General features: G+C 45.4%; 2 protein-coding genes and 1 pseudogene across 2 annotated transcripts; 2 read left to right on the plus strand and 1 right to left on the minus strand.

Annotated features, from left to right (window-relative positions):
* Positions 1–3,186: 3,186 nt before the first annotated feature.
* Positions 3,187–36,719, minus strand: LOC136489576 (wall-associated receptor kinase 2-like; annotated as a pseudogene).
* Positions 36,720–37,594: 875 nt separating this feature from the next.
* Positions 37,595–38,005, plus strand: LOC136489577 (uncharacterized). Its single transcript, XM_066486168.1, has one exon. It carries the CDS (start codon positions 37,595–37,597, stop codon positions 38,003–38,005), a length of 411 nt encoding a protein of 136 aa, XP_066342265.1.
* A 14,040-nt stretch (positions 38,006–52,045) lies between these two features.
* LOC136489578 (putative disease resistance protein At1g50180) lies at positions 52,046–52,579 on the plus strand. The gene has a single exon (XM_066486169.1). The coding sequence runs from the start codon at positions 52,046–52,048 to the stop codon at positions 52,577–52,579; it is 534 nt and encodes a 177-aa protein (XP_066342266.1).
* Positions 52,580–72,089: the final 19,510 nt, after the last annotated feature.

Genomic DNA, 72,089 nt, shown 5'->3' on the forward strand with positions numbered 1-72,089 from the left:
GGCGCGTGTTGCCCTCGGGGGCGCCGCACAGAGGACATGTGTACGATACTAGCCTCGGGGTGTCACCTATCTGCAGAGCTTTGTGATTGCTGTACCACCGCAGTTTCCAGCAAGTCTCGTAGCTCCTTGTGAACGCGCTTTCCCTCGTCGATTGAGGGCTCGGAAGCCTTTCGCATGATCATGGCGGACGCAACGATGTTCTGGCAAGCTCGGGGGAAGACATGCATCTCCCTCTTGCCTTGTTGGATCTGTTCGTACACACGACGTGCCCGCGCCCGCACGCCCTCAGCATCGAGGTGTTGCAGACTAGGGCATCCGTCGTCGTGGCGTTCGTTGGCCTACTCGGCTTCGCGAGCCTTGGCTCATTCCCGGCGCTCCTGCTTGTACTCGGCCTGCTCCCTAGGGTGCGTGGAATTGGGTATGCATCATCCTCTTCACCTCCCACTACAGCTTCCCCATTTTCCGAGAGGTGAAACACGTTGCTCTCCCGCACCGGGTGGTAGCTTCGTTCGGATCTAGACTTGGAGTTAGTATCGTCAGGGGTCGATGGAAGGAGGTCAAAGATGGACTCTGGGTTCCGTTCCACCATTCCCATGAATTCAGAGAGGTTGGGCGTCATTGGATGGTGATTGCACCTGGCTAGCTCTTGTTCGAAGAGCGTGGCGGCATCCCTCATTCCTGAGGGCAGTGTAATGCAGGGGTCCCAGAATTCAGCCTCTGGTGGCATGGGCCCGCTCCCTGAGAGCTAGGCGAAGGCGTTGGCCAGCATGTAGAAAACATGCCAGCCTTGTTCCGGCTCGGGGTTCGTCCTGAGGTAGGCGTCGATCCTACATTCGAGCGCATCAGGATCGATGATCATCAGACCAGCATGGGTTGGCTCGTGGTTGAGCATTGGGGTGTGTAGCGGTGTCATATCTCCTTCGCTAAGTCATAGTTGACCTAGGTGGTCGGCTATGAAGTCTAGGTCCCCGAAGCGAAGAGCTTGGCTACGGAGAAGATTGAAAGCAGGCGTTGGCCCGTTGGCGTCGGCGAACTCAAGGCTTCCAAATGGATGCGGCAACCGGGGCCGTGCTAAGAGCAAGTCCAATGTAGGTGTAGGGAGCCATTGCTTTCTTCCCAACAAAGAGAATGCGCGACTGTCACCTACCCGGCGCACCAACTGTCGGTGTTTTGTCACCCGACGAGTGAATTTATACGAATGTCGCCCTGCTCCAGGAAGACGATGGTAGCATCCAAAGACAAGGAACTATATTGGTTTAGGCCAGAGCCCTACGTCTAATCTCAAAGATAGATCGAGTTTGTGTTCCTAGGTTGAAAGCTCTGAAGTTCTTACAATGGGGTATGCATGAAGAGTGAAAGATGTAGGAGAGTGTAGAGGGACTGCCCGAATGAAGTCTCAAGAGTCCGTCCCCTTGGAACGGTGCCCTGACTGCCCTTATATAAAGTCCGGGGCCAGGCCACGTACAAAGAGTTAGGTTCTCCAGACCGAGTGGTCGTGAGCCTGAGGGAGGGAAAACTAGCTATCTTGTCTTGCAAGGAAAATCGTCTTGTCTTGGTGTCACCGCACGCCCGAACATGGTTATGGTCTTGTGCCTACGTCATGGCATGAGGTGGCGCAGTGCCACAGTACTGGTCGTGATGGCACTGTTGGCATGGTGATGTTTTGCCAGCCGTCCTATGGGACGTGGTCTCGCCATGGCCTTAGTCATCGTCTCCTGATCTCCCAAGGACATCGTACAGGAGTAGGTAGCCATTCCTGGGTCGTCAGTTGTCTTACTGGTCGTGAAGCGGATGACCACGATCCCGAGCTCTGGGGTCGTGGCCTTCGTTGGCTTGGTTGGCCCTAAAAGTCAAGGCCGTAGTCATGAGCCCCATCTCGTAGTGGGTGTGGCCGTTTGCCCATCCCATCGGGCCGTATTTGGACAGTGAGCTACCGTACTTGTCGTCACCGCCAGGCGGTCCTGTCTTGTCTGCGGCATGGCGCAAGGATGGCACCTCCTTTGAGACAACTGTCCTTTCGGTCCTGGCGGACTGAGAAGGCATGCCTGTCCCTATCAGGACAATCGTACTTGGTGGATGCAAGCTATCTCCACAGTTCTTATTTTTTAGACAGGTAATTGAAGAAGCCTTCGGCCGCTATAGCATGGCCATGCAAAGGCCCTAGGCCCGTGGAGGCCCATTGGCGAAGACCCACAGGTGGACCGAAGGTCGAGTCCGGGAGCGCAGGGCGAAGCTGGTGGCAGAGAGATGGGAAGACGACGCGAGAAGAACATTAGAACCAGGCGGAGATGGAGCGAAGGCCGGCGGAGGAAAGGTAGTCGACCAGCCTGAAAGATAGACAGAGTCGGCAAAGGCCAGGCCTTCACCGGTCGTGTCAGAAGGCCTAAAGTAGGGCACGTGACAAGGGGTAGTTGGGCCTCTGTTAGGCTCTGTTAAGGCCCACGAATGAAGGTGGTGCTAATAAAGAGAAGACCCTAGATGCCCCTGGATGCCAGGCTTAGTACGGGCATATCCTAGGAATATGTCCGATGAATTGTAGGGTAAAGTAGTAATATAGCTCCCCCATGTACAGAGACCTATAAAAGGGGAGGCTGACCCATTTAAAATAGAGAGTTATATAAGAATATGAAACCCTAAACTTGGCATTGGCTTCACTTTATGCTCTTACCCAGGCTCTGACTCCGCCCCTGCGAAGGCCATTTGACTCTCACCCTGCTGGAATCCATCTGTTTCCCAACATTGGTGCCCACCGCTGGTAGGCCAAGAAAAACCCACAATGGTACGAAAAGAGCAGCCGCCGCCAGCACGCTGGCTGAACTTTAAAAACTTGTAATCTGCTGTACATATGTTTCTACAATTACTATGTTTACATGTAGACATTACTGTTTTTGGCAGACTATATTAATGTATATTTATTTGATGAACCATTAACACACATACTATATCACATCCCAGACATACATGATTTTATCAAACTACTACACACTTACAACCAGTCTAATAATATTATCAATAGTGGCTCAAATAAATGATAGAACTAAAAATTTTTATGATGTACGTATGGCAAAACTTCTATATTCGACACGAAAGCTATAAACATACGGATCATAGATACGGGATAAAGCTGAACTCTTGCTAAGCTCATGTGCTGACCATTCATGCTTCGCTTCATTCATCTGTATGCTTTCAACTCGCTTGACAGAGGGCTATTACCTTCACTTGCTTAAGCTCCTTAACAACTTCTGCCATGGTTGGTCTCTCCCTCTTGTCTTCCTTGAGACATCCGACTGCCAGCATGCCAATCCCGTCGAGGCACTGTGTGTTACGTTGAGATTGAGCATCCACACCTGAGGAATTTATTTTTTCATCATGCATCGTCCTTCCGCTTCCCTCGTCCTTGAAGCACCTGACGAATTCCAAGGGATATGTTTATTCCCATCATCTTCATACCTGGCCCTTTTCCTCGTGATGAGCTCTAGAAGCACCACGCCGAAGCTGTAGACATCGCACTCCAATGTGAAGTGCTGCGTCTTGATATATAATGGGTCCATGTAGCCCGTATCTCCAGCCACGGCCCTAACATAATAACTATCGACTGACAGAAGCCTGGAGGAACCGAAGTCAGAGACCTTCGGGTTGAGGCTGTCGTCAAGGAGGATGTTGGAAGGCTTGATGTCCCCATGGACGTGCTTCTGATTGTCAAGCTGAGTGCATGTAGGCGACAGCTTCTGCAGAGCCGATGGCAATGTCCAGTCGCTCCAGAAGTGAGAGAGTACATGGATTCCTGGCACTATGAAGTGCGTCATCGCGGCTTCCATTGGACACAAACTCGAAGACTAACCTGGGAATGCCAGACTCTAGGCAGCATCCGAGGAGCTGGACCATATTCTTGTGCCTGGCATCGAACTGGAATTTGATCTCGTTGATGAACGACCCATCTTCCTCCAGGCCTTGCTGTGGTACATGAGGTCGAATCAACTTCTTCCAGCGGTGCACCACGCTTTTCGCCGTAGAGCATTTAACGGCAACTTTTTCGGCTTCGGAGCCGCCCATGATCTTACCCTCGTAAACATTGCCAAAGTGCCCTCCTCCAAGGCGTTTGCTGTAGCGATCAGTTATATTCTTCAGCTCCCTTTTGGTGTAGATTTTTATGCCCTGGGTCTCCAGTATTTTACCACCATTTTTGATGAATGTTTTCCGGTTATTTCGTGTCTGAAGCAATACAATCGCAACACATCCAAGGATGACGGCGACAAATGTTGCTGCAGACAAGAAAGATACATGTTCAACCATTCAGCTTACATAATAACTACTCTACATTGACTTTAACCACGAATTTTAACATCATATCTATAGTTTCACGAAAAAAAACTTGTCACACACAAAGTGGTAGCAACTTGTTGTATTCCAGACACTGATAGCAAAATTTAAATGCTTAGTCAGCATGAAAGCTGTCAAGATGCACTACTAGAAAACTGGACTTTGCCGAGTGCCTGAGACTTTGCCGAGTGTTTTTTATCGGGGCACTCGGCAAAGCAATATTTTGCCCAGTGCCGCACTCGGCAAAATAAAACACTCGGCAAAGGTGGATTTGCCGAGTGCCAAGCACTCGGTAAAGCCTGACTCTCGGCAAAACTAGGCTTTGCCGAGTGCCGCGGCACTCGGCAAAGATTCCACTCGGCAAAAGGTGGCCGGCCCGTGACGGCGGCCACCTGCCGTCAGATTTTGCCGAGTGCCTAATGGCTGGCACTCGGCAATTTTTTTTTATTTTTAAAAACTTATTTTGCCGAGTGCCAGCCCTAGGCACTCAGCAAATTTTTTTTTTATTTTTTAAAAACATATTTTGCCGAGTGCCTCCCGGGCCGTAACTCGGCAAAATAATTTTTTTTTTTATTTTGGGCCCAAATTTTTTTCTGGGGCCTTGTGACGGTATTTCAAACTCTATTTTAAAATTTGGGACAATTTTGACTTTTTTTGTTATATTTCATTAGTTTATTTCGTTTCGTCGAATTTTTCGGGATATTTCAAATTTGAACTGCACGTACATGGAATAATAGACTTTGGTCATCCAAAAATTGATACTCATGATATTTAGGGTATGTTTAGGCTGTATCTAGGAACTCACATGTTACGTCAACGAGATACTCGAGATTTCATGTGAGTTCCTGAATACGGCCTAAACATACCCTAAATATCATGAGTATCAATTTTTGAATGACCAAAGTCCATTATTCCATGTACCTGCAGTTCAAATTTGAAATATCCCGAAAAATTCGACGAAACGAAGTAAACTAATGAAATATATCAAAAAAAGTCAAAATTGCCCCAAATTTTAAAATAGAGTTTGAAATACTGTCACAAGGCCCCAGAAAAAAATTTGGGCCCAAAATCAAAAAAAAAATTTTGCCGAGTGCTATGCGGGGCACTCGACAAAGTGGGCTTTGCCAAGTGCCGGCCCAGGGGGCACTCGGCAAAGTTGAAATAATAAAAAAAAACAGTAAAACCCCACCGGCCCAACCCCCGCGCGGCCCAACCCCCGCGCCCCAGCCACCCGCTCGCTCCCCCGCGCCCACCCCAGCCGCCGCCGCGCCCACCCCAGCCGCCGCCGCGCCCACCCCCGCCGCTGCCGCGCCCTCGCCGGCGAATCGCCGCCGCCGGCGAGCCCCGCCCTCGCTCCCGCGTGCGCTCGCGCCCTTCGTCGGCCTTGCCCGCGACCGCGCCCGTTGCCGGCCGCGCCCGACGCGCCCACCCCCGTCGCCAGCCGCGCCCTGCCCCCAGCCGCCGGCCGCGCCCTGCCCCGGCAGCTCCCCGCGCCCGCCGCCGGCCTCGCCCACGACCGCGCCCGTCGCCGGCCACGCCCCGCCCCCAGCCGCCGGCTGCACCCCGCCCCGGCAGCTCCCCGCGCCCTCCGTCGGCCTCGCCCGTCGCCAGCCACGCCCCGCTCCGGTAGCTCCCCGTGCCCGCCGCCCGCCGCGCCCACGCTCGCGCCCTCCGCCGGCCGCGCCCACCCCCGTCGTCGGCCGTGGCCCGACCCCCCACGCCTTGGCCGCCCAGAGGTGGCTGGCTGGTGCCGGCTGGCCATTTCCGGTAGCGGCGGCCTTGTCCCGGCCGTCCCTTCCCTGGCCGCGCCACCCGTAGGAGCAGGGGAGGTAGGAGGAGCAGGGGAGGAGGACGAGAAGGGAAGGGGAGAAGAGGAGGAAGATTAGAGGAGGAAGAAGGGAGAAGGGAGGAGGAAGAAGGAAGAAGGAAGAAGGAAGAAGGGAGGGAGGAGAGGAGAAGGGAGGAGGAAGAAGGAGAAGGGAGGTGGAGAGGAGAAGGGAGGAGGAAGAAGGGAGGAGAAGCCCCGGCCGCTGTCCATGCCTCGTTAGCGGCGGTGTCGTGCCCTCGGCGCCCCGCTCCCGAGTCCGCCCACCATCGACGAGCACACTAGGTTCGCCCTTCCCTTTCTATTCAAATCATGCAATGGATGTTGGCCATCGAGCCCTTGTTAGTAGTAATAGTTGTATGTGGTTTTCAGCCATCGAGCCGTTGTTTGGGGATGTTGGCCTTCGTGCCGATCTTTTTTGCAGGTTTTTGAAACCTCCCCGTGCAGGGGAGGTTCTGCCAAAATTTTCAATTGTCACTAATGTATTGCCTTTTTATGCAGGAGGAGGCCCCGGCGGAGGGACCTCGGTGACCCCGATTGTCTTCATCAGCGTTGCGGGTCTGCCTGCACCGCGTCGCGGCACCATTGCACCGACTCGCCACAGCCCCGCTAGCCTGACCTCACCAGCACCCTAGGTATAACCCCTCTATCCGTATCATGGTCTTAGGTCGCTGATCCCAGTTAGGCGTCTCCTGTCCGAAAGAGATACGATCGGAGTTATGCAGGTCTTTGCATATCTATGAGCGTTTCTGTTTCAGATTGTCTATGTTTTTTGGACAGCCCGCGGATGCGTAGATGGGTTAGTTTCCATGGTCCACTCCAGTCCGAGATGGTGTTTCGGCATCACCCCCCTATTGTTCTCCGGATACACACTCTCCCTTGCAGGACGTGTATCGGGAGAACAGCGGGGAGGTGCTGCCTAAATTCCGTCTTGGATAGGAGCGGAGCATGGAAACTAACCTCATCTATGGATCCGCGGGTGGGATTAGGACCTATCCTCACCTATTAGAGAGTAGGGACACCGCGTAGATGCAATTGATGGTGACTCATATGTGCTGATACGTCTGTTAAAGGATGGAGGACCGTGAGTGGATGTACACGCTCCGGGGAGACGAGCACGATTACGACATGCTGTTTATAGTCAAGGTCGAAGAATTCTTACAGCATGCATTTGGCGAGAGTGCTGGAGGCCATTCTCTAGTGGTTTGTCCATGCAGCGGTTGTGACAACAGAAGAAGGAAAGATAGGTTAACCATGGGGTAAACATATTGTGAAGTTTGGATTTACTCAAGTTTGGATTTACTCCAGGCTACCACCGGTGGATCCACCATGGTGAAGCCGATCGTATCAGGGAGGAGGTGGTGAGACCATGGCTCAAGGCTTTCGATGATGATGCCGGGGTAGTAGACATGCTGGATGACACGCACCAAGCTTAGTTCGCTGAAGGACGTGACAAGGAGGAGATGAGGCTGCCGCAGATGCCTTCTACCTGATGTTGGACTTGGCACAGAGACCCCTTCACGATCATACTAATGTTTCTCAACTGGATGCCATTGGTCGTGTAATGGGGTTGAAGGCCGAGTTAAACCTAAGTCGAGAAGGCTTCGACAAGATGGTGGCCATGTGGAGCGATATGCTACCAAAGACACACATTATGCCAAAGAACTTGTACGAGTCAGAGAAGCTCCTTCTTGCACTTAAGATGCCGTATGACAAGATACATGTGTGTCCGAAGGGGTGCGTCCTATTTAGGAAAGAACACGCGGATGCAAAGTACTGCCCGAAGTGTAAATCCTCTAGGTACGTGGAGGTAGACTCAGACGATGGCCAGAAGAGGCAGCTTAAGATCCCCATGAGAGTCCTATGACACCTTCCATTCCTGCCGAGGCTCCAACGGCTATTCATGACCAAGGAATCCGCGAAACAGATGACATGGCACAAAAACGGCACACGGTACAATCCTGAGAAGATGGTACATCCATCCGATGCTGATGCATGGAAGTACTTCAATTCGCGGCATCCTCTCAAAGCAGAGGAGGCTCATAATGTACGTGTCGCGCTGGCAACAGATGGGTTCAATCCATATGGCATGATGGCTGCACCATACACATGTTGACCCATGTTCGTCATCCCCCTGAATCTCCCCCCCCGGCGTCTCCTTTCAACGGCATACCATGTTCCTATCGTTGATAATCCCTGGACACCCGGGGAGTAATATGGGTGTCTTCATGGAGCCTGTGATAGATGAGTTGATCGATGCTTGGGTCAAAGGGGTGTGGACATACGACCGAGCTACGAAGACTAGCTTCAAAATGCACGTCTGGTACCACTACTCCCTACACGACTTCCTGGCATACGAGTTAATGTGCGCCTGGTGTGTTCAGGGGAAGTTCCCATGCCCAATATGCAAGGAAGCTGTGAGGTTCATATGGTTGAAGAAGGGTGGCAAGTATTCATCGTTCGACAAACATCATCAATTCCTCCCTCTTGACAATCCATTCAGAGAAGAGGTCAAGAGCTTTATGAAAGGTGTCAAAGTGACGGACCCTAGACCACGCTTGAGGACTGGGGCGGAGGTTCGTGCTTAGATAGATGCTCTCGTGCCCAACGAAGATGGTGGTTTCGTGGGATATGGTGAGCAACATATGTGGACTCATAAGTTCGGCTTGACGAGGCTCCCCTATTTCGATGACATCCTACTGCCCCATAACATTGATGTCATGCACACTGAAAAGAATATCGCCGAGGCACTTTGGGCAACGCTCATGGACACTGACAAGTCTAAGGACAACCCTAAGGCTAGAGTGGACCTGGCGACGTTGTGCGATAGGCCAAACCTAGAGATGTGGCCTCCTGCAATAGGAAAGTAGTGGAGAAGGCCTAGGGCCCCCTATGTCTTGAAAATCGATCAAAGGAGGGAAGTACTTCGATGGATCAAGAATTTAATGTACCCTGATGGGTATGCAGCGAATCTGAGCAGGGGAGTGAACTTAGAGACTCTACGAGTCAATAGGATGAAGAGTCATGACTACCACATATGGATTGAGCGGATACTTCCGTCGATGGTTCGAGGCTATGTCCCTGAGCATGTCTGGCTAGTGCTGGCAAAGTTGAGCTACTTCTTTTGCCAACTTTGTGCCAAGGAGCAATCTTCGACCGTCATTACAGAATTGGAAACTATGGCACCTAAGTTGGTCTGTGAGCTTGAGAAGATCTTTCCACCCGGCTTCTTCTTGCTGATGCAGCATCTGATTGTGCACCTCCTGACCAAGGCACGGTTGGGGGGCCCATGCAGGCCTGTTGGTGCTATCCAATCGAGCGATGTCTAAAGACTCTTCGCAAGAAATGTACAAATAAAGCTAGAATCGAGGCTTCCATTGCAGAGGCAAGCATTTAGGAGGAGGTTGCAAACTTCATGACATCCTACTACAAGTCAAACCTTCCTAGCAAGCATAATCCACCCCCTCGTTACAATGCTGGCGAAGTCAAATTGACCCTCAGCCTTTTCAAATGCCAACTAGGCAGCGCAAGTGGATCGACCCCCAAGAGATTGGATCCAGAAGAGTGGCGCAGAATCACGCTATATGTGTTCACCAACCTTGTCGAGGTTGCGCCATTCATTAAGTAAGTTCTCAACGAACTTGTTTCAATACGACGTCACTATTTTGTATCGAACCCCATTGATTCTCTTTGGCACAGGGAATTTGTTCGTCAAGAGTGGCATCAATCAAGGGATCCTACCCCGCACGAACATGATACCCTTCTTTCAGAGGGTGCAGGAGCTGGGAGGCCTGATTTCATTTCTTGGTTCAAACAAAAGGTCGTACGTTCGTCGATATTCCTTAGTAGCTCATACGTTCCAATAGTATAACGATGTATCATGCTTGAGCTTGCAGGCGCAAACCAATGCGTCCATGAGTGACGAGTTGAGACAGGTTGCAAATGGCTTCAAGTTAAGGGTGAAGTCATATACTGGTTATGACGTGAATGGATATCGCTTCCACACGTCAAGACACGAGCAGACTCGGCCCGGTCGGAAAACCACCAACAGCCAAGTTTTTACACCGGGCACTAATGGCGTCGAATACTCAGAATAATTGAGGAGATCTATGAACTTGAATATGAGGGCCGGGTACCTCTTACTCCTGTCATATTCAAGTGCCACTGGTTTGATCCTGGACGAACGAGACGGACCCCTCATCTTGGGCTAGTCGAGATTAGGCATGATTCCGTCTATAAAGGAAAAGATGTCTATATTGTGGCTCAACAGGGCGTGTAGGTGTATCATACGCCATACGCGTGCCAAGACAAAGACCATCTTAAGGGTTGGTCTATTGTGCACCAGGTATCTTCGCACGGTAAACTACCTATTCCAAACGATGAAGATTACACCTTCGACACAAACACATATGATGGAGAGTTCTATCAAGCAGATGGGCTACAATGGAGCTTTCAGATAGTCTTACCCGGTGTGACGACCGCCATGGAAGTAGACAATGAAATGGTTGATGACGAGGACCCTGGAGATGTAGTGCTAAATCCGAAGGACATTCAAATGCTTGAGCGATTCCATTTAGGCAAAGACAATGAAGAAGACACAGAACCTTCGGATAGTGTTGCCCATTTGGACAATTTTGACAGTGATGATGAGACCTCCCCGCATTCAAGCGGGCACTTGTACGAGATTCCATTTATCTATTCTAATGCTCAATTTTGCCTGATTTCTAATCATCTTGCCGTCTTTCTTGCAGGAGGTGGCACACCCAGACATGCTGGTGTCAGAGTTTGGGGCATGGGCTGTGTCCCACATGGGCCCGGTGAAATCCGGTGTCGTCTTCAACCCGGATGCCACTGCCTAGGCTTACTCTGACCCGAGCATCCATGCTAAGGTCAGAGAGTACGCGGAGGCGGTTAGGGCGCTCCGTGGCTCAGATCACAATCTGAGCACTGAGCCCCTTGAGACATAGGTGATCGTGAGGCTGGGGCAAGGTAGGAAGCACGGACGGTTGTGGATTGCAGACGGCGCCGACTCCTCGAGCTCTGCACCCTCTCTCTCCGACGTGAGGGCATGGAGCACGGCCAGAAGCCTTCCCATACGTGCACGGCCTACTCCAACACTGTCGCGGGTCGACGAACTTCAGGTAATTCTGGTTTAACTCGTCGTACATTGAACGTTACACACATTGATCAGATTTGCAATACTGAAACATGTGATTGAAACACTGCAGGCCGAGCTAGCAGAGACAAGGGAGACGCAAGCGCACCTGACCACAGAGCTGGAGGCCACGAAGAAGCAGATGGCGGACATGTATCAGATCATGCAAACCATCGGGCAAGCATCGAGTGTCCAAGTGCAGTTGCTAGCTCCAGCTCCGGTTCGACACTTCACTCCTGTGAGTATGAAAGTTTAATGCGTTCGTGCCGTTGGGATTGTCGGCCTTCGTGTCGTTGTGATTTTCGGCCTCCGTGCTGTTGGGATTGTCGGCCTTCGTGCCATTGTGATTGTCGGCCTTCGTGCCGTTGTTTCTTGCAGGTTGGAAACCTCCCCGTGCAGGGGAGGTGCTGCCGAAATTATCAATTTTGAGTCTAACACATGCAATCTCTTCTCTTTTGTGCAGCCTCCATCGGCGGGTTCAAACAATCCAGCTACCGTGTCACCGGCGGCTGATCGCGTCAACCCTTCGCCGCAGTTTGGTCCTTCACCGCAGTCCGGGGGACCACACCTACAGTCTCCGTCGCCACAGTTATGATGTTGAACTTGTAATAATAAACTTGTGATGTTGAACTTTGGTGCATTTGTGATGGATTTTCGATGGATTTATTAAATATGCCTGTGCTTGTCATATATTGTCTGTTACCATGGAATGTAAATATTTTTTTGCAATTCTCGGGGTCTTTGCCGAGTGCCATGGGCAAGGCACTCAGCAAAGATTTTTCAAAAAAAATATAAAATTTCTTTGCCGAGTGCCTTGCCGCGGCACACGGCAAAGTATTTTTTTAAAAAAAATTCAGAAATTCTTTGTCGAGTGCCTAAACAGGGGCACTCGGCAAAGAAATTATTTAAAAAAAATAAAAAACCTTTGCCGAGTGCCTGGGCAGGGGCACTCGGCAAAGTAATTTTAAAAAAAAATAAAAAAAACTTTGCCGAGTGCCTGGGCAGGGGCACTCGGCAAAGTACTTTTTAAAAAAAAATAAAAAAAACTTTGCCGAGTGCCTGGGCTGGGGCACTCGGCAAAGTAATTTAAAAAATAAAATAAAATTGCCGAGCGCTGGGTCGGGCACTCGGCAATTTTTTTTTATTTTGCCGAGTGCCCGGATAAAAAGCACTCGGCAAAGACCCTTTGCCGAGAAAAATTTTGCCGAGTGCTACACTCAGCAAAGCCTTTGCCGAGTGCAAAGGGCTCTTTGCCGAGTGTAAAAACACTCGGCAAAGCCGCGGTCTCCGGTAGTGATGATTTGGCAACAAAATATAATATAACTAGTGAACTACCCCGCGCGTGGCTGCGGGAATTGCGTATTAGTGGATTGCGTGGTATGATAACATGGACAATAAAATGCTTATGTGTCTTGCTGACATAGACATTACAGTTGCATGCGCTAGTAGATTTTAATTGTATGTGACAGTGTATTGTCTAGTTGGACAACTTGCATGTTGAGATGAATAGCTAGTGGGGTTTTGCTTAGTGGATGTTAATTATATGTGATAGTGCCTTGCCTAGTTGGATAGTTTGCATGTTGAGAGAAATAGATAGTAGGGTTTTGCTTTATAAGAGTATAAGATGCTCCCTCCCTTTCAAAATAGTAGGTGTATTTTTGTTTCATTGGGTCAAGACTTTGTCTAATAATTACTCTATTAATACTATCCATCAACCTTTGCAATTGAACGGCCTAGAATCTTAGGTTCTAAAACAATAGCCATACTAGATACTGTATAGTCTCTGTTCAGCTGTGATACCCTCAGCCTCTCGGTCAGCCTGAGTGCTTTGTGGTAACGCTATCCAGAATTCTGGGTAAATTCAATTTAGATGGATCATCCACTAACCCTATATTACACTAATCTATTAGTTATTGATCTATATGCATTTTCATCCATATCTAATTTTTTTGCTTTGCAGAACACATTTATGTATCTACATTATACATTTAGTTAAAACCTTTGCTTGAACTATGATGACTTTATTGTAGGTATGTTCTCACAAAATGAATCTAAATTTTGTTTTTCAAATCTTAAAAACCACAACAGAGCCAAAGGCTATTATTATCAATGGTATGGTGATTATACTCTACCGATTTGATGGTCAAATGTCTGAAATTTTTGTGAGACCTTTAGGATTTATCTCTCTTGTTTCTAGCTGGTTTGGTGAGTAATAACAAGGAGGCTCTTTTCATGAATTTTTCTTTTTGTATTTCAACTTTTGATCTTCTTGCTTCTATTTGTTTTATCCAATGTAAACTAGCATAAGCTTCTTGTTTGTTTTAACCAATTCTTTTAATCTTATAAAAAGAATATTTTAAGGCGTATATGAGCCTCCTTGTTCTTACAATGGCATAAATGGTTGATTTAGCAATCAACAGGAAACATTCAAGATGTTGAATTGTTTATATCTATGGGTTTTAGTATTGTTTATTAAATATATATAATGCTCAAAATTGAATTACTAATATTCGTATCATATAATGTTTCAATGAAAAATGTTTAAACTTTTAAGATAACGACTTACAATATTAGTTATCATGTCTCAGTGTCACTCTATATGTTAAGGGATACTTTTCAACTTTGAATAAATTTTTAAAATAAATATTTATCTTAATTTGTATGGGTTTCCTTGCATAGTGGAACATAAATGATATAAGTTTACATTTAAGATATATATATATATATATATATATATATATATATTATATTGTACCTAATGGATATTGAATTGTTTTTCATAATAGCTTATATTAGCATTTTGATGTAGATTTGAGAGTTTTTGTTTACCTTTTATAATGGCTAAGGTGGATATTTTAGATTCAAATGAATAGGTATTACTTTGTATCAACTATCATAATGATATGTATAGATAATTTGAATGCAAGCTGAGTGGCCAGTTTGCATTATCTTTCATATTGGTCCCAGTGAATAATTAATGCAAAATTATAGAATTATTTAAATTTATCTCCTGTAGTTGCATGGTTTCATAATTTAATTACAAATTTAGGGTTATTTGGAACTATATTTCATTATGGTAGAGATGGATAATTTAGATACAAATTTATGTGGTTATTTTGAAATATCTTTTGTAATGGCAGAGTGGGTAATTTAGTTGCAAAATTAGGGAGTTATTTTATGTATTTTTCGAGTGCCAGTGGTGGGTAATTTTTATTTAATAATATTGGACACATCCAATGGTTATCATTGGCACTGCTGATTAGAACCTACCAAATTAAAGGCCAGATTTTCGAAAAATTATGAAAATTTTCTAGAATTTACCCTTTTTCTAGTGCCTCCAGTGAAAATTAAAGTGGTGGCTCCGTTGAGGCCTCCAATTAGTAATGTTAAATTTATGTAGTTATTTCCAAAAAAAATTATTGGCAGAGGTGGGTAATTTAGATGTAAAATTAGAGGGTAGTTTATGTATTTTTCATAATGGTGGAGGTGGGTAGCTATTTTTTTAAAATAGAATAGACCCAACTCTTATTATTGGGGCTGGTGATTTGAATCTACCAAATTAAAGGCCAGATGTTTTGGCTTATTTTAAGAATTTTCTAGGATTTATCTTTTTCTAGTGTATCTGGTGAGAATTAATGTGGAGGCTCTATTGACGCTTCCAACTAGTAATATTAAATTTATGTGGTTCTTTTGAAATATTTTTTAATGGCATAGGTGGATAATTTAGTTGTAAAATCAAGGGGTTAGTCTATATAATTTTCATAATGGTACAGGTGGGTAGTTTTTTGAAAAATAGAATAGATCAAATGGTTATTATGGACATTAACATCAGGCCAGCTATGTCTGTTGTTATCAACTAGTCCGTCAACCTGTGCTCTCGCATGGCCTAGAATTTTAAAAATTAATTTGTCCATAAACTAGTCCATCAACTTGTCAAGCATTAATTACCGTTCGATATTCCTAATTAACAAAAATGACTTGTATTAACATGTTTTTTTATTTTGTTCATTTTCTAACACAATAGAGACGCAAAAAGGTACTATGTAGTCTCTATCCAGATGTGATAAATATATCAGTTACCGACCTCTATTTTGTTCATCCGTTCTTGTAACACCCAAATTTTTTCATTCTTTCAAATAAGTAAATTTGAATTAATTATGTTATTAAGTGTGCATTCAATTATAGGAAATTAATAATTTTTGGGGAATTAAAAATCAATTATAAGATTTGAAACTTTTGAATGCATACATGCTGCTGCACTATTTACTCATGTGCTGATTGTTTTTGAATTAGAGTTCAAATGAAATCAAAAATTATTTGAAAATGCTTTTGGGAAAATTTGTTTGGAAAATAAAAAGTGAAAATGATCATCTCCCCCTTCCTTGTTTTCAGCCCACATGGCCTTTTTCCCGCGCGGCCCGTTCACCCTCCTCTCCCCTTCCCCGCTCAGCCCAGCCGCCGCTCTCGGCCCAGCAGCCGTGCCCAGCCCGGCACCGCAGCCCAGCCGCGCGCCTCGGCGTCGCCCGCCCAGCAGCCGCGCCTGCGCCCGCACCAGGCAACCGCCCGCGCCCAGCCGCTGACGCCTGGCCCCACCTGTCGGCACCGCCCCCAACCTCCCGCTCGCCCCGCGCCGCAACCGTCGCCCACCAACGGCGTCATGGGAGCGCCCCTCCTCGCGCCTCGGCCGCTTCAAATAGCAGCCCGACCCCTCCGCGCGCAACCGGCTGCCCCCCCGCTCTCATTTTCGCGCTTGCCAAGCACCGAGGAAGGCCGCAACCGCCGCTGCCGTGGTCGCCGGGATCCGCCATCGTCGAGCTCAGGACCTCCGCGCGGACAGCCTCCTCCGAGCCGCCTCCGTCTCCATTTCTGTCGCACCCAATTTTAAGGATAAAATTGAATGCACAAAACTCATGTGTGCCCAGGAATCAATCACACACACAAGCTGACAAATTACATATAGTATCATCACGGTATCATCATACATCAGAGTTATAGTAAAACTTAGTCTTATACATCACAGCGGAATAGTAAAAAGATAATAAACTCTCGTGGCCATCATCACAGGGAAGGTCAACTGGTTGACCACAAGCCTAATAATCCTCCGGGAAATCCTCATATCCGTTGTCATCTGTTACCCATCTGGGATTTTTATCCAAGTAAAGAAAATAAACAAGTGTAAGTACATTCCGTACTTAGCAAGCTAACATGGGATTATGAAGCTCAAGTAAGATAGACTCTGGTTTGCTGCAGTTAGCATTTTTAATAGGTCAAACTTTTATTCTCAAGTATTATCAAGTTATGCTTAAGCTCCCATTTAATTCCCATAAGAACATATATCAAGGTCAGGTTTACCATATTTCATCATAGAACAACTTAAACGATCATCATCAAGTAACCAGTTATTCTATGAGTTTTCCGGGCCGCTCGTAACCGTGAGCACGGCTGTTATAACAGTTTGTTACCCTCTGCAGAGGTGGTGCACATTAACCGCGAGTCGTGATCCCCATATGCCCGGGTTAATTACTCCCATGTCACTACCAAGGTGAGCGGGCAGGGTACACTATGAAACCATTTCATCGGTTTCCCTAACAAGTTAGGGCCGCTAGGTTTCCTTGGCAGGCAGATGTAGGGACCCCCCTTTCCTATGGCACAAATCCATCGCGGCTATACTCATAGGAACAGAGGCAGCCCTATACCCAAAGTGGCAAGCCCCATTTGCGCCAAAAAGGTAACCTCTAACCAGCTAGGAAAGGTCCTATTACTGAGCTAAAGTCAGAGCCATATGACTCTCCCGGTTGCACTGTCAGTCCCAGCTTTTGCCGACAGATAAGTCCTTATGGAGGGCCGGGAGCAACATGAACAAAGGTCATTTGCACTTTCGCCCTATGGAACAGTTGTTATAATTCATGTTACTCACTTTGTTCCATAGTATCATTCATCAACATGTATGTCAAGTTCAGTTAGAGCACTAGCAATCTACCCATATGCATTTAACCCATAGGAGACAAGGAACATGATGACAATCACTAGGATGTCCTTACGGGTATCAAAATTAGACACATGCAAATGAGTAATTGCTTAAAGTGAAATAGGACATCAAGGAAGGCCCATGTTATACTTGCCTTGGTTCACAAACTCGTGCTGGTCCTGCTGGTCGTCGAAGAGTTCTTGGTCTCCAACGTTTTCCTCACCGTCTAAACACGACCAACACGGCAACACACAACATTCCAAAAGCATTCATGCAAAGCAAACATTCCTATCATTAGAACAGTACACCAACAGTATTGAAATCTAGATAAAATGTTTGTAAAACTAATGTACGCTTCGCTACGATCATGTCAACGCGAAGTTCACGAAAAACGGAGCTAAAATGCGATAGTTATGATTAAAACGGGTTTTCCTATAGCCCTATATTTAATTAAATCTAATCATGAAATTAAAAAGTTCCAATCTTGACTAACAGTAGCTCCAACATGTAGCTTATGAAATTACGAAGCTAACGTGATTTGAATAGATCAATTCGGAGTTAAAACGACAATTCTATAAGCGAAACAGTTCGAATGGCATTTCTGTAAATACTGAAAGCGTACTTTTGACTTAAACAGTGAAGTTTACGCTTTCCAAACGGGATTGCGCATTCGGGGAATTACGCCTTGGACTGCGGGTTCTATTTTCTGAAAACCGAGGGGCTCTATAGCATAATCACCCGCGAAGGGGTATCTTCTAACGTGAGCCGTCGGATTTGAAATGAACGGCCAGAAATCTATCCGGGGAGAGAGAAAAAGAGATGGCCGGCCGGAACAGTGTTTCCGGCGGCAACCACCATGGCCGAGGGCCGAGAACACGCCGGCGAGCGCGGTTAGGGGGGCTAGGGTTCGCCAAACGGGAAACCGAGGGCACCCGAGAGCTCGGGGGGAGAAGGGGGTCGCGGCTATGCCGTTTTGGCGGCCGAGAACGGCGGCAATCGCGGTGGCCGCCATGGCCGGTGACCATGGCCCGCGGAGCTTGCGGCCAAGGCGCGGGAAGCCAACAAAATGAGAAAAGAAGAGCATGGGAGGAGAGGGGAGAGTACAGCGAGTCTCACCGCGGTGAAAACCGGAGCGGAGGCGGCTCGGTGACGGAGTTTCGCGCGGAGGCGGACGGCGGAGCTCGGAGATCCCGGCAGCGGCGGTTGCGGGTTCCTCGGTGCTTGGCGAGCGAGCAAACGAGAGCGGGGAGGGCAGCCGGGTGCGCGCGGGGGTCCGGCTCCCTTTAAAACGAGGCCGAGGAGCGGGCGACGCTCCCACGTCGCGAGGACCGGGCGTGGAGCAGTTGCGGCCTCGCGACATGGCCGGGCGGTTCCGAGGGCGCGGGGCAGAGGTGGGGGACGCGCTGACGGGCGGGGTCGGGCTGTCAGCGGCTGGGCGCGGGAAACAGGCGCGCGGTGCTAGGCCAGCGGTTGCTTGGCCGAGCTGGGCCAGAGCACGGGCGGTTGCCTGCGCGCGGGCGTAGGCGCGGCTGGGCTACGGCTGCTGGGCTGGCGACACCGAGGCGCGCGGCTGCTGGGCCAAGAGCGGCGGCTGGGCTGGGCTGAGCGGCTGGCGGGCCGAGCGGGGAAGAGGGAGAGGAGAGTGAGCGGGCCGCGAAAGAACGGGCCTGCAGGCCGAAACCGAGGAAGGGAGGAGATATTCATTTTCCTTTTTATTTTCCAACAAATTTTCCCAAAAGCATTTTCAAATTATTTTTGAACTCATTTGAACACTAATTTAAGAACAATCATCACATGAATAAATAATGCAGCAGCATGTATGCATTCAAAACTTTCAAATCTTATAATTGATTTTAATTCGCCAAAAATTATTAATTTCCTATAATTGAATGCACACTTAATAACATAATAAATCAAATTTACTTATTTAAAAGAATGAAAAAGTTTGGGTGTTACAATTCTACCCCCCTTAAGATGAATCTCGTCCTCGAGATTCGGGTGATTGCTTACTCAAACAGTTGGGGATAAGTCTTTCTCAGATCCTCTTCTCTTTCCCAAGTAGCCTCATCCTCTGTATAACGATTCCACTGTACCTTGCACGTCTTTACTGTTCGACTTCTCGTAACTCTTTCGGCAGTTTCCAAGAACTTTATCGGATACTCTTCATAAGTAAGATCTTCCTTGACAACAAGTTCTTCCAAAGGAATTTGTTCTTCTGGTACCCTCAGACACTTTTTCAACTGGGAAACATGGAACACGTCGTGCACACCGGACAAGCTCTCAGGCAATTCCAACTGATAAGCTACTTCTCCATGTCTCTCTAGGATCTTAAAAGGTCCTATATACCTTGGGGCTAACTTTCCCTTCATATTGAATCTTCTCACACTTCTCATTGGTGACACTTTCAGGTACACATAATCACCAATCTCAAAAGTCAGCTCTCTTCTGCGGGTATCAGCGTAACTCTTCTGTCGAGACTGAGCCACTCTCAAATTGTCTCTAATCATTCTTACTTGTTCTTCCACGTCTCTAAGGACATCGGGACCAAACACTTGGGTTTCTCCAGTCTGATTCCAGAACAAAGGCGTTCTACACTTACGTCCATACAACGCCTCGAAAGGTGCCATCTTGAGGCTCTTTTGATAACTGTTGTTGTATGAGAACTCTGCGTAAGGCAGACTCTTATCCCAACTATCACCATACTGGAGTGCACAGGCTCTCAACATATCTTCCAAAATCTGGTTGATCCTTTCAGTCTGTCCATCGGTTTGCGGGTGGTAAGCAGAACTGAAATTCAACTTTGTTCCCAAAGATCTATGTACTTTATGCCAGAATTGCGATGTAAATTGGGTGCCTCTATCTGACACAATTTTCTTGGGAACACCATGTAAGCACACTATTCGTTCCATGTATAACTCTGCTAATCTTGCACCATTATAAGTAGTCTTGACTGGTAAAAAGTGAGCGACCTTGGTGAGTCGATCCACTATTACCCATATAGAATCATAACCTCTTTGAGTGCGGGGCAATCCTACAATAAAATCCATACCAACTTCTTCCCATTTCCATTCAGGGATCTTCATTGGTTGTAGTAACCCTGCAGGTCTTTGATGCTCAGCTTTCACTCTTTGACAAGTGTCACACAAAGCCACATATTCTACCACATCTCTCTTCAAACCATACCACCAATACTTTTCTTTGAGATCCAAGTACATCTTGGTACTTCCGGGATGTATAGAATAAGCAGACTCATGGGCCTCTTGCAGAATTGCATCACGGATAGCTTTCACTTCCGGTACACATATCCGTTTTCCGAACCAAAGAGTTCCATTCTCATCCATTCTGAATCCGGGTGCCTTTCCAAGCTCTACATTCTCTGCTATCTCTTTAAGTTTTTCATCCTCCAATTGTCCTTTGCGTATCTCCTGCTCCAATGTAGGCTCTATCACCAATTCCATTGCATTAGTGACCAGGCTCAAGTTGAGATACTCCATTTCAGCACACAACTCTGCTGACATAGATGTTGTCTGAATTCCATTGGCATACCCCTTTCTGCTAAGTGCATCAGCTACGACGTTTGCCTTTCTTGGGTGCTAATGCACTTCCAAATCATAGTCTTTGATCAATTCCAACCAACGACGTTGTCTTAAATTCAGATCTGATTGGGTAAAGATATACTTCAAACTCTTATGATCAGTATAGATATCACTCTTATGTCCAATCAGATAATGTCTCCAGATCTTCAAAGCATGAACCACAGCTGCCAATTCCAAGTCATGAGTAGGATAATTCAACTCATGCTTCCTTAGTTGTCTGGATGCATATGCAACCACTCTTCCTTCTTGCATAAGCACACATCCAAGACCCAAATGGGATGCATCACAATATATAGAGAAGTTCTTATTTAAATCGGGCAAAATTAATACTGGAGCTGTAGTCAATCTCTTCTTTAGCTCTTCAATGTTTGCCTGGCATTTATCCGACCATACATACTTAGCATTCTTTTCCAACAAAGCTGTCATAGGCTTGGCTAGCTTGGAAAAGCCTTCAATGAACCTTCGGTAATAACCAGCCAATCCCAAAAAGCTACGAATCTCACTTACAGTAGTTGGTGGTTTCCAATTCAGTACATCTTGCACTTTGCCTGGATCCACTGCTATCCCACCATTGGAGACAACATGACCCAGAAAAGAGACTTCCTTTAACCAAAACTCACACTTGCTCCGCTTAGCGTACAACTTATGCTCTCTAAGCTTTTGCAAGACCATCCTTATGTGTTCCGCATGTTCTTCTTCAGTCTTGGAGAATATTAGTATGTCATCTATGAATACTACCACAAATTTATCCAGAAACTCCATGAACACCTTATTCATCAAATACATGAAGTATGCAGGTGCATTGGTCAATCCAAAAGACATAACGGTGTACTCATATAATCCATACCGTATAGTGAATGTTGTCTTGGGTATATCCGAGTTCCGAATCTTAAGCTAATGATAACCAGATCGGAGATTAATCTTGGAGAACACATGAGCTCCTCTCAACTGATCAAACAAATCATCTATCCTAGGCAAAGGGTATTTATTCTTGATGGTAACCTCATTAAGTGAGCGGTAATCCACACACATCCGTTGACTACCATCCTTCTTATCCACAAAGATCACAGGTGCCCCCCACGGGGAAGAACTGGGGCGTATGAAACCTTTTTCTTGCAACTCTTTTAGTTGTTTCTTAAGCTCTCCTAATTCATTAACTCCCATTCTATATGGGCGTTTAGCTATTGGTGCAGTTCCAGGTAATAATTCAATAATGAATTCAATGTCTCGGTCAGGTGGCATACCTGGCAAGTCATCGGGGAAGACATCCGGGAATTCCTCCATGACACGATCTTGTTCGTTGACTTCACCATCTAGCTGATTCACTGTGGCTGTAGGCTGAGCTTGCACTACTACTTCAACACAGATTCTATCCCCATTGAGTGATGTCACAACCACAGATTTCTCCTGACACTGAATCACTGCCCGGTGTTGTTTCATCCAATCCATTCCCAGGATAAGGTCAATTCCCGCTGTTCTCAACACAATAGGCTTCACCTTGAAGTCTACCCCCCTTAAGGAAATGCTAGTTGAGGGGCTCCAATAAGAAGCGGGCATACTACCTCCCGGGGAATTCACTAGTATTGGGTTTTTCATGGCACACAAAGGTATGCTATGCATTCTAACAAAAGCTTGGGAGATAAAAGAATGCGAAGCACCAGAATCAAAAAGTACGGTAGCAGAAATAGAGTTGACACTGAACGTACCCAACATGACCTCAGGCGTCTCCTGAGCTGCATCAGATGACACATAGTTCACCTTCACTGTGAGAGGTGGTCGGGCATTGAACTTCTGATTGTTGGCCTGGTTCTGAGGTGCTTGTTGGTTCTGCTTCTTAGGACACTGATGAGCATAGTGCCCTACTTCTCCACATCGGTAACAGGCATTGGGATTGTTGGGTGCACCACTCTTCACATGAGCATTGTTAGGCACTCCCTAGCGTGTTGCCGGATTGCTAGTCTATTGCGGGGGACGCTGATTTCCAAACTGTTGCTGATACTGAGGGCGTTGCTGGAACTGGTTCCGCTGAGGATACTGACCACGGTTTCCCTGATGAGTTGGTCCTTGATTCCTCTGCTGGAAACCTTGCTGGGGATAAGCACGTGGGCGAGTGTTGCTTCCAGAAGCTTGCCCTTGGAGCCTTCTCTTCTTAGCTTCCATCTCCTTGCACTTATCATCAATCACGATTGCGCGATTCACCAAAGACTGGAAGTTAGGATAAGTATTAGACATTAGCTGGAGCTGCAGTCCATCATAGAGTCCCTTGAGGAAATGGCGTTGCTTATCCTTGTCATCTGCCACATCATTAGGAGCGTAGCGAGATAGTTGTGCGAACTTGTCCCGATATTCCGCCACAGTCATGGATCCTTGCTTGAGAGATCTAAATTCTTCCTGCTTCAGTTCCACTAGTCCATCAGGAATATGGTATGACCGGAAACTGTCCTTAAATTCCTACCAAGTGATATCAGGAGCATTATTGGGACGTCCAAACTAGAATGATTCCCACCAATCCTGAGCAGCTCCTTGGAGTTGCCCGGAAGCATACAACACCTTCTCCAGGTCATTGCATTGTGCTATGTTCAGTTGTTTCTCCACAGCACGCAACCAATCATCGGCCTCCATAGGGTCTGTGGCATGTGTGAACACCGGTGGACGACCTTTCATAAACTCTCCACGCTTATCTCTAACCTGGACAGGCGGTGGACCTCTTGCAGGTTCATTGTCCAAGCGCTGCATCATAGCTTGCATCAGCTGCGCTTGCATTCCCAATATCTGCTCCATGGTCACAGATGGCGGTGGTGGATTCATAAGAGCATCACGCCCACGACCACGGCCTCTGCCTCTTCCTCCTCTTGCGGCCATCTGTTTTCCAACAAATGTGCAAAATTTAGAGATTTTTCCAATTATAGAGAGCTTACAAAAGATAAGAAACAATGCTGAGAATTTTCTGGACAAGGTTCAAATTCAGCAGTTCAGTAAAACTGTTATAACTCGAGTTTCAGAGATCCAACCGAGGTGCACCAAGATTCGTTAGAAAGCTTAGGACATCAGCTACAACTTTCATTTAGACCACTTTTACAGATTCGGACTCGCACATAGTCAAAAATAGAGCTAAACCGAAACTGTTCTGAGTTCTAGACAGCGCAGGAACATCAACTTGTGTCAGCTAGATCTCCCAAACCTGAACCGCTATTGACGTGATTCCAAAGACACTTGAAAGATACAGAGGTCTAGTTATCTCCACAAAAATTTCAGAATTTTTACCATCCCAGATTTCGAGTTACCAGATAAAGAACACAGGCTGCTCCAGAAATCAGCACAGCAGAGATAAGATAAAATGAAACATCTGCATTAAGATTTCTTTCTAAATTTAAAGTTCCAATCTACGGAAGTTGTGGACATGCCCACAAAATTCCAGCAACCAAGCAAAATACCAAATCAACCAAGTTCACAAATCAAACATCTAATCAACCAAGTTCACAAGACCAACAAGACTAAATAAGGACACGAACTAACAACGTGATAATCTAGATCAAGGCACCTAACACCTATGGAGCGGTGTCAATCATGGTGAAGGAACGGCGCTTCTTCTTGTAGATGGAAGGCTGTCCCAATTGTGCTCGAAGTTCATCCACTTGTTTCTGAAGACGTCTCTACGCCCTCTGAGATGCACGCAGTTCTCCTTTGACCTCATCATCCACTCCCTGCATAGCGTGGACATGCTGCACCGTTGCCTCCAGAGTTGGGTCATTCTCTGGTGGAGCTAAAACTTGCCAAACACCCTCATGATCATTTCGAGGAAGGAACCTGAAGCGATCCTCCCTCATGGCCTCGAAACGACGACCATGGTAGTGGATGTAGGCATTCTGTGCTGCATCCTCCATGCCATCCAAAGCATGGGCTCTCCTGGCAGGGGCACTGTGGACAGTCTCCACCTCATGTCCATTGATGATATCATTCCATGCGGTGACCACCAGCTCTACCTTCTAGAAGGTAGCCTCTAGTGGGTGCTTGTACTCAGCGCAGTGGTAGCTGATGGAGGCGTGCAAGTCGGGGAAGTAGTCGTCCAGCACGTGGGTGAGGAGAGTGTGGTAGTAGGCTGTCCCTGGTGCTGGCTTGAAGTAGTACTTGCACTTCCAGCCAATCTCATCGTCCTCCACGGGGGCAGCTGGGGAGGGTGCAGGTGTAGGGGAAGTAGCCGTCGACTCCTCAGGTGTAGCTACCACTGGGTAGACGGGCACGGCGACTGGTGTAGGAGTAGGTGAAGGCATTGGTGTAGCCATCTCCTCGTCGTCGGAGATGATCACAATCTCCCTCTCCGCCGGTGGGGCTCGCGGGGTGAACATGGCACGATAGCCGGCAGTGCTGAGTCGAGCAGTCTTCGGGTTATGAGACATCTATAGATTTAAAGTGAGATGAAATTAGAATCAACAATTTTAAATAATAGATTAAGGTATAAAAAGCATAAACGTTTTAATAAAATAACAAGGATAAGTCAGTAAGCAAGAAACCAGAGGAACAAAGATGCTAAAACGACCATTTTCTAACTAGGCTTGTGTCCTACAGTCAACACGACTTTGATACCAATTTGTCGCACCCAATTTTAAGGATAAAATTGAATGCACAAAACTCATGTGTGCCCAGGAATCAATCACACACACAAGCTGACAAATTACATATAGTATCATCACGGTGTCATCATACATCAGAGTTATAGTAAAACTTAGTCTTATACATCACAGCGGAATAGTAAAAAGATAATAAACTCTCATGGCCATCATCACAGGGAAGGTCAACTGGTTGACCACAAGCCTAATAATCCTCCGGCAAATCCTCATACCCGTTGTCACCTGTTACCCATCCGGGATTTTTATCCAAGTAAAGAAAATAAACAAGTGTAAGTATATTCCGTACTTAGCAAGCTAACATGGGATTATGAAGCTCAAGTAAGATAGACTCTGGTTTGCTGCAGTTAGCATTTTTAATAGGTCAAACTTTTATTCTCAAGTATTATCAAGTTATGCTTAAGCTCCCATTTAATTCCCATAAGAACATATATCAAGGTCAGGTTTACCATATTTCATCATAGAACAACTTAAACGATCATCATCAAGTAACCAGTTATTCTGTGAGTTTTCTGGGCCGCTCATAACCGTGAGCACGGCTGTTATAACAGTTTGTTACCCTCTGCAGAGGTGGTGCACATTCACCGCGAGTCGTGATCCCCATATGCCCGGGTTAATTACTCCCATGTCACTACCAAGGTGAGCGGGCAGGGTACACTATGAAACCATTTCATAGGTTTCCCTAACAAGTTAGGGCCGCTAGGTTTCCTTGGCAGGCAGATGTAGGGACCCCCCTTTCCTATGGCACAAATCCATCGCGGCTATACTCATAGGAACAGAGGCAGCCCTATACCCAAAGTGGCAAGCCCCATTTGCGCCAAAAAGGTAACCTCTAACCAGGTAGGAAAGGTCCTATTACTGAGCTAAAGTCAGAGCCATATGACTCTCCCGGTTGCACTGTCAGTCCCAGCTTTTGCCGACAGATAAGTCCTTATGGAGGGCCGGGAGCAACATGAACAAAGGTCATTTGCACTTTTGCCCTATGGAACAGTTGTTATAATTCATGTTACTCACTTTGTTCCATAGTATCATTCATCAACATGTATGTCAAGTTCAGTTAGAGCACTAGCAATCTACCCATATGCATTTAACCCATAGGAGACAAGGAACAGGATAACAATCACTAGGATGTCCTTACGGGTATCAAAATTAGACACATGCAAATGAGTAATTGCTTAAAGTGAAATAGGACATCAAGGAAGGCCCATGTTATACTTGCCTTGGTTCACAAACTTGTGCTGGTCCTGCTGGTCGTCGAAGAGTTCTTGGTCTCCAACGTTTTCCTCACCGTCTGAACGCGACCAACACGGCAACATACAACATTCCAAAAGCATTCATGCAAAGCAAACATTCCTATCATTAGAATAGTACACCAACAATATTGAAATCAAGATAAAATGTTTGTAAAACTAATCTACGCTTCGCTACGATCACATCAACGCGAAGTTCACAAAAAACGGAGCTAAAATGCGATAGTTATGATTAAAACGGGTTTTCCTATAGCCCTATATTTAATTAAATCTAATCATGAAATTAAAAAGTTCCAATCTTGACTAACAGTAGCTCCAACATGTAGCTTATGAAATTACGAAGCTAACGCGATTTGAATGGATCAATTCGGAGTTAAAACGACAATTCTATAAGCGAAACAGTTCGAATGGCATTTCTGTAAATACTGAAAGCGTACTTTTGACTTAAACAGTGAAGTTTACGCTTTCCAAACGGGATTGCACATTCGGGGAATTACGCCTTGGACTGCGGGTTCTATTTTCTGAAAACCGAGGGGCTCTTTAGCATAATCACCCGCGAAGGGGTATCTTCTAACGTGAGCCGTCGGATTTGAAATGAACGGCCAGAAATCGATCCGGGGGGAGAGAAAAAGAGATGGCCGGCCGAAACAGTGTTTCCAGCGGCAACCACCATGGCCGAGGGCCGAGAACACGCCGGCGAGCGCGGTTAGGGGGGGCTAGGGTTCGCCAAATGGGAAACCGAGGGCACCCGAGAGCTCGGGGGGAGAAGGGGGTCGCGGCTATGCCGTTTTGGCAGCCGGGAACGGCGGCAATCGCGGTGGCCGCCATGGCCGGCGACCATGGCCCGCGGAGCTTACGGCCAAGGCGCGGGAAGCCAACAAAACGAGAAAAGAAGAGCATGGGAGGAGAGGGGAGAGTACGGCGAGTCTCACCGCGGTGAAAACCGGAGTGGAGGTGGCTCGGTGACGGAGTTTCGCGCGGAGGCGGACGGCGGAGCTCGGAGATCCCGGCAGCGGCGGTTGCGGGTTCCTCGGTGCTTGGCGAGCGAGCAAACGAGAGCGGGGAGGGCAGCCGGGTGCGCGCGGGGGTCCGGCTCCCTTTAAAACAAGGCCGAGGAGCGGGCGACGCTCCCACGTCGCGAGGAGCGGGTGTGGAGCAGTTGCGGCCTCGCGACATGGCCGGGCGGTTCCGAGGGCGCGGGGCAGAGGTGGGGGACGCGCTGACGGGTGGGGTCGGGCTGTCAGCGGCTGGGCGCGGGAAACAGGCGCGCGGTGCTGGGCCAGCGGTTGCTTGGCCGAGCTGGGCTAGAGCACGGGCGGTGCCTGGCGCGGGCGTAGGCGCGGCTGGGCTGCGGCTGCTGGGCTGGCGACGCCGAGGCGCGCGGCTGCTGGACCGAGAGCGGCGGCTGGGCTGGGCTGAGCGGCTGGCGGGCCGAGTGGGGAAGAGGGAGAGGAGAGTGAGCGGGCCGCGAAAGAACGGGCCTGCAGGCCGAAACCGAGGAAGGGAGGAGATATTCATTTTCCTTTTTATTTTCCAACAAATTTTCCCAAAAGCATTTTCAAATTATTTTTGAACTCATTTGAACACTAATTTAAGAACAATCATCACATGAATAAATAATGCAGCAGCATGTATGCATTCAAAAGTTTCAAATCTTATAATTGATTTTAATTCGCCAAAAATTATTAATTTCCTATAATTGAATGCACACTTAATAACATAATAAATCAAATTTACTTATTTAAAAGAATGAAAAAGTTTGGGTGTTACAATTTCCCCCTTGGTGAGCTTCGCCGTCCTCCCCTCTATCTCCCCGTGCATCTCACTTCTCGTTTTCTTGGCTTCCCGAGCCTTGGCCGCGAGCTCCACGAGCCATGGTCGCCGGCCATGGCGGCCACCGCGCTAGCCCCCGTTTCCGGCCGCCGAAACAGCATGGCCGCGACCCCCTTCTCCCCCCGAGCACACGGGTGCCCTCGGACGTCCGTTTGGTGAACCCTAGCCCCTAATCCGCGCGCAACCGAGTCCTTCACGCCGCCGGCCATGGCACCTGGGCGCCAGTGACCCTGTTCCGGTCAGCCCCCCCCCCTTTTCTCCCTCCTTGGTCTAATCTCAACCGTCCATCGCGAGATCAACGGCCACCAGTGAAAGATACCCCTTCGCGTGGCTGTTTTTCAAAAGAGTCCCTGGACTTTTCTAAGTACTAACCCGCAGCCCAAAACGTATTTCCCCGAATGCGCAATCCCATTTGGAAAGCGTAAACTCCACGGCTTAAGTCAAAAATACGTTTTCAGTATTTACAGAAATGCCATTTGAACTGTTTCGCTTATAAAATTGTCGTTTTAGCTCCGAATTGATCCATTCAAATCGCGTTAGCTTCGTAATTTCATAAGCTACATGTTGGAGCTACTGTTAGTCAAGTTTGGAACTTTTTAATTTCATGATTAGATTTAATTAAATATATGGCTATAGGAAAACCCGTTTAAATCATAACTTTCGCATTTTAGCTCCGTTTTTCGTGAACTTCGCGTTGACGTGATCGTAGCGAGACGTAGATTAGTTTTACAAACATTTTATCTTGATTTCAATACTGTTGGTGTACTGTTCTAATGATAGGAATGTTTGCTTTGCATGAATGCTTTTGGAATGTTGTATGTTGCCGTGTTGGTCGCGTTCAGACGGTGAGGAAAACGTGGGAGACCAAGAACTCTTCGACGACCAGCAGGACCAGCACGAGTTTGTGAACCAAGGCAAGTATAACATGTGCCTTCCTTGATGTCCTATTTCACTTTAATCAATTACTCATTTGCATGTGTCTAATTTTGATACCCGTAAGGACATCCTAGTGATTGTTATCCTGTTCCTTGTCTCCTATGGGTTAAATGCATATGGGTAGATTGCTAGTGCTCTAACTGTACTTGATATACATGTTGATGAATGATACTATGGAACAAAGTGAGTAACATGATTTATAACAACTGTTTCATAGGGCGAAAGTGCAAATGACCTTTGTTCATATTGCTCCCGGCCCTCCATAAGGACTTATCTGTCGGCAAAAGCTGGGACTGACAGTGCAACCGGGAGAGTCATATGGCTCTGACTTTAGCTCAGTAATAGGATCTTTCCTAACTAGTTAGAGGTTACCTTTTTGGCGCAAATGGGGCTTGCCACTTTGGGTATAGGGCTGCCTCTGTTCCTATGAGTATAGCCGCGATGGATTTGTGCCATAGGAAAGGGGGGTCCCTACATCTGCCTACTAAGGAAACCTAGCGGCCCTAACTTGTTAGGGAAACCTATGAAATGGCTTCATAGTGTACCCTGCCCGCTCACCTTGGTAGTGACATGGGAGTAATTAACCCGGGCATATGGGGATCACGACTCGCGGTGAATGTGCACCACCTCTGCAGAGGGTAACAAACTGTTATAACAGCCGTGCTCACGGTTACGAGTGGCCCGGAAAACTCACAGAATAACTGGTTAATTGCTGATGATCATTTAAAGTTGTTTAATGATGATATATGGTACACCTGACCCCGATATTTGTTCTTATGGGAATTAAATGGGAGCTTAAGCAAAACTTGATAATACTTGAGAATAAAAGCTTGACCTATTAAAAATGCTAACTGCAGTAAACCAGAGTCTATCCTTTTTGAGCTTCATAACCCCATGTTAGCTTGCTACGTACGGAATGTACTTACACTTGTTTATTTTCTTTACTTGGATAAAAAAATCCCGGATAGGTAACAGATGACAACGGGTATGAGGATTTTCCGGAGGATTATTAGGCTTGTGGTCAACCAGTTGACCATCCCTGTGATGACGGCCACGAGAGTTTTATTATCTTTTTATTATTCCGCTGTGATGTAAAAGACTAAGTTTTATTATAACTCTGATGTATGAGACACCGTGATGATACTATATGTAATTTGTCAGCTTGTGTGTGTGATTGATTCCTGGGCACACATGAGTTTTGTGCATTCAATTTTATCCTTAAAATTGGGTGTGACAGTTCTCAGTATTCATTTATTTCAAACATTAGCGTAAACTTTGGTCATTCCTGTTGAAGCCCATATCATATGACTCCATGAACCTAGTTTTGATTTTCAAATTACAATCTTATCGATGGCCATAGATTGTTAGTGGACGGGTTTCTGATTAATGGAGGCCACCTAGCCACCGGAAGAAGCACCCGGGCCTCTGGAACCGGAGACACGGACAGCTTCAGCACCCGGATGGTCTGGTCGGTCGTCGCCAGCACCAGAATCTCGCCGGCGCTGCCGTTGTTGTTGTTGATGCAGGCGACCTCGAACCCTTTGCGGAAGCAGCCAGTGCCGGTGCCGAACGGGTACGGTATGTCTACGCCTCCGCAGTTCTGCTGGCAGCCCGGCATCACGGACATGCTGTTGTCGGCGGTGGCTGCCGATGCTGCAAGAACGAGCAGCACAGGAACCATGAGCGGTGACATTGTTTTTGACACCGCTTGCAGGAGGCTTAGCTTCGTGATCAGTGGATTTGCTAGTTTCATTGTATCCACCGAGCGAGGTTAATTACCAAGCTATGGTGTTTATATAGATGAACGGGGTTGTGGGTACCACTAAGAAATGAACTTCATTGCCAGGACCTATCACTACTGGAAGCAGGGCCTTTGCCGAGTGCAAATGGCTCTTTACCTAGTGTAAAAACACTCGGCAAAGCCGCGGTCTCCAGTAGTGATGATTTGGCAACAAAATATAATATAACTAGTGAACTACCCCGCGCGTGGCTGCGGGAATTGCGTATTAGTGGATTGCGTGTTATGATAACATGGACAATAAAATGCTTATGTGTCTTGCTGACATGGACATTACAGTTGCATGCGCTAGTAGATTTTAATTGTATGTGACAGTGTATTGTCTAGTTGGACAACTTGCATGTTGAGATGAATAGCTAGTGGGGTTTTGCTTAGTGGATGTTAATTATATGTGATAGTGCGTTGCCTAGTTGGATAGTTTGCATGTTGAGAGAAATAGATAGTAGGGTTTTGCTTTATAAGAGTATAAGATGCTCCCTCACTTTCAAAATAGTAGGTGTATTTTTGTTTCATTGGGTCAAGACTTTGTCTAATAATTACTCTATTAATACTATCCATCAACCTTTGCAATTGAACGGCCTAGAATCTTAGGTTCTAAAACAATAGCCATACTAGATACTGTATAGTCTCTGTTCAGCTGTGATACCCTCAGCCTCTCGGTCAGCCTGAGTGCTTTGTGGTAACGCTATCCAGAATTCTGGGTAAATTCAATTTAGATGGATCATCCACTAACCCTATATTACACTAATCTATTAGTTATTGATCTATATGCATTTTCATCCATATCTAATTTTTTTGCTTTGCAGAACACATTTATGTATCTACATTATACATTTAGTTAAAACCTTTGCTTGAACTATGATGACTTTATTGTAGGTATGTTCTCACAAAATGAATCTAAATTTTGTTTTTCAAATCTTAAAAACCACAACATAGCCAAAGGCTATTATTATCAATGGTATGGTGATTATACTCTACCGATTTGATGGTCAAATGTCTGAAATTTTTGTGAGACCTTTAGGATTTATCTCTCTTGTTTCTAGCTGGTTTGGTGAGTAATAACAAGGAGGCTCTTTTCATGAATTTTTCTTTTTGTATTTCAACTTTTGATCTTCTTTGCTGCTATTTGTTTTATCCACATGTAAACTAGCATAAGCTTCTTGTTTGTTTTAACCAATTCTTTTAATCTTATAAAAAGAATATTTTAAGGCGTAGACGAGCCTCTTTGTTCTTACAATGGCATAAATGGTTGATTTAGGAATCAACATGAAACATTCAAGATGTTGAATTGTTTATATCTATGGGTTTTAGTATTGTTTATTAAATATATATAATGCTCAAAATTGAATTACTAATATTCGTATCATACAATGTTTCAATGAAAAATGTTTAAACTTTTAAGATAACGACTTACAATATTAGTTATCATGTCTTAGTGTCACTCTATATGTTAAGGGATACTTTTCAACTTTTGATAAATTATTAAAATAAATATTTATCTTAATTTGTATGGGTTTCCTTGCATAGTGGAACATAAATGATATAAGTTTACATTCAAGAAATATATATATATATATATATATATATATATATATATATATATATTATATTGTACCTAAGGATATTGAATTGTTTTTCATAATAGCTTATATTAGCATTTTGATGTAGATTTGAGAGTTTTTGTTTACCTTTTATAATGGCTAAGGTGGATATTTTAGATTCAAATGAATAGGTATTACTTTGTATCAACTATCATAATGATATGTATAGATAATTTGAATGCAAGCTGAGGGGCCAGTTTGCATTATCTCTCATATTGGTCCTAGTGAATAATTAATGCAAAATTATAGAATTATTTAAATTTATCTCCTGTAGTTGCATGGTTTCATAATTTAATTACAAATTTAGGGTTATTTGGAACTATATTTCATTATGGTAGAGATGGATAATTTAGGTACAAATTTATGTGGTTATTTTGAAATATCTTTTGTAATGGCAGAGTGATGGGTAATTTAGTTGCAAAATTAGGGAGTTATTTTATGTATTTTTCGAGTGCCAGTGGTGGGTAATTTTTATTTAATAATATTGGACAGATCCAATGGTTATCATTGGCAATGCTGATTAGAACCTACCAAATTAATGGTTAGATGTTTCGAAAAATTATGAAAATTTTCTAGAATTTACCCTTTTTCTAGTGCCTCCAGTGAAAATTAAAGTGGTGGCTCCGTTGAGGCCTCCAATTAGTAATGTTAAATTTATGTAGTTATTTCCAAAAAAACTTTATTGGCGGAGGTGTGTAATTTAGATGTAAAATTGGGGGGGGGGGTAGTTTATGTAATTTTCATAATGGTGGAGGTGGGTAGCTATTTTTTAAAAAATAGAATAGACCCAACTCTTATTATTGGGGCTGATGATTAGAATCTACCAAATTAAAGGCCAGATGTTTCGGCTTATTTTAAGAATTTTATAGGATTTATCTTTTTCTAGTGCATCTGGTGAGAATTAATGTGGAGGCTCTATTGACGCTTCCAACTAGTAATATTAAATTTATGTTGTTCTTTTGAAATATTTTTTAATGTCATAGGTGGATAATTTAGTTGTAAAATTAAGGGGTTAGTCTATATAATTTTCATAATGGTACAGGTGGGTAGTTTTTTGAAAAATGGAATAGATCCAATGGTTATTATGGGCGCTGCTGATTATAACCTACCAAATTATAGGCCAGATGTTTCTAATTATTGTGGAAGTTTTATAAGATTTATCTTTCTCTAACACATCTAATGAGAATTATACGAAGGCTAAGGCTTTCGATTATTAATAGTAAGATAAGTTGCTATTTATATGGTACAAAATCATGGTCATGTGTATGCATGTATGTATGTACCCATCTATTTCAAACAATATGGATTTTCACGATTTTTTTAATGGATTAGTTGCATTTCTATGTCTTGACAGTTTTCTCAAGAAGTCAAGATGGAAACATGTTCAAGTTCAATAGAGTAAACATAATATACTAAGCAACGATAGAATTTTCAATTAACGAAAATGGAACGTGATAAGGATGAAGTGCAAAGAGAAATGATGTAATATAAAAAGGAGTTTCTGTAAAGGAACCTAGTAAACTTATGGCGAATTGTGTGCTCACCTAACAGTGCCAAAGCAGTCGTAGGAATTAAGGGACCACATTGCTTTCCTCTTCGGCCGAATTTGCATTGACATTTATAGCCTCCATCTGTGTCAATGCATTTGCTGCCACTTGGACAAGGATATGATTCTGGATGTAGGCACTCGTTGATATCTGCATATAATTGTGAACATTCAAATAGTCATAAAAGAGCGTTGTTTGTCAAGAATTTGATACTTTGATCACCACGCTGCCATGTACAAGGTACATGCAAAATATTTGATGAAAGTTGTAAAATTTTGGAACTCTGTTTCGTGCTACGAAACCACGAAGCGACCTTCTTAGAACTGGGAAGTGAGAACTCAAAACAATCAACAACACAGTTCGAAACCTCATAAACTGATTCCTCCTTTTTTAAGAAATAGGTTGAAGCAATCGTTGCTATTTTCTCACGTTTCCTGACAATACGAGTGTTATCACAATTTCTAGTCACCTTGCAATGAATGGGAGGTGGAGAACGGAATCTGTATCTGACCATATAAATTTTTCCCTTGGAATAATTCCATCGTCATCTAGTTATTTGGACATTAACATGAGGCCAGCTATTTCTCTTGTTATCAACTAGTCCGTCAACCTGTGCTCAAGCATGGCCTAGAATTTTAAAAAATAATTTGTCCATAAACTAGTCCATCAACTTGTCAAGCATTAATTACCGTTCGATATTCCTAATTACAAAAATTACTTGTATTAACATGTTTTTTATTTTGTTGATTTTCTAACACAATAGAGACGCAAAAGGTACTATGTAGTCTCTATCCAGATGTGATAACTATATCAGTTACCGACCTCTATTTTGTTCATCCGTTCTCAGTATTCATTTATTTCAAACATTAGCGTAAACTTGGTCATTCCTGTTGAATCCCATATCATATGACTCCATGAACCTAGTTTTGATTTTCAAATTACAATCTTATCGATGGCCATAGATTGTTAGTGGACGGGTTTTTCGGATTAATGGAGGCTACCTAGCGACCACATCCGTGAAAAGTCAACAGACCTCTAGGAAACTGCATGCCTCTTAAAATCATGTGCGGAGGTGGGCGTCTTAAGATGACCGCCTCTGAAACCATGCATCGATTAACGGAGACAGGGTACACATCGATATATTAATCACTAGTCGTAGCTTCAAACCCACGTCAAATACTATATATATTTGAAGTCTATAGGATGCATGGAGGAAGATTACTTACTCGTGCATCCACCAACGATGTAGGGGTTACCCTCGTAGCCTTTGGTACAATTGCAGAAGTACCCCGGGCCATTGGTTGAGTCGACGCACTCGCTGCGGCTGCTGCGGCAGGCGTACTCATGATCAGTCTTGTTGGGTGCCTGAGCGCAGGAGACGGCAGCCGTCGAGCCGTTGTCGCGGATGGCCCAGTCGAGACGCAGCGGCATGGTCCAGTCCACATGCAGAGGCATGGTCTGGTTGTTGGGTATGTGTGTGGATAGAAGGTCGGATACCTTGAAGGTGTAGTTACCCTTCTCTACGATGAAGGCGTAGTCGCAGGGACAGAAATCCTGGTTGGCGTGCGACCAGCCAGGCATGCTCATGCTGGTGTCCGTGATGCCTGGCGGGATGTCGACGTGGCAGCAGCCGAGGCCCGCGCAGGCACCGTCACGCGGGTCCGTCGCGTCATTGGTGACGGTTATGCATCCCGTGAAGTATTTGTAGCGGAAGCGGCTGTTGTGCACCCTCACGCCATTGGTGTAGGCATAGGTGTTGCAGCCGAGGACGAAGAGCTCATTCTGTGTGTTGGAGATGCGATAGACGCCTTCTCTGTTGAAGTCGACATCGCCGGAGTAGCTGCCGGTGACGTCTCCGGTGGTGTTGAAGCACTGCCATGCCACCGGAAGAAGCACCCGGGCCTCTGGAACCGGAGACACGGACAGCTGCAGCACCCGGATGGTCTGGTCGGTCGTCGCCAGCACCAGAATCTCACCGGCGCTGCCGTTGTTGTTGTTGATGCAGGCGACCTCGAATCCTTTGCGGAAGCAGCCAGTGCCGGTGCCGAACGGGTACGGTATGTCTACGCCTCCGCAGCTCTGCTGGCAGCCCGGCATCACGGACATGCTGTTGTCGGCGGTGGCTGCCGTTGCTGCAAGAACGAGCAGCACAGGAACCATGAGCGGTGACATTGTTTTTGACACCGCTTGCAGGAGGCTTAGCTTCGTGATCAGTGGATTTGCTAGTTTCATTGTATCCACCGAGCGAGGTTGATTACCAAGCTATGGGGTTTATATAGAAGAACGGGGTTGTGGGTACCACAAAGAAATCAACTGCATTGCCAGGACCTATATACGTCATGTTTCGTACATCTTATATATAATTGCTTACGATCGAAATATGCTAAATCAATCATCATGTATTTTTTCACCCTTCTCTATCCACACTTCTCCCCACAGCTTCCATTTGTACTAAGGGCACCCGCAACAGTAAGAGTCAGCTACTATCTCTAAGCCACCTCTCCAATATTGTTAGCTTTTAGCAACGGTTCATAGTATGATTAGGCCCACATGACACTCACATGTTCTTTGAATGTGTGTATGAGCCTAACTCTTGATCAAGAGCTAGCTTTTATCTCTCTTCTATTAAATATAAAAAAATGCTCAAAGGTAGCTTATGAGTCACCCATTGCGGGTACCCTAAAAAACGTATCAGATGGGTCAATTCAGTTCATTTTGATAGCGCTTTTATTTCATTTGAGGAACTTCTTAGGGAAGCGCTTGTCTCTACCAAACAGGTCCATATATTGTTAGCCTAAAACCAAACAGTCCATGTAAACTAAACTGGACATAACGGTATTATAGGAACCCATTGGTAGCCAAAAACAGGAATTCAATCCTTGTAAAGAAACTATATAGGAATAAATCGGAATTATTAGCTCCCTGTAAATTTCCAGGATTTGCACGCATTGGCGCAGCGTCAGTGGGCGAGGGACATTACCGGTGCGCCGACTGCCCCAGTCCTCTGCGAATACGTCGATCTCTGGGAGAAGCTTGAGGGGATTCATCTGAGACCCCTAGACTCCGATCGCCTTGTCTGGAAGTGGACGGCTAATGGAGAATGCACTGCATCTTCGGCACACAGGGCTTTCTTTCGAGGGATGACAACTTTGGCTGGCGCTAAGCAACTTTGGAAGGCTGCAGTACCGCCCAAGGTCAAGTTCTTTTTCTGGCAGGCTCTACATGGTCGCCTGTGGACAGCCGAACGACGAAAACGGCATGGTCACCAGCAAGACGAGGCGTGCCGCGCGTGCGTGCTCTGCGACCAACTCGATGAGACCACCGACCACTTGCTTGCATCCTGCGTGTTCACCAGGGAGGTATGGCACAGCCAGCTGAGGAGGGTGGGAAGGCAGCAACTTGTGCCCCTCGGCGATTCCTGCTTGTCGGACTGGTGGCTGCACACGAGAGCATCCATTCCGAAGGAGTTCAGGCGGAGTTTTGACTCGCTGGTGCTGCTCGTTTCGTGGAACGTCTGGAAGGAACAAAACCGAAGAACGTTCGAGAACTAGTCTACGTAGCCAATGCATCTGTGCGCACTGATTCTGGAGGAGGCGGACGCATGGATCGCCGCGGGCTTTCGGAGCCTCGCGTCGCTGATCGTCTTAGCTAACTAGCAGCACGGGCCTCTACTTTCTTTAGTCGCTAAGTTAATTCCCCAGGTAGTACGCCTGTCCAGCGCCACCGTCCGAGCCGGTGCCTTGTGTATGTGTGTCCTCCGCTTTTCTGCCACCGGCAGCTCGTTGTCTGGCGGAAGCGGGCGTCATTTGTATCCCACTTCTTCTTAACGAAGCACGTGTCTAAGCACGCTTTCGAAAAAAAGAACGCATATTTTTCGCGAACACATTCGTGTATTTCATTAAGAGCCAGGGGAACACATTGGCTTGGGTTCTAGGCTCTGTTACAATGCACCGAGGAACTTAAGAACCACCTAGTTTACTCTTGCTAGCTACTAGAAGCAAGGTCAATGGAGTTCTTCGTGTGTTTTAAAGAGGCGTGAAGGCAGATTTTATCCACATTACCTAAGAAAATGAAGCCTGGTCAGTCGAACACGATTGCACGAGCAGTCAGTTTCTGAATGGGGACTGACGAGGTCTCCCGATTGAAAGCAACAAATCCATACCATTGGTCGCTGCTCCAACAGTACGCTGATGGAGTATTCAGCACTGATATTAATTCGACAGCTGCCTGTCATGGGTCTTGCTACAGAGCGGTGAAGAAAGATATTAATTCGCCGTGCGACTGTGTCGAGTGCCAGACACGACAGCTCCGATCCGTACGTGAAACCACTCATCGAGTCGGGGGTGTTCACATGTTTATTTTCGTATCATCTCGATGCAATGGAGTCTGAGTTAATAAAACCTTACTCTTCACGGTTAAATTGGGCAGGCTCACCCAAATTATAAGCACCGGACCGTTCTGTGCTTACAACCTGTGCTGCACCGGACTGTCAATGCGTTGTTTGTGTCTAAAGCCAAAATCAAGGACTGAATTTCTATGTTTCTTTCAGGTCATGTCTTCGTGTTGTATTTGGGCATTACACCTAGGATAGACCTTTCGCCGTATAAATGTAAATGGCCACGACCGATCCAGGTAGCTACTTGATCAATGAATATAATAATTTTCTTTTTGCCTTTACTTTTAATGTCCTTTTACCCTAAGCTCCTCAAAACCCTTATCTGTTGTTGTACAAGTTGTTGGAACCGGTGGTGACCACCGAGTTCACGATCTTCGAGCTGGCTTACAGCCGGCCCGTCTCGTTACCACGAGCCTGCGCTCCCACAGGTCCCAGGTCCACCAGAGCGGCCTTATATGTTGTAGCTCCGGTGGACCTGGGACTTGTGGGAGCGCAGGCTCGTGGTAACGAGCCGGGCCGGCTGTAAGCCAGCTCCAAGATCGAGAACTCGGTGGTCACCGCCGGTTACAACACAAGTTTCTCGACAGAGTATGTGGGAGTTGTAGCTGGCCTTGCCAACTCTACAACACTTAGTATGTCTCCCGGCGGGTCCTTCCCGAAAGGCATTCATAGGTCTTCACTGCGAAAACCAACGCACTGGACAGTCCATGGGCTACCAGCAGACGGTCCAACACTCAAATCTGACATTGCCAGACATCCCATGGGCATGATCGCAATCAAATTAGACTGGCCCACTGAAATTATGAGCACGTGACTGTCTAGTGTGTGCGTACATGTCGAGTCCGAGAAGGACTCAATTTCATATTTGTTTTACATCTGTCCTCGACGCACAGTCCTGTGGTGAAATTTGCGGGTGGTAGCGCCATACTGCATATTATTTGGTGCTTGTAATTTTGCACCCAGGACGGTTTCCAATGCATGCATTTCGGCGATCTGTTATCTTCTAAACTATGTGCAGCCTCGGTCGATCTAGATCCTACTACAGTGTGTTGGCCAGATTTAGCGTCAATAAAATCGTCATTCATTCCATATTAACTTTTATCATGAAACTAGTACCGTTCTTTCTTCATGTAAATCAACTTCAATAGTGTATGTGTTAAACAACTTATTTACAAATACCAAATGCTAGAAAATTAACCACGGTCAAGGGAAGTCCTCAATATGAACGAACATGTTCTAGGAAGCTAGCTAGGGTGTAATTCGCTAACTTTGTTCATATAACTTGAGTTCAAACAAATAATAAAAATTTCAACGCTAATTATATGAACAAAGTTAGCGAATCACCTGGTTCACCTAATCCTAGATTTCAACCCTATGAATGGACAATTGAACTAGGTGATGCATAAAATTCCACAACTGAGATTGACATACGTACAGGCGTTGTTGGACTAGTGATCTTTTTTAAAGCAACTGCAGTACTGCACACACAATTAGGTACGGTGTGAACGGATGGGGCGAGGAAGGCGCAATGACATACTAAAACGACATGATGAATGACAGGCAGCTGTCGATCCGGTAACTGTTGATGAGAGTACTGTTACATATAGATGGCGCAACTGCACGGCCCAGCCAACGTGCCGGCCCAGCACCGCGCGCCTAACCGCTGCCGCACGCCTGCGCCCCACGCCCAGCCGCTGACTGCCTGGCCCCAGCTGTCGGCGCCTTCTCCTTCCTTCCGCAACTGTCGCGCGAGCCGCAACCGCCGCCCGCTCCTGGCATCGTGGGCACGTCGCCCCGCACCCGATGTAACAACCCAAAAATCCACACACCAAAAATACCAACTATAAAATTTTTTCTCTCAAAACTTCCATGTGATGATGAGTGTCATGTAAAGTAACCCAACCCAGGAGTTGCATTAGAAGTAACCCAACCTAAGTCAACACATAAGCATAGCATGTCATATGTGGATTATGATTATTTAATTTCTATCAAATAGATGTTGCATACATGTTAACTTAAATTGTGATTTGGATTCTCATTGCTTTATGTTATGCTTAACAATTCCATAAAGTTATTATTAAACAAAATTCCCTAAACTCCAATGAACAAGTTACCTCGGATTTAAATTCAAATTTCAAACCAAATTTGAATTCAAACAAATGGAAAAGAAATGAAAAATAGAAAAGGAAGAAGAGAAGAAGGCCTCCCAGCCAGCTGCTCGGCCCAACCTGCACGACCAGCAACTGGCCCAGCCAGCCCCGCCAACGCGCTGCAGCCAGCCAGCCGCTCGGCTCGCGCGGCCTAGCTTGCGGCCCAGCGTCGCCCGCGCATCCGTTAGCCTCGCTTGCGGTCGCTGTCACCGTGGCCCCGCGTGACAGCCGCATGTTGCCCATGCCCGCGCGTCTCCCCATCTCTGCTTGCAGCCGCTGCCTGCTGGACCCCGCACGTCAGCGCTACTGTGCTTCTTCCCCACGCCGCGCTCAAACCACCGCGCGACAGAGCCCCGACAGAAATGGCAGGGTGGGCCAGGGGTCATGCCCGGGGCATGGTCCTGTCTCTCCCTTGCGCCGCGCCCACGCAACCCCGCGCACACCGTTGGATGCTAGCTTGCGCCCCGATCGCCCTTGAATTCCCAACCGCCGATCACCGGGCTCGCCGATCCCCGCTCGGCTATAAGAGCCTCGGCCGAGAGCCCTAGCGCTTGTCCCGTCGCCCGCCGCCACTTGGTGGCCGTCCACAGCACACCGAGCCAAGAGAGAGGAGGGAGAACGGGAGGGAAGGAGAGGAAGAAAGCGTCGAAGCCGTCGCGTGGGAGGGGGTCGTTGGAGCCGAAGATGGTGCCGGCGCTTCGTCACTGACGCGGCTCGGCACGGCACTGCACGGCCACACCGGAGCTGCACGGCCTCGCATCGACACGACACCGCTATCCTCTCTTCCATAGCACCCACGGTGAGCCCTCCTTCCGATCCCTCTGCTTGCCGCCGGACTCTGTCACACCGGCCATGGCGCTCCACACCAGGAGCGTGTAGGCCAAGGCCGTCGCCGGCCGCTGGGAACACCCGCACCCACGCACACGCCGTGACTACCCCGCTGGAGCCCCGTTGATCACCGCGTGCCTCGCCGTCATCCCCATGGCGCCGTGGCCGCCGGGAAATCCCTGCCGGCCACATGGAAACGCCGAAGCCCCGCCTTGAGCCCTGGACACTTCACCGTGCCCCCACGGACTCGCAGTAGCCTATACCCGCTCAAGCCGAGCCACTCGGAAGGCCGCACGCGCGACTTCACCGACGGCAAGCACTGCCGAGCCGCCGCTCGCCGTGGCCAGCACCTTGGAAAGCTCTAGCCGCCACCTTGACCCCTCAGACGCAGTCGCCGTGGCCCGGGGAAGCTTTTCCCCTCCCCAATCGGACACCAGAGCCACCGCAGGGGCTCACCGCGAGCTCGCCGCCGGCAGGAGCACCGCCGCGGTAAGAAACAGGGGAACACCCCCTCACCGGCCACCCGTGCGTAGACTCGGTGCACGAGAGCCGAGCCAAGGCGAAGAGACGGGTGGACTCGGTCCACCGTAGACCAGTCCGTAGTCCATGGACCAGCAGCAATAGGTCCACCGTAGACCGCAGCCGTGGACCACAGCCCAATACGAGCCCACGGCCGTGACGTGGCCGCCTCACAGCATGCCACGTGTTTGGCCCGGCCCAGACCGGCCCAACCCGAAGCCCAACCGGCCAAGTTCGGATCCGACCCGTATTTACCGATGACTGGTCAACGCTGACCGTTGACCTGGCCCCACCTGTCAATGACACAGACACCCTAGACCCACGCGTCATATGCTGACGTCATGATGACGTCACGTGGGACCCACATGTCGGAAGCCAGCACAGCCGAGGTGACGTCATGCTGACGACACGCTAACATCAGCTGATGACGTCAGCAGACCAGGCCCACATGTTAGTGACCGTGACTGTTGACCATTGACCGTTGACTGGCGTTGACCTTGACCGGACCCACCTGTCAGTGACCCAATAGACTTTGGTCCCACCTGTCGGTGTGGACGACGTTGATGACGTCATGTTGACGTCATGCTGACGTCAGCTAGGCCCCACCTGTCAGCTCGGAACCATGATAACAACATCATGCTGATGTCACGCTGACGTCAGCAAGCCACGTGGACCAACCGCAGCATGACACGTGTCAGCCCAGGATTAATCCAGCCTTTATCCAATTTCAGAAATGATTTAAACTTCAGAAATTCATAACTAATTCATACGACCTCGGAAAAATACGAAACCAAGACCAAAATTCATCTAAAATCAAGCTCTACACAATGAACCCATGTTTGAGTGCATTTGGCTCTTTTGAATTTCCATTGCTTCTTTGTGCTATTCTATAGACGTCGTTAACGCGACTATAATGCGAACGATGCAGACTCGGAGGAGAACCTGACGGACGAGGACCGTGAGTACCGTGAGGAGAACAGAGACGACTACAATGAAGGTGCCACATCCCACCCAATCTCGTAGCACCTATTACACATGGCTAATATAGAACTGCTATCGCTTTACTTTACTGCTACAATGATACTATGCTAGGACTTGCATGGTAGTATGCTTGCTTGAAAGCCTTTACCTTGACGCAACCGTACCCCTGCATACCCTGCTATTAGGATAGACACACGCATACTGCTATATGTTTCATTACTTATACTTCTACTACGCTTATACTACGTGCGTGGTGGAAACTGGTGTTACCTGGACTATGGGGAGAGTGCTGCGTGTGTGACTTGGGTGTGTGGAGGGTGAGGGTTGTGTCGACCAAGTTGGAGTATACGACGAGCCTGGGGCAAGTCTTGCTATGGGATGCTACCTGGGTACCCCTGGAAATGGATACCTATGGTGGGTAAATGGTATATATATGAGGTGGACCTAGGTGTGAATCTGTGACGGGTGGAGCCCGGGATGGAGGTGCTGTGGTGGCACGATGAATGGAAACCCTAATGGAGACATTCTGGCTTGGTCATCCCTAAGGACTTACTAGTACTCAGATTCACCGGGAAGCCTTACGTACCACTCGCCCTATATGGTGCGGGACGGCTGGACTACTTGGTAGGATATTGCCACTACTGCTAGGTTGATAGCGGACAGTGTAAGGAGGTATGGGGTGCGGAGGATTTCCCCCACACCCTTCCGAGACTTCATGGAGACCTTGTGGACCTGGCTCATGACTCACAGTTTCAGCCACCCCAGACTTGACTTGGGGTGAACCAGGGCTGAATGGTAGAGTGGCATTATCCTAGACTAGCAAGCAGCCGAAATCAGCCTAGTTGACGACGGTCAGCGAGGAAGGCGGATCTTGTGGTTATGTAATACATGTGCCGACTTGTCGGCTATGGACCTTTCCTGGGTTTCGCTTAAACTAGATAGTGAGATGAGTCCTTCTCTTCTTCCCCCGTGAGAGAGTGTCGGTCGTAGCCAGGGGCTACGGGCCTTGAGACAGTGCCGAGAGGGAGTTGGCCTGTCGACTGAGCGATGGTATGGTATGGTATGGTGATGGTATGGAGATAGTGGTATGTCGATCCTAGGATCGGAACCTGGCTCGAAAAAGGGAATGGAGTGGAATGTGTGTGGGAATGGTGTTAAAACTTGACAAACTATTACTATTTACTTGATATGCTATTGCATAGGAAACCCCAGCTTTATAGGTTCCTTTGACTATGTCCCACTTGCATCCAATTTCCACAAAGCAATGCTCATAGGGATGGGAGTGGCCAGTACAAATCGTACTGATAAATTTTGGCACACAGGTTCTGCTGAGGAGTATAGCTCTGAGGAGTTTGACGGATGAGGGGTTCGTGCCTACGCTCGAGTTTGGCGATCTTATCTTCAAGCTGTTCTGAATGAACGCTACTTTTGATTCCGCCAATGCGGCGATGTAATAAATTATGTAATTCCGCACTATTTGTACTATGATATTATCGTTGTAGGGATGTGATATTCGACTGGAATTTGGGTAATATGATCTACAACGATCTTATTACACTTCGACGCTGTGGATTTCCCTTCGCGGAAATTGGGGTCGTTTCACCCGACCTCTACAAAAAGGGTGCCGTGACCCCGCGCGCACCCCTGCTGCCTATCCCCGCTCCCATTTTGCACTCGCACGAGCCGTGGACGCCGAAAACCGCCGCGCCGAGGATCGCCGGGATCCGCCGTCTGCCCCTCCGCGCGAACCGCCGTCCCCGAGCCATGTTCGTCCCCGATTGAAGTCGCGGTGAGCTTCGCCTTGTTTCCCTCTATCTCCCCATGCCATTTAATTCGAGTTTTGAGGTTTCTAGAGCCTTTGCCGCATGTGCCCGTGTGCTTCGGCCGCCGGCCATGGCGACCACCGCGCCAACCGCGTCCACCGGCCCCATTCTCGGCCTGGCCGAGGTCTACTTCACCCCCTCTATCCCTAGGTGTTCTCGGATGCAAAAACCGAGGCTTCTAGGCCTTGTTTCCCGTGCGCTGGCGAGGTGCTTGCCGTCGGCCATGGCAGCGCCGCCGTCGGGCCACTGTTCTGGCCGGCGTCTCCCTCTCTCTCTCTTCCCTTCTCTAATCTAGGTCATCCCTTGATTGATCGACGGCCCAGAATGGCCGATACCCTTTCACCCTGACAGTTTTGCTTAAGAGTCCCTCGGTTTCGGATGAATTGAACCCGCCATCCCTAGCGCAATTTTCAGAGTACGCTTTCTTGTTTTGAAAACGTAAAGTATACTGTGTTAGTCCAAAATACGCTTTCAGTATTTACAGAAATGCCACCTAAATTGTTTTGCTCATAAAAACTTCGTTTTAGCTCCGATTTGACCCATTCAAATTGCGTTAGCTTCATAATTTCATAATCTACGTGTTAGTACCACTGTTAATCAAGGTTGCAACTTTTAAATTACATGGTTAGATTTAATTAAATATATTGCTATAGGAAACTCCGTTTAAATCATAACTTTCGCGTTTTAGCTCCGTTTTTTGTGAACTTCGCGTTGACGTGATCATAGCGAGACGTAGATTCCTTTCATAAACATTTTATCTTGTTTTCTTTACTGTTGGTGTACTATTCTAACCATCGGATTGTTTGCTTTGCATGAATGTTCCTGGAATGTTGTATGTTGCCGTGTTGGTCGTGTTCAGACGGTGAGGAGAACATTGGTGACCAGGAGTACTTTGACGACCAGTAGGATCAGCAGGAGTTTGTGAACCAAGGCAAGTATAGCATGGGATCTACCTTGATGTCCTATTCACCATTTATTAATTACTCATTTGCATGTATCTAATTTTGATACCCGTAAGGACATCCTAGTGATTGATTACCCTGTTCCTTGTTCTCCTATGGGTTAATTGCATATGGGTAGATTTGCTAGCGCTCTAACTGAACATGGTCTACACAATGGTTAATGGTTCTATGGAACTAAAGGTAAAACATGCTTTATAACAACTGATCCATAGGGCGAAGGAGCAAATGACTTTCGATCATGTTGCTCTCGGCCCTCCATAAGGACTTATCTATCGGCAAAAGCTGGGACTGACAGTGCAACCGTGAGAGTCATATGGCTCTGACTTTAGCTCAGTAATAGGACATTTTCTAGCTTGTTAGAGGTTACCTTTATGGCGCAAAAGGGGCTTGCCATGTTGGGTATAGGGCTGCCTCTGTTCCTATGTATATAGTCACGATGGATATGTGCCATAGGAAAGGAGGGTTCCTACATCTGCCTACCGAGGAAACCTAGCGGCCCTAACTTGTTAGAGAAACCTATGAAATGGCTTCATAGTGTACCCTGCCCGCTCACCTTGGCAGTGACATGGTAGTAATTAACCCAGGCATATGGGAATCACGACTCGTGGTGAATGTGCACTACCTCTGTAGAGGGTTACAAACTATTATAACAGCCGTGCTCACGGTCACGAGCGGCCCGGAAAACTCACAGAATAATTGGTTACTCATTGTTGTTCATTTATTATGGTATACGATGATAATATGATGCAAAAGATTCTGATATCCGATTATGTGGGTTTAAATGAGAGCTTAAGCATAACTTGATAACACTTGATAATAAAATCTTGACTTATTAAAAGTGCTAACCGCAGTAAACCAGTGTCAATCTTTTTGAGCTTCATAACCTCATGTTATCTTGTTAAGTACGGGAAGTACTTACGTGTGTTTACTTTCTATATTTGGATAAAAATCCCGGATGGGTAACAGATGACAATGTGTATGAGGAGTTTCCTGAAGATTATTAGGCTTGTGGTCAACCAGTTGACCGCCCCTGTGATGGAGTTCCACGAGAGAGAGTTATCTTTTATTTTCCACTATGAAATCAAGACATCACTACATGTGTCGTGATATCGTATGTGGAGATATCACATGTGGAGATGTCCTGTTTTGTAAGCATCGTACGTGACAACGTGCACCAAACCTTCTCAAATTTTTATCATAGCCTCCACATATGATATCACGACATCTCAACAAGTTTCATGATTTTCGGACTTTGTTTGCTTTTTATAGAATTTAAAAACACTTCGCACGCAAGTTCGCGGTCATGTTTCGTGAACAAGATATCCGAAATTTTAGGCCCGTTCCTGGATACGACCTCACACTACACTCAGTAACATGACTATCATTTTTTGAATCATTAAATTCCAGTATTCGTACCACGTGCAGTTCAAATTTATATTTTTCGAAAAAATTCAAGTAAACGAAATAAAGTAACTAAATATATCAAAAAGCCACAAAAAATCCTCAAATTATAACTAGAGTTCCTGGTACTTTAAAAGGGCTGCACAAAAAATTTGGAGGCCAAAAACAAAAAAAAACTTTGCCGAGCGCCGGGGAATGGCACTCGGCAAAGGGGGTCATTGCCGAGTGCCAAGAATAAGGCACTCGGCAAAGAGGGTTTTGAATTTTTTTAAAAAATTTCCTCTTAGCCGAGTGCCTTCACAGGGGCACTCGGCAAAGACATTTCAAAAAAAAAATCTTTGCCGAGTGCCTAACAGCAGGCACTCGGCAAAGAAGGACGTGGCCGAACATCGTTACGCGGGGCAGCCTATGCCGAGTACCGCGCTTTTGCCGAGAGCCTGGCACTCGGCAAAGAAGTCCTTTGCTGAGAGCCTTTTTTGCCGAGTGCCCGGCACTCGGCAAAGAACTCTTTGCCGAGTGCGGCACTCGGTAAAGAAGGTCTTTGCCGAGTGTCCGATTTTTAACACTCGGTAAAGCAGTTTGCACTCGGCAAAGATCCCGTTTCCAGTAGTGTTCGTGCAGCAGCAGCATCCCCAGCAAGGTATTGTCCGCTCCCATGGCCTAAAATTCATACCTTTTCATCCATCTTCCAACGGAGCGGCGAAGAAGGATATTAATTCGCCATGCGACTGTATTATTTTTTCCCATGTTATTAAATACAAATTAAATAGCAGTTTCCAGCACGAGCCCTTTAAATAAGTAGAATCAAAACTAGTCCTTCCGTCCCACAAAGAAAGTCGTTATGGTATGCGTGCATGTCAAACTTTGTGAACTTTGACTAGGTTTGTAGAAAATGCGTGCAACATTTATATCTACAAATAAGATTATTATAAAAGTATATTCAACGATCTATCTAATGATACTAAGTACGTATTATAAATATTAATATTCTTTTATATATAATTAATCAAAGTAAAAAAAAAGTTGTCTTCTTAGGAAGTTAGAACTTCTATTTAGGGATAGAGCTAGGAAGCTTAGTAAGCTTGTAGTTGTACTAGATCAGTCGATTTCTGCATGGGAACTATCGAGGTCTCCGAGAGCGAGACTATACAAGCACACCAACTACAACATGGGTTGCTTGTTCTCCTCAATGGAAAGCAACAAATCCATGCTATTGGTAGCTATATAAATCCAAAAGTAAGCTGATATTCAGCACTGGTATTAATTCGACAGCTGCCTGTCCTGCATCTTGTTACCGAGCGGCGAAGAATGATAGGGCCATTAATTCTCCATGCGACGGCGTGTCGAACGGCGACGTGACAGCTCCGATCCGTACATGAAACCACGTAACGAGTCTTGGGTGTACACATGTTTAGTATCGTAGAATCATCTTGATACAATGGAGTCTGAATTAAGAAAATCTTACTGCTTGCGGTTAAATTGGGCTGCCCCCCTCAAATTATGAGGACGAGACCATGTGGTGCTTAGAAGTTGTGTTGCACTGGACTGTGTCCGTTGTTTGTGCCGAAGCTAAAATCAACGACACAAATTTCATGTTTATTTCAGGTTGATTTTTCGTGATGTATTTGGGCGCTACACTAGGATAGATCTTCCCCGGCCGTATATAAATATAAAGGATCACGGTCGATTGGGCTATGCACTTGATCAATCAGTATAACTTTTAACTTTTGTCCTTTAATTTTTATCTGCTTTTGCACTATGCTCCATATATGTTGTTCTACAAGTTTCTCGTTGTAGTCTGGCAGTTCTAGCTGGTTGCCGACTCCACAACCCTTAGTAGGTCTCCCAGGCGGGCCCTTCCCAAGAGGTACTGATAGGTCTTTGGGACGAAAATCAACCCACTGGATAGTCCGTCGGCAACCACCCGCCGGTCCAACGCTCACATCTGTCGTTGCCAGTTGCCAGACAGTCCTATGTTCAGTTCAGCAGGCGCCAGCAGTGCAGTGTAGATCGCTTGGTTCTTGTAATTTCGGCACTGCTAGACCGTCCATTGCGTTCATTTTGGCGATCTGCCATCCACACGTCCTAGCGTTGTGGGTGTGGTCTTTACTGCAACATATTTTTTGGTGACTCCACCGGGCATGTTCGCAATCAAATTAGGCTGGCCAACTCAAATTATGAGCACAGGACTGTGTCTGATGTGCGCGTCCATGTCGAGTCCGAGAAGTAGTCATTTTGATGTTTGTTTTGGGTCAGCTTTTCATGACATATTTGGGCTACCCGCTACACTACATAAAGATAACTTTTAGACATTACGTACTGCTGGAACCACCGCTTTAATGGTGCTGTTGGACTAATGAAATTTAGGAAAGCAACTGCTGTACTGCACACACAATTAATTAATTAATTACATACGTGCGAACGGGGATCCAGGATTTACTGACGACAAGGGCCTCTATCTAGCGGTGAAAATTACCTATTATACATCTTTCGTACCGGGTACAGGCCTATAAGCGTATTAATATGAGACAGCCATAGGGCCACACAAATAAATAACCAAGACAAAGATAAAATTTCTAACTAATCTGATGATTGAACTAAATTTGCTAACAACATTGCACGGTACACATGATGAGATAAAAATCAATACCTAATATCTCATTGACCTGATGTTTCATTGACCTGATAGCTACCCATCAGAGATGCTCGCATGGATTTGTTGCTTTCCGTCAAGGAGAGCAAGCAACCATGGAGTTTGTTGCATGGTTCTCTCGGAGACCTCGTGAGTTCCCATTCAGACATCAGGTCTGGTTACAGTAAGGCCTGCTAAGCTTCGCAGGAACTGATCTCTTCCTCTAAACTTGTTTGTGTTCGATCAATTGGCTGCTGTTTCTACTTTTCTCTACTTTAAAGTTTAAACCACTCGTTCTGAAAATGCGCTATCTAATTTGTATGCTTGATAAAATATTTAAGGAAGTACAGAACCTTAGATATACATTCACCACTACACACCATTTTTAGGGGTTCCCTTTTTTTTTTATAGAGATGGCTCTATCAATAACCATTTCTAAAAATGGTTCAAGAGAGGGACAGCTTCAAAATCAGTTTTCAGAGACTATCGTTATTTCTAGTTGCACAAAAAAATAGGAGACTCTCTATATGCTTACTAAATGTTAGGAATAGAGATTTTGCTGAAAAACTACCATCCAACAGCTTCTCTAAATGCTTATCCAAATATAGTCATCTTCTATTCTAGATTTTTCGCTAGCAAAAAAACAGAAGACTAGAATGCCTCTCTAGAGTACGAACGAGATATAGAAGAACTTTTGGAGAGTGGAAATTTAAAGAAAGTGGTTTTTAAATAAATGACTCTCCAAACAATGATTTAGAGAGTGAGATTTAAAAAGTCTCTTGGAGACGCTCTAACAATCAATTTCCAGAGCCGGTTGGAAACATAGTCTGCTTATAAAAATAGGTGAGGCAGAAAAAAATCATAACTTTTCCATATCAATTTGAATCTAGAAAAACTGTATATCAAGGTTTTAAAGCTCGAAGATATCTACAACATTGCAGTTAATTTTTTTTCACATAAATAACTTATGGCCTCAAAAGTCTCAAATCTAGAAATTCATGTTTTTGAATTTTTTAAATGACCTTGAATGGAGAGATATCCTAAACTAGATCAAGGCTATTAAAAAATTCCTAGCTAACCACATATTATTGATGTTAAATTCAAGTGCAAATTAGAGTACTCTTGTTGGAAAGGATTGTTTGAAATGAAAAAAAAACAATCACATATTATCAATATTAATGATCTAAACAAAATTGTTCATTGTTTGATAGGCTATCAGTAATTCAGTATATAAACGCATAAAGGTCACATCAGATATACAGCTACCCATTTTTTCACATAAAGGTCCAACAAACCAGAGGTTTTCTCCAAATATATGCCGTTTTGGTGTGTTCACAGTTCTCGCATCTTTCTATGATCAGAAATGTTCAATGTATTTATGCTATATCTTCCAGTCATTAATTTATATTATATAGATAAGCACTCATTAATTTATATTATATAGATAAGTATACTCACGCTACAGCATCTGTTTATAGCTGGAAGGATGACTAAAATTATAAAGGCAAGTCAACTAACTAAAACTAGCTGCATACGTTTTTTTTTAAATGTGTTCTTGCCTCCGCGGACACCAATCTCAAACGTCCTCCGCAAACATCACTCTCAAACTAACGCTCTTATCCTTTGAGGCCACCTCTGCAAATTCTAATTTATAGTCACATTAAATCAGAGGTGGACAGTCCGTCCGTCTCCGAAATTCAATTTTGACCGTCTCAGATAACCGTCAACGCAGTAGTGCTCTCAAACTCCTCTGCACACACCACTGTCATACGCTCACTGAAGAAGGCCTATAAATAATAGTTAGGCTGCCTCTGCTCAGTACAGCACCGGTGTCAGTTCACCACCCCCTGCTGCCGCACCGTGCTTGTTGAGATCTTCTGTGATCGGAGAGGGGGAGAGATGGCCGACGCGATCGTTGGGCCCCTGCTCACCAAGCTGAAGGACGTTGCGCTAACGGAGGCGCAGGCGTTTGCCAGGGTGGGCGGAGAGATAGAGAGCCTGAACGACAAGCTCATGTGGCTGCAGGCCTTGGTCCATGAGGCCGACTTGCTCAGCCGCCACGACGGCAGCCGTCTCGTCCGGGTGCTCGCATGCCAGATCCGCGAGGTGGCCTTCCAGGCTGAGGACGCAGTTGACGAGTTCTACCTCAAGGGCGACCTGTCCCGCCGCTTCGCTCTATCCCAACGCTTTGGGCGCAACTGGGCGCGAGCTTCCGCGGAGTTGTTCGTCAACTTCCGCACTCACCTCTGCGTCCGCTTCGCCCTCTCCGGCAGGATCCAGGCCATGAACGCGCGGCTTGAGGAGATCATCAACAACAACACCAAGTACGGCATGGGTGACAGAAGCACTCCTAACGGCATCACCTGGAGGGCGTCACGCGCCATCCCACACATGCGGGACGACTGGCCTCCCTCCCTTTACAAAAGAATATAATTATGTCTTCAAATAAATTTACTAGTTCAAGTTTCACCAAGTTCGTAGTAAAAAAATTAACATTTATATCTTCAAATAAATTTACTATAAAAGTTATTCAATAATAATCTAGTGATACTTATTTTATATCATGAATATTAGTAATTTTTTATATAAATTTAGTCGAAGTTTAAACTGTTTGACTTTTCAAAAAACGAGAATTGTATTTTTTTAATGGACGAAGGAGTATCAATATAGAACGTCCACATCAATCTGCATAAAAAATAAGTCCATGACTCCAAAATAATATATATAGGCCTTGAGATTTAATTGAAAAGGTTAAGCCGTCTCGCTCAATTGAGTCCATCATTGGCAGCTACAGTCGATTGCAACAAACATGCCTTCATGGTGAATAATACAAATTAGTCACTCTAAAATTTAAATCTAAATTACCAAATCTGCCATAATGAAAGATAATCAAAAGTAACCTCTAAATTTGTAACTAAATTACTCATATTTTTCATTATGAAAGAGAGTTTATCTGTTACATTTTTATAAATTATTGGTATATATATTTTAATTCAAAGTTTTAAAGATAAACATCTCAACCATTATGCACTACTACATAATTGACTTTCACTGCCGGTCCATCACTGTCGGTTTTTGGCTAAAACCAGCAGTGATATTCGGGTCATCACTGCTGGTTTTAGCTGTGAACCGGTAGTGATATTGGATGAACTCTGCTTGTTTTTTGCTAAAACCTGCCAGTTCGTGGTTTGAACCGGCAGTAATAGGCTGCACGAAAAACTTTATAACTTTCTCATATTACGAACTTTATACCAAAGTAGTAGTACTTTTCGAGATATACAACTTTGTCGTTTAAACTTTTTTGATTTGAGGTTGTTTGGATGTCAAAATATGTATCATAAGGATTTATAGAGTTAATACCAAAGGAGTCCATATGCTCTAAAATCACAAGTGAGTGTATAGTGGTAGAAAAGGATATAGGATGGAGAAACAACCAAAACAAAAGTTGTAGATCTCGAAAAGTTATGCAACTTTGTAGTTCACAACTTTTTTATTTAAAGCTGTTTTGATGCTGAGTTATTTATTTCACAAGATTTTATAGAAGTTAATACCAAAGTAATTCATATGCTTTATAGTCATAAGTGAGTGTGTAGTTGTAGTTAAGGATCTCGAGTGTAGAAGCGACCAAAACAAAAGATGTAGATCTCGAAAAGTTATGTAACATTACAGTTGACAAGTTTTTCATTTAAAATCGTCTATCCAACGAAAATTACATTTGAATTCTCATATTTGAAATTTGAATTTTTCAAATGACCTTGAATGGAGAAACGACCAAAAACAAAAGTGGTAGATCTCGAAAAGTTATGCAACTTTGTAGTTGACAACTTTTTCATTTGAAATCATTTATCCAAGGAAAATTATAGCCGATTTTCCTCACATTTGAAATTCAAAATTTTCAAACGACCTCGGATGAAGAAATTACCAAAACCAAAGTTGTAGATCTCGAAAAGCTATAAAACTTTGTAGTTGATAACTTTTTTATTTGAATTCGTTTATGGTCCCAAATACTCATTTTAGAACCAGATGAAAATAAAACGAGGAGGACGGATATCCTAAATGGACACAAGTGTCTTACAGGTCGAGTGGTGAGAGGACGAACACGTACGCGAATCTCGAAGTCATGGATTCGAGCACTGCAGGCCGCAAAGTACGCAAAAAATCTCGTGATTTGTATTCCAAAAATGAAGTGACTATGTGGATAGCTGGTGGGGTCTCTCATATTTAAAAAAATTGCTATCTTTTTAGCTCTTTTTTCATCTCATTTTTGGGTTTTCAGAAAACTTTATCAATGTCGGTTCTAAACTGGCAGTGATGAGCCCCCTCATCACTGTCGCTTTGGTTGTGCCAGTTTTTGAACCGGCATGATAGTCTGTTCTGAGATAGTGGTGCAAGAGTGATTCATTAACTACTACAAAAATTATTTTTTAGCAAAGGGACCTTTTCATTTCGAGGTGTCTCAATCAAAATCTGCATCTAAAAATGGGGTTTTCCCTCTAAAAATCTATAATTAGAGGCGGCTGGTATTTTTAGCCGTCTATAAAAATACCGCTATCTCTAGATGCGACTCTAGATCTAGCCGCCTCTAAAAATGTATTTCTTGAGGCAACTCGGTTGTAGAGCCCTCTCTACAAATCAATTTGTAGATGCGGATGGATATAGAACGGTCTCTAAAAAATAGATGCAACATAGTGAAATTTATAAAATTTTGAAACGAAGTCGGATGAATACAAGCTTTATATCAAAGTTTTATAACTCGAAGTGATCTACAACTCTATAGTTGACAACCTTTTCATTTGCAATCCTTTAAATCCTCAATTTTTGTTTGAAGTTCTCACAATTTACTATTCAATTGTTTTATGTTTTCCATCCGACCTAGGATGGAGACAAAAGCTAAAGTTATAGATCTCAAAAAGATATAAAATATTGCAGTTGAGAACCTTTTTATTTGAAGTAATCTATAATCTCAAAATTTAGTTTGAAGTCCTCAAATATGGATATTCAAAATTTTCAAATGGCCTCAGATGTAGAAACGACATACAACAAAGTTTGGATCTCATAGAGCTATACAACTTGTAGTCGACAATTTTTTTATTTTAATTTATCCAAAGAAAATTATGTTTGAATTTGTAACATTTGAAATCCAAAATTTTCAGACTTCCTTGGATGGAGAAAAATGGCCAAAACCAAAGTTGTAGTACTCGGCGGTATCTAGAACTTCGCAGTTGAAATCTTTTTAATTTGAATACATTTAGGGTCCCAAACACTCATTTCAAAATCTGTTAAAGTGAATGAAGGGGATTGTTTTTCCCTTTAGTCAAAAGTGACTTTGGAGTGGAGTGGCTAGGGAAGCCACACGCACTGGTGTTTTGCATGACTTTGTGAGGCTGGTCGGTGGGTTTTCCCCGGATTTGTTTCTTCTTTTTTTCTTTTTCATTTGTCCGGGTTGTGATTTCCGGAATTTAATTTCTTGAGGTAGTTGGATAGTAAGCTGCCTCTATAAACACGATTTGTAGAGACAGCTCGTATTTCTAGTTGCCTCTAGAAATTTATATAGCAGTGGGCCAGCCGCCTCTACAAATCTTTGGTCCCATTCGGCTGACCTTAAAATCGGCACTATTCAACTTGTTTTTTCAGCTGGAACAATTTTTTCTCTCACAACATTTCAGCCGGAACAGTGTTTTGAGTTGTTTTTTTAGCCAATTTCAGCCAAACGAACGGGGCCAAAGTACAGTAGTGACTAGTGTCATGGATCACGTACATACTAATACACGCGTTCACATATTCATGATATAAAAAATATATTCAACAAAAGAGTTGTAGATAGTGAGGCTGTTTAGATGTTCTCACAAACCAGAGAGTAATTATATCGTCATGTACTAGAAAGCGGCTATAATTTTGTACTTTTTTTTAATCACAGTATAAATGCAGACACTCGTACATACGCTTACACTAACCCCAATGAACCTACCCACACAGCCTGTGCACCTTCGATAGACTAAGAATGAGCCGGCAGGTGTCGATATTGAGGAAGTCACCATTGGTGTCTCGTTGTCAACGGGTATGTTGCCTACCACTGCAAGAACAATGCAGTTAAATCATGAAATAAATTCGTGAAAATGTGAGCACCCATGAGTCGAGGACTTGAACCCAAGTGAGCAGCCACGATGTAGTTGTTTTCGCATAAGCTGCAGGAATAGGAACAGAAGTGAGCAGTCATGCTAACGCACGTGCGGTCACCAAATTAAAGACCTGATCGTCCATCTATTCGTGAAAGTGTCTTGGCTGGACATGGTTTTGGAGGGGTTCTCTCACAAACACATGTCTATATGACCTAGGACGAGCAAGGCCTGAATTCAGTAGGCTGCTCAAAGAACCCCTCTCGTCGGAGCATGTAATTCAAACTCCTTGCCTTTCATAAGTCTCTACACACCACACAAGTCTCAGTCTCTAAGTAGCAATCAAACTCATATAAGTGTGTTCCTTATAAGATATTTTCTAGCCCAACAATTCTACTCAATCGAACAACTTGTATCACATTAAGGTATAAACCAACATGCCTTAGGATATAGGACATACAGGCATCTAAGAAGATAAGGCATGGAACTTATAAAGGGTATCACTCGTAGTCAACTGATGGCTTATTTCACCATCCTACTTCATGTGATCTCTAGTCACACAGGATATTTTATCACTATGGTATGACTCACTTGGGTCTCATGTGGATCTCAGTCGATGCAAACACATGATAAAACTAGACATGGTCGGATGCTATCAACCTAGAGTTTTTTAAGTTTCTTGGTAGACTTTAGCCACCTCCTTACATGCCTTGTTTTTGTTATGTTGTCTTAATGAGGTATATGTTTTTCAACAACCAACAAATCTATTAGGATTTCATGAAAGCCACTCAACCTCAATAGTGACAGTGTCGATTGTTATGATTTCTTCTATTGTTGACCTGATTAAGATGGCTTACTTGCAATATTTCCATGAAACAACACAACTTCCTAGTGTTAACACATGTCCCTCGTGGCTTTTATCTTAAGAGGATCAAATATCTAATTTGAATCACTATATCCCTCTTATACCTTTGGCTACCTAATACAATGGGTACTATTACTCAGAGTGGCAAGGTAGAGCGGCAAGTATTGGAAGATGAAGAGGTCGTCATCCGCCCCGCCTGCTAGACAGGCGAGACGGAAGTCTTCTAGCCACACGGCGGGGTTGGAGTCCCCAGAGTATTTGGCGATGTTGGACGGCGCGCGGAGCCATGCTGGGAACGGTGTTTGTCGGATCCGCTTCGTGAACGCTTGCAGACCATAGACGTCCGGGCTCGGCCTGCGCCGAGCGTCTCAGATACGGGGGTGTCATCCGTGGTTGTCTAGGATGCTGTCGCCGTAGTGTAGCTGGTCCCTATTTGCGAAGTCCGTCTTAGGGCGTCTGGCACCCTAGGCCGTGCGAGCATTATGGTTTTCGACATAGCGGCTGCGCGCCGCGGAAGGTTCTCGCTTGTGCGCCGCTCCATCGTCTTCGGGCTGGAGCATGGTAGGCACGCGTTGCCCTCGGGGGCGCCGCGTAGAGGACATGTGTACGATACTGGCCTCGGGGTATCACCTCTCTGTAGAGCTTTGTGATTGCTATACCGCCATAGCTTCTAGCAAGACTCGCAGCTCCTTATGAACGTGCTTTCCCTCATCGATTGAGGGCTCGGAAGCCGTTCGCATGATTATGCCGGATGCAACAATGTTCTGGGAAGCTCGAGGGAAGACAGGCGTCTCCCTCTTGCCTTGTTGGATCTGTTCGTACACACGGTGTGCCCGCGCCCGCACACCCTCAGCGTCGAGGTGTTGCGGACTGGGGCATTCGTCGTCGTGGCGTTCGTTGGCCTACTCGGCTTCGCGAGCCTTGGCTCATTCTCGGCACTCCTGCTTGTACTCGGGCTACTCCCTAGGGTGCGTGGAATTGGGTATGCATCATTGTCTTCACCTCCCACTGTAGCTGCCCCGTTTTCCTAGAGGTGCAACATGTTGCACTCCCGCGCCGGGTTGCAGCTCCCTTCGGATCTAGACTTGGAGTTAGTATCGTCAGGGGTCGATGGAAGGAGGTCATAGACAGACTCTGGGTCCCGTTCCACCATTCCCATGAATTCAGAGAGGTTGAGCGTCATTGGCTGGCGATTGCACCTGGCTAGCTCTTGTTCGAAGAGCGTGGCGGCATCCCTCATTCCTGAGGGCAGTGTAATGCAGGGGTCCTAGAATTCGGCCTCTGGTGGCATGGGCCCGCTCCCTGAGAGCTGGGCGAAGGCGTTGGCCAGCACGTAGAAAATGTGCCAGCCTTGTTCCGGCTTGGGGTTCGTCCTATGGTAGGCGTCGATCCTACATTCGAGTGTATCAGGATCGACGATCGTCAGACCAGCGCAGGTTAGCCCGTGGTTGAGCATTGGGGTGTGCAGCGATGCCGTATCTCCTTCGTTGAGACGTAGTTGACCAGTGGTCAAAGTCTAGGTCCCCGAAGCGAAGAGCTTGGCTGTGGAGAAGATTGAAAGCGGGCATTGGCCCGTTGGCATCGGCGAACTCAAGGCTTCCAAATGGATGCGGCAACTGGGGGCCGTGCCAAGAGCAAGTCCAACGTAGGTGCAGGGAGCCATAGCTTTCTTCCCAACAAAGAGAGTGTGCACCTGTTATCTACCTGGCGTGCCAACTGTTGGTGTTTTATCACCCGACGAGTGAATTTATACGAATGTCGCCCTGCTCTTGGAAGATGATGGTAGCATCCAAAGACACAAGGAATTATACTAGTTTAGGCCAGAGCCCTACGTCCAATCTCAAAGATAGATCGAGTTCGTGTTCCTAGGTTGAAAGCTCCGAAGTTCTTATAATGGGGTATGCAAGAAGAGTGAAAGATGTAGGAGTGTGTAGAGGGACTGCCCGAATGAAGTCTCAAGAGTCCGTCCTCTTGGAAGGGTGCCCTGGCTGCCCTTATATAAAGTCCAGGGCCAGGTCACGTACAAAGAGTTAGATTCTCCAGACTGAGCGGTCGTGAGCCTGAGGGAGGGAAGACTAGCTATCTTGACTTGCAAGGAAAGTTGTCTTGTCATGGTGTCACCGCACGCCCGAACGTGGTTATGGTCTTGTGCCTACGTCATGGTCTTCCCCGATCTAGGGCTACACACTAGTTTGGCGACTGATACCGTTGATAGAACTATAGGATCAACTAGGCATAGATTTAGTGGGTACAACCTTCTTTTCTATTCAGGATAAACAAGTCCTAGTACATGGACTACGAGACCAAGAGGGGGAGGAAGGGAATGGAAAGGGCTGACCATCCAAAGGCTTCGCGGAGGAGCTGGAGCCGTCCATCTAGAAGGTGAGGTAGCCCTGGCCGGCGGCGGCGCGGTGTCGGTGACGACGGGTGGCGGTGCGATGTTGGGGACGATGAGTTGCGGCGTGTGGGAGTGAAGACGGTGGCGGCTTCCTGTCACTAGTTACGCACCCTCTAGATCGGTCTAGGGTTATGTCGGCGGAGGAACTGTAGCTGCGATGAACCTTGTGACTCGAGCCACCGGCCCCCACCTCTATATATAGCGCAGTGTGATGGGGGCCCACCAACCATGTTGGGTTCAGCGCCCCCGATCAGGGCGCGAGGTCAAGGCCCAACACGGCCGTTGGGCCGAGCTAGAGAGATCACCACTAACACTCAGCACCTTATGAAACTGCAGTGAGAGCACATCGTGGGATGATCAGTACAATGTGTGCTCCACTAGGTGGCTCAGGCTCTACCTTATTCGCACTTTGATAGAAGTCCGGTGGGGCTACTCATTCACACTTTGAAATGAGTATGATGGGAGCTTGCTCAAATTCTGTTTCTTCTTCTCTCTCCCCAAGATCTTTCCACAGGAAGCTACGCCAGGAGCAACACGTCCTCTGCACTACAATATCAATTCCATCGTCAAGGATAAAATCATTCCATAGAAAACCTCAACGGAAGATGACTATCGTATACCGATTAAGGATATAGATCTAACATGACTCGGCCCCTATGATTACATATATACGTTATCTCTTCCAAAATATAGTCTATCATCTGTTCTACAACTCTAGGTTGTGTATTCATACAGATTTTGAAATATTTGTTTTCCAATTAAGAGGATTATCAGGAAACATGCATGAATTAGGCTAATCTAGAAAAAGGGTATTTTGAGAACTAGTTAATTCAATGATGACCTTCCATAGATTCACCTATAATGGTTGCAGTTAAGGTTGTAAAAAAGAGCTTGAATAACACATGTAAATAATCCCAGAAACATCATCAATATGGACAGAGATAGCTAATTTCTTATTAATAATATAGAACATTACATTGTCTTAAATGCCATTGACATACCAAAATAATCATTAACATCTTGCATGTCTTCACTCATTACGGAAAATTTGAGACATAGAAAGCATAAAGCAAATGTCATGTAAAACAATTAACTCTTGATCAGTGTTATCCTAAACGCTAAACGGTAAACAGTCGGTCACCGGTAACCATTTTGCCCATTATTCGAGCAAAACGTGTGTTTAAAAGGGAAAAACGACCGTTTAAACGGTCAAAACAACCGATTAAACGGAAACAGTGTACCGCCGTGCATCGTTTAAACGGTGTGTAAACGGGCTAAACGGCCGTTTAGGCGAACAGTGCTATTGATGCTTATGATGAAGGATATATCCCCCAAGATGTTTTGATTATGATAGATTCAACATCGATGTAGTGCATAAGACCATAATGATATCAAAATTCTAACACTAAGAGCACGTCAGTAGAGCTCCTAGAGGAAACTCTTATAGTGATAGCTAAGGAGCTTTGTTGGATGATAGTTTGCAAACTTGTAGAGTGTTTCCTTCTAATTCATTTCTTCCAAACAGTTTGTCATAGATTATCACTTTCAGCTTCATAGTCACATCCCTAGAGAACCACTTATAGGGGGAGCTCCATCAAATGCCCCTAGCTAGTTGATTGAAGTAGAAGAGAACCTTTGTCTTGTTTCTTCACAAGAATCTTTTCTTCTCAAGAATCTTTCAGTATCACAAGTGCACTTGCTACGCTTGCCATAGCTGGTCTTTCATCCACCTTTTCCTTTAAACACTTCATCGCTAGTTTGCCAGTTTCGTCAAGGATATGAATATCTTCTTCCACTGGTGCAGCAAGGCTTTTTGCTCCCGGTTGGGAAACCCCTTTAGTCCCGGTTTCCCAACCGGGAGCACCAATCCAGGACTAAAGGTATCCTCCTTTAGTCCCGGCTTGACGCCCGGGACTAAAGGGGGCCTTTAGTCCCGGTTGGAAACACCAACTGGGAGTAAAGGGGGCCTCCAGGCCTGGCCAGGGACCGCCACGGGGCAGGACATTTAGTCCCGGTTGGTGTTACCAACCGGGACTAACTGTCCCTCTTTTTTTTTCCTTTTTCTGGTTTTTATTTTTGGTTTCTTTTTTCATTGAATGATTAGTTTTGATATTAAAATACAATTTTGAATACGCTGCTAATAGTAATATATATGTGTACTTCGCACGCGTAAGTTTTCGTTCAAACTTTGTACATAAATAACAAACGAATATACACGTACATGCATATATATATGATGATCATATATATACACACGTTATTTTATGTACATATAATATGTGCATATATATATATATTACAAAGGTTTGATATATAAATTGTTTATGTCCTTAGCAATTCACTCCTCCAGATTTGGCATCCACGTTTCGTTCGGGTCGTTGTAGAACTCGCCGTTGGGGTTGATGACCTGGTCATTTAGGAATCCTGCTATAGTCTCTCGAATTGCTTTAAGTTGGTCAAGTCGTATGACTCTTTCCCTCAACCATTCAGTCTTCAATAAAAGTTAAAGGAAAAAGTATTAATATATATATATATGTATGTGTATTGCTCATGTAATTACTTATACAAATGAGAGCAATAAAGAAATTGTAAATATACGAACGAAATAATATAAAGGAAAAAGTATTTATATACGTACTTTGAGTTGCTCTTCAGGAGTTCTCTTTGAGTACGCCATGATGAACTCGCAAACATAGTATCCGCAGTAGTTGTTACCCTGCTCCTGCCTTACAACCCACTTTTACGATAAAAAAATCAATTAGGGTGAATTGAAATCATCATATGGTGTTAATTGAATATAAATGTGTAGTTATAGTACTTACTTTGTGTGCGATTACACCCAGTGGCGCTTTGCAATGTTTCATTTTTTGTTCCTCAATGAACCTTTTTCAAACCCTGCTCCCAATAAAATAAAAAAATAATTTAACCTTTAATAATTGTTGAGAGATCGGCGCCATTATATATATATGTTGTTATAGAGAAACTAAATTAATTACCCTTGTATAATATCTATCATGTCTTGATACTCCGTTTGCGGTTTTCTCAACGAGTCTAAGATTTTCAATCTACTATTGGCCATATCGATGACCATCAATATCCAGTGATTGCTACATAAACACACACACACACATATATATGTGTATGTGTGTGTGAGAGAGAGAGGTAACTATCTAGTAAGGAAATATTGATGTCCCATATATATGATCGACATTAATTACTTATAATAACACTCACTTGAAGTTGTAGGGGAAGAGTATCTCCTTCTTGTCGCGTTGGTTCACTAAGAAATTCATGAGATTTCTCTCAGGTTGAGGCTTATAATCCTTCGGGGGGTTAGGGTGTTTGTATACGACATACGGATGAACGAACCCAACATCATTATCCTTTCTCTTTCTAAGTTCTGTCATCTCATATCTGCATACATGAAAATTGTGAATATATATATTGTGAATATATAATAAAGAAATTGTGAATATAGTAGAAAATAATCACACTTACAGACAATAACAGCTAATGAGACTTTTGTCGAGAGAGTCCAGGTGGCATAGTTGGTGTTATTCTAGAAGTTCGACATAGATAATGTCATTGCCACAGAAGTAATGGTGGTTTCTAATTCTGACAGAAAGATAGATTTGTCCCGCATCAGACGCCGACATGTACCACCCGTTTAGCAGGTACATTTGCGTACCCAGTTCACCTAATTTCTCTAGGTTGTATAGACTCTGGCCTGGTACAAATTTCTTGTAAGGATCCACTTCTGGAGCAGATGGTCCTTCAGCGAGCACTTCAAACTAGTGTCCTCATAAAACCGAAGAAACGACTCATAGCCGCCTACCTCCTCCACTAAGTTTAAGTTTGAACCATATTCGTTAGGAACGACAAGGGGGGGAGGATTGATTGTTGCAATTGTTGTCCGAGTTGTGCAACACCTTTCCCTACTCTCTTCTTTTTTTGCGCCGCCTCATATTACTTGGTGAGAGAGCGGTCATAGTCCGATATCGGTTGTTTCGCGGCGCTCTTAAGAGAATCCCGTTTTTTTGTTCCAACTTCTTTCTTAGCTGATCTGGAGGTAGGAAGAAGTATGATGGCTCTGGGTTCTCCCTCGCTCGTCGTGCCTGTTTTGCACCTTCAAAGAAATCTGTCACTTCTTTTTGTACTACATCCTTTAATTCCTATTCACTTTTCTCATAAGATAGTTTTTGGGGAATAACTGGTTGAGTATTTGCTTTCTGCTTCTTTGCCGACGGGCAAGGCAACGACTTTGTTTGCGGGGTGGACCTCTTAGGGGCTGGCTTCCTTAGAGGCGGGGGAGGCGTTGGAGTCTGCCTTGGAGGCAGCACATACTTTAGAGGCGGTGGAGGCATTGGAGACCTCGGCGGAGGAGTTGTGGATTTCCTTGGAGGCGGCGGAGGAGTTGGAGATGGTGGGGATGCAGCAGTGCCTTCGAAGGCGTCATCATTGCCCTGAGCACTATGATGGTCGGGAGAAGCAACAACTGGACTTTGGTTGGCGGAGGCCCTGCTTTGTGAGTACAAAAAATAATGAGATATAAGTAAATGCTTATTATTAGTCATGCCCATAGAAAATTATCAAAAAATTATTTTGTTAACTTTTGTCCGCACCTAATGTCTACTGGCGGTGGAGCAGACGCCCCAGGGATAATGAAGTAGCACTTGCGCCATAGTATATATGCCTTCTCTGCTTCTCCTAGAGTCTTGTCTCCATCACCTCCAGGAATGTCAAGAGCTAGATCCTCATAACCTTTGCTCACTTTATCCACTGCGACCCTAGCATATCCAGGTTGTATTGGTGTCCCATGGATTCTTGGTGTCTTGGTAGGGTCTGGAGGAGTAAAAACACCGACAGCGACCTTGATTGTGTCATTCCCCCTTGGAACATGTAGCTCAATTGATGTCATTGGAGTAGTGACATCATCCACGGGGAAGCGCAGCGCTGCGTCATCTTGCTTTGGCAGCTCAGTGGAAGCGCATCTGCTTTTCAACTAACCATGGGAGCTAATATTAACATTCATTCCAGGCTCTGATGCCTGCCTCTGGGCACTCATTGCTATCTGCACTTGCTTTCTGATTTCTTCCTGCATTCTTGCTTCCATTGCTTTTTCTCGCTCCTTTGCTTCAAGCACCATTTCCTCCAACATTGTCACCCGCGCTGCTTGCTCCTCCTTGCTTCTCTGGTGGCTTCGGTAGGTTTCCCTGTCATTAGGGAAACCATGAACCCATGGAGTGTTGTGTCCTAAGCCTCTGGTTCGGCCAGTGTGTTCAGCAGTCTCGATGGCATACGTCAGCTCATCCTTCTCTCTAATGGGCTTGAACACACCAATCTCTTTAGCTTCTATAGCAAAAGCCAATCGGCGTGCTGCTGTTTCGAGTTTTTGCCCATACACTACCAGACCGGTCTGTGGGTCGAGTCTTCCCCCATGACCAAAAAACCAATTCTTCGAGCGTGGAGGCCACTTGGCTAATTCTTGTTCGATCCCCTTGGCAATATTGTCCGCTTCCATTTTTTGCCACTTCGGAATGGCAGTATCGTAGCCACCTGATCCCATGTCATGGTGGTATACCTTTTTTGGGCATTCTCTTGGTTCCTTCTCACCCGTGCCTCACCCTCTGCTGATGTCTTGTACTCTACGAAATCATTCCAATAGGGCCTCTGTTTCGAGATCGGGCCCGTAACAGTATTGAAATTTAGCGTTTCGTTCTTCTTAATGTATGCGTTGTATAGGTGTTTCTTCCAAGTCTAGAATTGTGTGGCCATCTTCTTCATAGCCCACGATCGAACTAGCTCCTTCAATTCATCATCGTTGATATCATCATAATCATCTGCTTGCAACGTGAAATGGGCAAGGATATCATTCCAGAGCAAATTCTTGTCAACATCAGAGACAAAACTAACATCAGGCTCATTGATCTTTTTCTTCCATTCACGGGTACTGATCAGAATTATGTCCCTTACAAGGTACCCACAGTGTTCCACGAATTTCCTTTTATGTGGACCAAGTGGTTCGCCTGTCTCGATGTTGAATTCCGATATTATGTACCGGCCCTCCAGTGGTTTCTTCGGTCCTCGAACATTTTTGCTCTTCGCCGTTGTGGTCGCCGATCCAGAGGGCTACATATAAAAAAAATAATAAATAAATATCTTTTGTACACAGAAATATATACAATATTCACAAATAATATATATTTAGTATATATACCTCACCTGTATTTTCTTGCAAAACATTTTCTTGCTCATTTTCAAGAGCTAGGTATTGACTTCCGTCATCAACATCCTGCTCACCAGCATTGGCAATAATATTCATCATTTCTTCCTCCATGTTGTCTCCCGGGGCAGCCATATCTAACAAATTTAACAAAATTTAAGTCACATATATAAACAAGTCATATATATACAATAAGTCATATACAAATTTATCTAAGTCACATATATATAAACAAGTCATATATGTAAATAAGTCATATATGTACAATAAGTCATAAACAAAATAAATCTAAGTCACATATATAAACAAGTCATATAAACAAGTCATATATATAAACAATTCATATATGTAAACAAGTCATATATGTACAATAAGTCATATACAAAATAAATCTAAGTCACATATATAAACAAGTCATATATATAAACAATTCATATATGTAAACAATCATATATGTCAACAAGTCATATATGTAAACAAGTCATATATGTAAACAAGTCATATAAACAAGTCATATATATAAACAAGTCATATATGTAAACAAGTCATATAAACGACGAATTCGCCCTAGCGAGAACGACGAATTCGCCCAGGGCGATTTCGTCGTTCTCGCTAGGGCGAATTCATCATTCTCGCTAGGGTGAATTCGTCGTTCTTGCTACGGCGAATCGTCGTTCTCGCTAGGGCGGCGTTGCTCCGCATATACAACAATGGGGCGGCGTTGCTCCGCATATACAACAACGGGGCGGTGTTGCTCCGCATATACAACAACGGGGGGACGTTGCTCCGCATACAACACAACGAGGCGGCGTTGCTCCGCATACAACACAACGACGCGGTGTTGCTTCGCATACAACACAACGACGGCGTTGCTTCGCATACAACACAACGAGGCGTTCCTCTGCATATATCACATACAAACACATATCGACGTACGTAGGGGTTGGCGGTGATGGGCGTCCGGAGGTGGTGATGACGAGGGCGGTGTCGGTGGCTAGGCCGGGTGGCGTCGGTGGCAGCGCGAGCGTCGTGGCCGGCCGGGCCGGGGTGGAGTCGTCAGGGCCGTGCATGCGGCGTCAATGACGGCGTGGCGTCAGGGGCGGCGTGCGTCAGGGGCATGGCGCGGCGTCAGGGGCGGCGTGGCGTCGGGCCGGGCCGTAGTGTGGCATCGGGGCCGAGCGTCGGGGCGGTAGGGCGTCGGGGCGCCGGGCCAGGGTGGTCGGGGGCGGTGCGTTGGCGAGCGCGCTTAGTCGGGGCATGCGACGTCGGGGCGGTGGGGCGCCGGTGTGCGTGCAGGCGCTCGCGAGGTGTGGCGTCGGCGGCAGATCGGACGAGCGGCGGCGGGTCTGTTAGGGCTTGGCTCGGCAGTGGGGAGGAGGAAGAAGAGGGGCTAGGGCGGGCGCAGAGGCTATATAAGGGAGAGGACCTTTAGTCCCGGGCGCCACCACCAGCCGGGACTAAAGGCCCTTTAGTCCCGGGCCCTGCTAACGCCCGGGACTAAAGGTCACACCTTTAGTCCCGACTGGTGGTGGCACCCGGGAGTAAAGGTAGCCTTTAGTCCCAACTGGTGGTGGCGCCCGGGACTAAAGGTTTTTGGCGGGCAGCCAAACTGTAGTTTCGCTGCCCGCCAATTCATTAGGATTTTAATATATTTATTTTTACACAAATGATAAAAGGATAGTTAATTGCACAAAAAATTAAATAAAAGACATAAAAATATTTTAAAAAATATAGATTCTATTTTGCTTTATTGCACACAGGAAAATTATGTGACCTAAAGTTCTAATTTTTTTAACAAGTTTTAAAACACAATATAGTGTTTAAATTACTATTTCGATAATACAAAAATATAGTGTTTAATTAAATTTAGAAAAACTCTTGTGTTTCGACTGGAAATTTGTTTTCACATCATTTGAGCGTGACATAATCCCACCATCAAACATAAATTTGTTTTCACATCATTTCAACGTGACATAATCCCAACATCAAACATAAATTTGTTTTCACATCATTTCAACGTGACATAATTCAACATCAAACATAAATTCACAATTATTACATAATATCTCTAATACACACTATTGAACATCAATATATATCAAGCGGGCACAGTAATGAACTTCTTCTTGACGTATGTTCCTTGGTTATGATCGCGCCATAACCATGGAGTGTCCTCATCGTTTAGCTGGATGCTAGGGTCTTTGTTCACTGTGAAGGGTGAAATTCGGTCATCCTTTTCATAATCTTCTGACATGTCTGACTTGTCTTCGATTCCGATGATGTTTCTTTTTCCTAAAAGAACTATGTGGCGCTTTGGCTCATCATTGATTGGGTGGTTGTCGTTTTTCCCTCTCTTCGGTTTTGTAGACATGTCCTTGACATAGAACACCTGAGTCACATCCTTCGCAAGGACAAACGGTTCGCCTTTGTACCCAATATTGTTGAGGTCCACTGTTGTCATTCCATACTGGTTGTCGACTGCTACGCCGCCTCTAGTCGTCTTTACCCACTGGCACTTGAACAAAAGTACCTTAAAATGAGATGCATAGTCTAGTTCCCATATCTCCTCTATGCGGCCATAGTATGTTTGCTTGTTCCCACTAGGGTCATGGCATCTATGCGGACACCATTGTTCTGGTTGGTGCTCCTTTTATCTTGTGCTACTGTGTAAAATATATTCCCAATTATCTCGTACCCTTTGTATGTGAGGATATGCCACGATGGCTGCCTAGCCAACAAATACAGCTCCTCATCAATACTCTCATCACCCTAACATTCTTTTTGCAACCAGTCACTGAAAGTTTCCATGTGCTGACGCGTAATCCATGCTTCAGACTTCCCTGAGAACTCAGATCGGAGGAGGTTCTTGTGTGTCTCGATATATGGATCTACCAAGGAGGAGTTCTGTAGAACTGTGTAGTGTGCTTTATTGAAATAATCATCACCCTTACCAATATATGTTTTCTTCCCTAGTGTCCCCTTTCCACTTAGTCTCCCCTCGTGTCACAATTCAGGAACACCAATCGGGTTAATATCGGGAATGAAGTCAACACAGAACTCAATGACCTCCTCTGTTCCGTAGCCCTTGGCGATGCTTCCTTCTAGCCAAGCACGGTTGTGAACATATTTCTTTAGGATTCCCATAAACCTCTCAAAGGGGAACATGTTGTGTAGGAACACAGGACTGAGAATAGTAATCTCCTTGACCAGATGAACTAGGAGGTGTGTCATGATATCAAAGAAGGAAGGAGGGAACACCAACTCAAAGCTGACAAGACATTAAACCACATCATTCTGTAGTTTCGCTAGATCCATTGGATCGATTGCCTTATGAGAAATTGCATTGAGGAATGCACATAGCTTCACGGTGGCTAGACGTACATTTGGCGGTAGAATTCCTCTTAATGCAACTAGAAGCAATTGAGTCATGAGCACGTGGCAGTCATGGGACTTTAAGTGTCCAAATTTCTTCTCTGGCACATTTATTATACCCTTTATATTCAAGGAGAATCCAGACAGTACCTTAATGCTATCTAGGCATTCAAACAAGCTGTCCTTCTCTTCTTTGCTAAGAGTGTAGCTGGTAGGACTTAAGTACTGGCGTCCATCATCTGTCTTCTCTGGATGCAGGTTGTCTCTTTCTTTCAAAAACCGCAGGTCCTGTCGTGCTTCAATTGTGTCCTTAGGCTTCCCATACATGCCCATGACGCCTAGCAGGTTCACACAAAGATTCTTCGTTAGGTGCATCACGTCGATCGCGCTGCGGACCTCTAGGACTTGCCAATAGGGTAGCTCCCAAAATATGGACTTCTTCCACATGGGTGCATGACCGTTGGCGTCCTTCGAAATAGGTTGGCTGCCAGATCCCTTTCCAAATATTACTTTCACATCATTGAGCATATCGAGGACGTCCTCACCCGTTCGGTTGTGAGGCTTGGTCTGGTGGTCTGCCTTACCTTTAAAATGCTTGCCTTTCTTTCTTACGGGGTGATTTGCAGGAAGAAATCATCGATGCCCAAGGTACACGACCTTGCGACACTTTTTCAAGAATATACCTTTCATGTCACCGAAACAGTGCGTGCATGCATTATATCCCTTGTTTGACTGTCCTAAAAGATTACTTAGAGCTGGCCAATCATTGATTGTTACGAACAACAATGCTCATAGGTCAAAGTGCTCCTGCTTGTGCTCATCCCACACGCGTACACCTGTCTTGTTCCACAAAAGTAGAAGTTCTTCAACTAGTGGCCTCAGGTACACATCGATGTCGTTGCCAGGTTGCTTTGGGCCTTGGATGAGCACCGGCATCATAATAAACTTACGCTTCATGCATAACCAGGGAGGAAGGTTGTAGATACATAGAGTAACATGCCAAGTGCTGTGACTACTGCTCTGCTCCCCGAAAGGATTCATACCATCCGTACTTAAAGCAAACCTTAAGTTTCTTGTGTCACTTGCAAACTCAGGGAATTCTCTATCGATTGCTCTCCATTGGGACCCATCAGCAGGGTGTCTCAACATATTGTCTACCATACGGTCTTCTTTGTGCCATCGCAACAACTTTGCATGGTCTCTATTTCTAAAAAGATGTTTCAAGCGTGGTATTATAGGAGCATACCATATAACCTTGGCAGGGATTTTCTTCTTGGGACGTTCGCCCTCAACATCACCAGGGTCATCTCGCCTGATCTTATACCGCGACGCGTGACATACAGGGCATGCATCCAACTTCTCGTACTCCATGCCACGGTAGAGGATGCAGTCATTAGGACATGCATGTATCTTCTGGATTTCTAATCCTAAAGGGAAGACTACCTGTTTTGCTTCGTACGTAGTGCTGGGCAATTCGTTATCCTTCGGAAGCATCTTCTTTTGGATTTTTAGTAACTCCGCGAATCCCTTGTTAGATACACCGTTCTTTGCCTTCCATTGCAGTAATTCCAATGTGGTACCTAACTTTTTCTGCCCCGCATCACAAGTTGGGTATAGCAATTTCTTGTGATCCTCTAGCATGCGGTCGAACTTGATCTTCTCCTTTTCATTTTCGCATTCTCTTTGTGTGTCACGAATGGCCTGACCAAGATCGTCAGTGGGCTCCTCCTCTGCCCCTACCTCTTCTTCAGCGGGCTTCTCCTCTGCCCCCACCTCTTCTTCAGCGGGCTTCTCCTTTGCCCCCACCTCTTCTTCAGCTTCTCCCATTGCAGTATCATTGAAGGCACCATATTCAGCAAAAATGTCATCATCGCCCCATTGTTCTTCTTCACCTTCTTCCATTACAACTCCGGTTTCTCCGTGCTTCGTCCAACAAATATAGTTTGGCATGAAACCCGACTTGAACAAGTGTGAATGAAGAGTCTTTGAGTTAGCATATTCCATCGTATTCTTACATACGGCACATGGGCAGCACATGAAACCATCACGTTTGTTTGCCTCGGCCGCACATAACAAAGAATGCACGCCGTCCATGAACTCTTGGGAGCGACGATCAGCATTGTACATCCAATGCCGACTCATCTGCATTACATGACATAAATACCGTATTAAAACCGAGAACATAATTAGTTAATTATACAACATGCATACCACCACAAAAGCTATAAATTTAAGAAAGCCTTGCTACAATGTAGACAATCCCAACTACCACTAAAAACACTAGATATATCTATAAAAAATAAAAATAATATCTATAAAATGAACTCCTGCAGGACGTGCCACCTCAAGGATAGTAACATTTGTAAAAATCATTTGTGTATCTGTACTAGTGGTAGAATCTAGCATAAGCCTTATTTGAGTGCCTAGCTTGTTTGAAGGGGAAATCTTAACTGACAAAGTTTAAAGGTTTCTAGAGCGTTTAACACTACTCTTCTTGCTGAGAAGGTTGCTAGTGTTGTGTCGTTGGCATTTTTCATGACCGTGGCCATGGTCATTGTGTTCTCGTCTTTAACTGCGGTAGATAAGTAATTCACATGATATTTCCGCAGGTTAACAGAAGAATGGGAGTGTACACACATAATAATCGTTTATCGTTTATATTTATATATACTACGTTTGGGTACGGTGATTGACAGACTACTGCGACGATATCGGGACGTGTGAATAAATAACCATACGTACTAGTTGACCTTGCTTACGTGATCATCTCGGCGAGCATTTCTCCACCGGACGGCACCGTACTTGGCCACGGAAGAGCTCCGATTCTACGAGGAAGGGAACATGGTCTTCCACGACTGTTGCCGTTCTCCCTCGTAGAATCAAAGCTCCTCCTTGACGTCCGTTACCGCTCGGCAGAGAACATGCTCGCCGAGATGAACATGGTCCGCAAGTTCAAGTAGTACGGATTT

This window comes from Miscanthus floridulus, chromosome 10, assembly GCF_019320115.1.
Source record: "Miscanthus floridulus cultivar M001 chromosome 10, ASM1932011v1, whole genome shotgun sequence".
Taxonomy (NCBI): Eukaryota; Viridiplantae; Streptophyta; class Magnoliopsida; order Poales; family Poaceae; genus Miscanthus; species Miscanthus floridulus.

Bases quoted from the DNA above. Each gene is read 5' to 3' on its own strand.
- LOC136489577 (XM_066486168.1), top strand. From the start codon at position 37,595: ATGACAACTTTGGCTGGCGCTAAGCAACTTTGGAAGGCTGCAGTACCG.
- LOC136489578 (XM_066486169.1), top strand. From the start codon at position 52,046: ATGGCCGACGCGATCGTTGGGCCCCTGCTCACCAAGCTGAAGGACGTT.